Source organism: Apis florea, unplaced genomic scaffold (assembly GCF_048593485.1).
Source record: "Apis florea isolate Af1SG1 unplaced genomic scaffold, ASM4859348v1 contig_20_pilon, whole genome shotgun sequence".
Lineage (NCBI taxonomy): Eukaryota > Metazoa > Arthropoda > Insecta > Hymenoptera > Apidae > Apis > Apis florea.
This window is the reverse complement of record NW_028256527.1, coordinates 54,581-126,669: the sequence shown is the minus strand read 5'-3', so window position 1 is coordinate 126,669 and position 72,089 is coordinate 54,581. Positions and strand designations below refer to the sequence as shown.

Genomic DNA, 72,089 nt, shown 5'->3' with positions numbered 1-72,089 from the left:
TTGGAATTTTAATCGCGTATTGTGAAAAAAAACAAACGGTACCGCGTGGCTTCCGCAACAGTCACATATCGAACAGCTTTCGCAATAGGTACAACTTAATGGCCAGCTTTTGCAATAGGTCAGTTCGAAGCATTTTAACTACGTAAGTACTTTAAACCTGGCGTCTCATTTTAATACAATCTCTGAAATACGGCAAACACTTTTTCTTCGATAAATTTCAAATTATTCATCCCACGATTTCTACGATATTTTTCTAAGATATTTATAGAGAGATAAAATAATTGTATCTCATGATTGTTTCCCAGAAGTTTTTTCGATTTTCTTATATCTTCATTTCATCGTGCATTTTCCTTTATTTTATCGCTTACTAAATTTCTTTAAAATTTAAATAATTACGATTTTTAAAACTTTAAAAATTTTCGCGACTTTTCCTCTTGAAATTATTTTCTTCGCCAATGGAATGAAACGCCATTGAATCTAAAAAAGTATATATAATCACAAAGGTCATCTCTATGATCAGACTCCACTCGATATCGATCGTCTTCATAAATATTGAAAAGTGTAAGATACTTGAAAAAGATCGATCATACTCGCGATTTCGATATCATAATGTCCTCTACCAATCTCCAAATATTTCAATCGCCATCCCCAAAACGTTTTCAATTCTGCCACCTCCCTTCCAATCTCACCTCCAAACACCCACCTCCAATCTGTCGAATCTTCAGACAAATTTTTATCTCCACACGTGATTTTAGAACATCCACGTCGCTGGATCTCGTACCGTTAAGAGCAGGCTTAGCCGCGATTTGAATATCAGAGCGTACACAAGGCGTTCAATAGGAAGAGAGAAAGAGATAAAGAGAGAGAGAGAGAGAGAGAGAGGGCGCACCGTGTCGACGGGGGCACACCGTGTGCCCCGATATATACACATACGTGTGTGTATTCGTGAAGATCGATCGTGAAAGATCACCTCGTACGTTACCCCGGAACGTAGCCTCTTCTCGCGGTTTCGATCGTGCCCACGAACACCACAGAGTCCAGAAATAATATCTCGCGTTTGGCCATTTTCACGATTGAACCCACATCGAGAGACTTCGACGTTAGATGCAGAGATGCGTGAGCCAGTTTGAGAATATCGAAGCAACGATTTTCCAACGGCGATAAACTTGACGCACTAGGCGTTCCTAGTTACTGTCTCTCTTGCTTGCATTCCGTTTGGTGGGTGTGAATCTGTGGCACGTAAGTGCGACGCCTTCGATATTGCAATTGTGATTGTTGTAATTTTTTCAATAATTCAGACAATTGAGAGGAAGAAGTAAATACGAGAGACGATCGTGGTCACCTTTTTTGCATACGTGGATTATACAACATTAATTCGTTAGATTTAAGTATTATCGTTAGAATGAATCTTCTTTGTATCTTCTTCCAACAAAGGAACTTCAATTTCATCAATTTTTTTAAATTATAGAAATTATAGATAGATCTTCATTATTTTTCAGAATATTAGAGCACGATCAATGAAATTAACGATACACGCGTCACTCTATCAATTCAAAATTCTCTCGTATACCAACAATTTCTTTAATAATTTCCATAAAACCGTATCCACGATCTACACTTATCAAATCCATCGATCAACATCTTTTTTTTTCATCGACAAAGCATTCCGCGGTTCCGACAATATTTTCCGTTCCAACAGTTATTTTGACTCGTCCACGGTCCCCGCCAGTCCTCCAAGACATTATCGGTGACATTTGTCCGCGCCGGACAAAACATGTTCCGGTCCGGTAGGATGACCCTAACGCCGCGCCTTTTGTCGAGCGAAAGGTACCCAGCCGACCCGGCGTGTCTTTGTCATTATATAACGCCATTGTGGCCACACTTGCCCGGCGTGGAAGTCGACTATACCTTTGCATATTATTAAAATGACGATGATTGTCATTTTTCTCCCCCCTCGTCCCACCGCCTCTTCCACACCGTCGCGCACCGTCACACCTCCTCCACCTTCTCCTCTTCTCCACGTATTCTCCTCCACTTTGGTCTGCTCTCGTCCTTTCCCCGCGACCACCAACACGCGCCGTAGGAACGCACGTCTCGTTCTCTTCACGAAAATGAACACGAAAACACGTATCGAGACACGTGTATCGGGTATTATAGGATACGTTTGATTTGACTTTTAACGAAAAATTCCTCTTGGAACGATGTTGCGATATTAGTATGGAATATTCTGGGAAAGAAGAAGTAGATCGATATTGTGTAAGAATAACTTTTTTTTTTTTGAAGAAAATCTTAATTTTCTTTCAGAGACGAATTTTTCTTGCAATATTATAATCCCAGGCTGGAATTATTATAACTTTTTATTACGTTGTGGTGGTTATTAATTATGAAATATTTAAATTAGAATTAAAGAATGTAAAGTCATTTATTGAAAGAAACTCGAAATCAAAACGACACTCACGAAAAGATAGAATTGAAAAGAATTAATGATGAAAAATCAATATTTCTCGAAATGTCCCCCGATAGTTTATAAAATATCGAAATTCGACGATTTCGATCTCGCCTTGTCCCAGTTTATTCTCACTCTTCCCCTTCGTTTTCTCCTCCTACATCCCTGCTGCTGCATCTCCTCCTTTTCGCGCCGATCCTCCTCGTCTCCTCGAATGGTGCTTAACGTCTTCGTGTCTTTGTTTCTCCTGCTTTCGACGAGAGGAGAATCCGACTCGTGTGTTTTCGATCGCAATGGTAACGTCTTCCTACGTGCGCGCGTGTACCCGGCGCGGAAACGATAATCGTAACTTTCGACATCGATGATGCTCGAAAGGAGCCGGTCGAACCCGTGGTACGCTACCAGCAGGGACACGCGAATCGGCCGCCATTCAATCACCTCCATACGAATGCAAATCGATGAACTTGAAGAACATTTTATCCTGGTTGCTCGTTTATTTCGGCAGATTTTTTTTTAAGAATTTAGTTTAATTTGAAGTATCGTTGTTATTATTACTTTCTCTTGTTAAATTTCCCCTTTGTCAAAGAGGAAAGACAATAAGAAAATACGAATATTTATTTTATTATACGTCTATTGGTTTTAATCTTTGAAAGGATTAAACAAAATTGTGATCAATTAATTTCATTCGAATCAATTAATTGTTATCCTTCCTTTAAATTGTTGCAATCGTACGTAAAATTTTTAAATCCTCGTACAAGATCAAGCTCTATCTCTCGAATTTTCGTTTCCATCTCAAGCCTCTTTTTACAAATCCAATCGAATATAAAAATATATATAATCGTTATACTCGAAGAATCTTACTTAATTTTCAATCAACACTCGAGTAAGCATGATTCGATCGTGCGACGAATGTATTCCATAAATCGAGAGACTTATAGACAATGGCGTATACGTTTCATTCTCTCTACCGTGCCAGCCGCGACACGATCCATCAACACGGAATTCTTCTCCGTCCCGGGAAACAAAAAGCTTGGACTGCAACAGCCGTCGCGGCTCGTCGATGGCTCGATCGGCCGGTTGAAGAGGATCGAGCCCAAGGAGGGGCCCCGATGACGCAACACCACGATTCTTTCGACCGTCCTCCGCCGTTTTCCTCGGTAAATTCGATACACCTGTGTGCCAATTGTTTTGACATGTGTCCCCATTGCGGCCTCTCCGCAGCCGGGACGAGCGGAGAGGAGCGGACACGCGCGTTCCGGCCATCTATTCGGCCTCTCGACGACATGCGGGTCGTACAGTCCAACATCGGAACAGGGGAAGAGGATAAAAAAGAGGACGAGAGGATGGAATCGGTGGCAAAAGAGGACAGAAAGAGGGAGAGAAGACGATTCAATTTTCTGATTAGACGAAGTAACGGTGCGCCTACCGAATTTCACTCCCCGCCATGCTCCTCTTCTAAATTGAGAATGAACGTCTTGTCTTTTTATTTCGTTTCGTTTATCGATTCTTCTTTTCTTTAATTCTAGGAACTGTTATGTTCAGTAGAAATTGCACGCATCAAAATTTCCTAAGTGAATCATTTCCTTTTTCAAAAGAATTTTATATATATATATATATATATATTGTTATTTGGCATTGAGACAATCAAGTATTCAACTATTGTTGCGCACAATTAATGTCTCATATAAATAATTTTAAAATCGTATAATATTCAATAATTGACAGGTAGAAGAGTCAATAAATAGTGGTATTAAAGGTCAGTCTACCGATGCTTTTCATGAATTAGCGATGCGCATTTATTATTATGAAATGTTCAATATATCTTTCGAAGTTATAAAGACGTGTCTCGTTGTTAGCGGAGAAGATGTAATTTGAAACCATAATTTATAATTAATTGGCCACGAACATTACTCGAATTCGAAGCTAATATCAAATTTCTTAAATTTTCCTCTTCTACTCCTATATATATCTATAACTTTATAATCGCTTTTAAACAACATTTCCTTTCGTTTTATTTTTCTTTTCTTTTTTCTTTATAAACACACAATATGTTATAAAGATTTATTACAAAAGTTCTACTAGTCTTAACATTTCCTATCTTTCAAATTACAATTAAAAAAGAAATTCTAATTGCGTTTATTTAATTTAATTCTTTTCTTTTCTTTTCTTTTTTTTTTTTTTTGAGAATAAAACAGGACAAGATACGGGCGATTTTTCCGCGTCTCGCGGCCACTCCAAACACAGGATGTAACGACTATGGCCGTGCGGAGAAAGTTATGGCTTTTCTATTGTTTCGCGCGGCTGCTACGACCTGCGGGATCGTCGTTTTTGAACGACGCAGAGAACGCAACCTCGATCTTCGAGATGCGGCTCGCACCAGCCGCAAGAATGTTACCTCCACAGATCCTTTTCTGACAATGTGCCCAACCTTTGTTTAACCAGAGAGGCCCGAGATCTCGTTAAAATTTCCGGGGCCGATCGACCGATACAGGGTGTAAAACGTTTTGTGAAAACTGACTAACTAACGTCTAGAGAATGAAGATTTAATTTGATTCGGGTCGATTTCAATGACGAATTTTGGGGGTGTGGACTGTCGCTAAAGATAGAAAGGAGATACGACAAATACCTTCCAAACTTTCATCGCAACTTAAATTATTTAATTCCATCCTGGAAATTTGATATTCGAGCTTTAAATATTTGATATTTAGAATTAGAAATGATGCGAATTTTGAAACTTAAAAGAGGAGATTGAAAATTTGAAAAAAAAAAAAAGAAAAATAAAACTATTTATAGTTTATATAAATTTTCTTTTTGCAAGATTTAAGCTTAAAATTTAGCTTAAAATGTACTTTCAAATTAATAACAATACAGATGTTAACACACATCTTAATTTATTATGAATGGAAACGCGAAGTACGAATTACGATTGTCAATTATTGAGCTGTTAATATCGGGTCTCTCGTTGGTAACGGGCATTCTAGGTCGTTCCTTTTTTTTTTTTTGTTGCTGGGACTGTACAGGTGGTCAGTTGTCCCGGCCCGCATCGTGCAGGACAGGTGAGGGCCAATGAGATAAATTCGATCTTACCCTCATGACCAAAAGGGTACAATAAAACGTGTAATTATGCAAATATCTATTCGTATTCTGTCAAGAAGAAGGTCGTGCGTTATCAGGATGCATTGCACGAACTTGTTGATTTGTGCAAATGGTTCGATAAAATTGTGTATCAAATGATACGAACGTAGAAAGAAATATAATTTGTACGTTAATCGTACAATTTTAGGGAGATTGTGTATAAGAAGGAAATTTTTAAATATGAATTTATTGTATTTTTCTTTTTTTCTTAATTTTCTGTATGTGAAATAATTTATTTTATGATATATTTTTTGCGTCTCTATTCGAGATTCTATATTCTTAACACGATATCCTTGAAATGTGAGATAAGTAAATAAATTTTCTAGCTGATCGAGAAAGTAAGAAAACGAATTATACGTATGGTAGATTTATGTATACACCTGGACGATCATTTCCCTTGAAATTCTCCCATGAACTTGTAGCCTGACCACTAATAAAGACGAGCATCCCTCATAAATCAAACATATCACGTCCATATTTCCCTTTCAAAAGTCTAGAGCAAACGATAACAATATCAAAATCCCTATACCTAAACAAGCAATCTCTCTGAACGTAATCATTTACGAAACAATTCAACGTATTTCAACCAGAAAATAATTGTACATTTAAATCATTCTACCTGAAATTTCCGTGCTAAAAGAAATCCAAATCATCAAATTTTCATTTCTCGTTTAAAAAAGATACCATCCCCCTTCCCTTTTAACAGATCAAAAGAATGTTTAATTTTTTTTTAGAAAAGCAGAATAAAAAGAAACAGCAACGAATATACAATTACCAAACGTAAAACCTAATTAATTGATCAAATCTCAAAAAACCAGACATCATAAATCTTTAATCAAATTAAAGCTTGCTTCCTACAATCTCGAAATCAGATGAAAATCAAAGATGGAAGGGGCAGGTAGAATAATATTCGCGTAAGGACGGATAAAGAGGACGTGAGTATCAGGAGGACGGCCAGGGTCGTAGGTGGAAAGAGACAGGGGGAGGGGGGAAAGAGGCCGGCCACGATCCTAATCTCCCCGGGCCAAGGCCTCGGCCGAAAATTCAATTAAACTTTTGATATACGGGCGGCTGTGTAAACGAAAATTTCGCAAGGTTCACGTACTTTCCTTGGCCTAGCCGTGTGCAACCACGATCGTACCGCCGATCGTTCGGTCCTGTTTAAAACGATTAGAAGACGAACCATTTTCTTCCACCACGTTCTCTCTCCTTTGTGTATGTGTGTGTGTGTGTGTGTGTGTGTGTACGTGTATAAGAGGAGGGTGAGCGCACATTTGGGAGAGAGGCTGGATTGATGCTAGACGACGTGTCGCCGGGAAATCTGGACATTTATCTCGGACGATTTGTCCGGACGCCCGGGGCGATTCTAACTGGCCGGATATCGAGACGTACCGATTGTTCCTTCCTTTTTTCTTAGCTATTTCCGAGCTTAACACGGAGGATTACAAAGATGCGCAAGTGATTTACGTGGAGATTGGTATAGATTTTTTTTTTTTAGGAAATTTTGAAGGATTCGAAGTAAGTTGGTTTTGAAGGAAATTGTGGATGAATCATTGCTTCCTGTTTTTTGTGCTTGTATCTCCCTTTTCCTGGAATTTTGTGGAATTAACATGGGGCACAATGGATGATGCGTAAGTGTGGAAATTGTGGGATCTATTTTTCTTTTTCTTTTTTTTTAAATTTCACGCGGAAAATCTTCAATCTCTGAATCGTGATTTGGATACTTCAATTTTTTAATTTTTAAATCAACTATCTAACTATCAAGCGTATAATAATACAAGAACATTGGAGGAACTAGCTACATTATGGATCGATTGTTTGTGTAAAAATGGAATGGAAAGTCGGCCTTTATAGCTCTATGTCTGTCGATAGGAATAAATATTTCTTCTATGGGTTAACCCTTAACCTCGCGATGCATAGTGAAACGTATCTTGATAAGTGAACGCGTAATATTAATAAGAAAATTTTGATGAAATAATTATTAATGGAACGATTTTTAAAAAATCAATATTGATATTCCAAAAAAATCTGTACGAAACACAAAGATATTTGAATATCACGGATACAACTATTTTTTAAACGATCTAATATATGATTCACTGTCAGCTCTATATAACGAGGTACATAGTTGTACATAAGTTATTTGAAGGAATTTAACTATACGATGTATCCTTGGAAAATACCATCCAGTCACTGTAACTGCATTACATTGATCCAACATTCCACGAAGGTTTACACAAACAACACGAAATATCACTCTTACGTCACATCCTCCTTATCAATTCCCCGAATTTTAACAATTTCCAAAATCAAATCAACGAAACGCGAAGAAAGACGGTATAATTATACAGCGAGGAAAAATATCTGAAAATTTTCCAAAAATTTTGAAAATAGATTAAAATATTTCAAATTCTCTTTTAAATAAAATTAAAAATTGCTTTGCACCAATTTAAAAACGAGCCAACCTACATTTTCGAGAATTACACTTCGAAGAATGTGGAAGTTGAAAAATAGTTCAATTATAGATTTAAAACGTTAAGAAGGGGACATTTCAACTAAAAGGCCAACAAAAGCCTTTACAAAAATCCACGACAACCACAAATTCCCTTTTATTTTCATCCCAACCACCCCCACGATATAACAATTCGTCATGAAAATAACGAAGAACGCGAGCCAGCCCACTCGCCAGACGAAATTCCAGTTCAAAGATAGAATTGTCCAGATGCTGGTCCTCGTTTCGCCCGATCGGTCGAGAAATGCCACGGGCTAAACGCGACACGATTTATTCTTCTCTGCGGAGAGGCCTTCCTTTTGGCCATCCGCAATGCGCAGGAGGAGAGGGAAAAAAGAAGAGAAAAAAAGAAGAGGAAGAAAAAGAAAAAAAGGAAAAAATAGCGATCACCCCTGGAAAATTGGTCTCGTCCAATTCTCGAAGTTGGGCAACCGATAATCATCGGGATCGGTGTGGAATTGGCGAAATGTGTTGCGACCGTTCTCTATTCTTCACCTTTCTCTCTGAATGGGAAACACGCTCGTCATCCCGAGGAAACGTTTCCTTTCTATCGATGAATCGTCGTCCATCATAGGCAAATATGACAAGCGGGCAGCGCCCCCTACAAAGAAGATCGGGGACCGTGAAAAATCTAGCAGGGCTGACGGTGCAGATTCGGACCTCGCAATCTGGGCCTTGATGCAACAACGCGAATGAACACGATTTCGATAGAAAGAAGTGTGGAACTTTTGCTCAATGGACGGCATCGGTTTGTGGAAATGATGATGGACCGGTATGGGAATCGGTCAAAGTTACGCTCGATTTCTGTGCAACCGAATTTCTCCTCGCTGTTTGGATTATACCAGGATGATCGTTCACGGCTGTAACGAGTTTGGCAAAGATTTTTGACTCGTTATTTTTGGTTTGATTTGTTCGTGAAAATTTGAATACTAGGATTTGAAGATTTATTTCGCGCTATATCGATGAACTAAAATTTAAAATTTTGTATGTAATTCATTCAATTTTCATAATATAGTATAAGCGTTATTAATTTGTTAGAATTTGTTCTAACGTAAGTAAAAAAGATACGAGAAACAAATCTTCCATCTTGCTCTCCCTATCGCGACGAAACTTATAGAAAAGCTTATAAATACTTGTTCGAATAAATGCTTATATGCGAAAAAAAAAATTTTCGATCTCAGTTTCAAAATAATAAAACGTACGCAAATTGCACGATAAACTTACCTAATAACGATGCAAATAAATCGGATTAAAATCACCCGGCACGAAGGTCCACCCGAAACTTCGTCGGTATCCAAGATTTCGGTCGGATTCACCGAGGAGGAAATTATTTTTTTCCATTTTGCCGGCTATTTTTGCGCCCGAGTGTTGCGCCCGAGGAGTGACTGACCTCTGGCCAGTTTCGCGGTGCCACGTTGATCGCCTATTTTTAAGCCGGCGAAAAATGCATAGTCTCCCTTTCGAAAGAAACACAGCCGAGAAAAGTGTGCGAACACGATGAGGAGCGAGGGAGGGAGGAGGAGAAAGATGGGACAGCGGAGTTGAAAACAGAGAGAGTCGACGAGTCTTCGAGTCGAAAATCCTCGGTGGAAAAATTTATTTCGAAACGGCCACATGTCACGGTCAAGAAAAGCGGTCTCCTCTTTCCCTCCTCCTCTTCCTCCTCCTCTTCCTCCTCCTCCTCCTCCTCCTCCCTCGAATTCTTCAATCCAGAACTTACCCAGAAATCGTTTATTTATTCACCAGTGTGAAATATGTAGCCACGATTGGTGAGGGGCTGCGACGAGACATCGATGACGCGGATTTCACGGGGCAACGAACAAATTTCCTTACGACGATTCAACGTTAACAAACGGCACGATGGAATCTGATTATCACGAAGCGGAGCGACATCGATCTATTTTCGACCGCGTTCCTCGACGTCTGCAGGACGTTTGGCCTGTATCGGTGTGTTGCGAGGACGTGTTGTTATTGAATTGGAGTGGAGCGAGGTTTTTGTTTTGTTTTTCGAGGAATTTCAATTTCGAAGAATCCTTCGTGTTATTGCTTCGCGTTAATTATGTATGGCACGTTTGTTGATATAACATATCATTGTAGTTTCGAATTCGATATTTCGCTTTTCGTAATTTGGAATAAAATAATGCGAAGATAGAATGATGACCGAAGTTACTTCAATCTTTTTGAAGCTGAATTTTTTGGTAGGGACGTGCTCTTTTTTAGCAACTTACCTATGTGTATTTAGATGGCAGGCTCGATGAGTAATATGTTTTATGATCTGAAAAATTTTCTTTTATCTGTTGTAAATTTCTATCGCATTAACATTTAAAAATGAAAATTCTTCGATAAAAGAACTTACCAAATAATTAGTTCCTCTCTCCTATGTTAATTTATATAAAAAAAAATTAATAACTAACTTTTTAATAACTAGAGTAAATAAATTAAAATTCGTTAGAAGAAAATTTGCGGAAATTATTGGAAAAATACTTTCGTGATCCTCAAAGTCCTCCTGCCGGATTTCACACAAAGAACAAAGAACGAATCCATCGTCGTTCCAAAAGATAGCAGCGATCTATTTTCGACCACTTCCTTCGCAGCTAGAAGGACACGATTTTCTAACGAACGAAACTCGTTAGGCCTCGAACGATCTCTTTCAAACTGTCGTGGTTTTTCGTCGGAAATCATCGTTCCTGGAATTCATTTCGCACGCATCATAATAAAGGCGAAGTGAAAAGTTAAAAGGGGATTATTGACCGGTTTCGATTTCCGGAAACACTAGAAACAGAAACACTGACCTACCTGTTCGGATGCTTACCGGTGGCTCGCCAATTTAAAAGTAATTTTCTCGAATCCCTCCGAAGAAAAAGAATGGAGCCTCTTCCCACGGTTGGTCAGCTGGCCTGCGTCCAGAAGCGATCCTCCTTTCGTTCGTCTCCCTTTATCATTTCTCCTTTTCCCCCAACTGTGTTTTTTTTACGAATTTCGATTTTTCTACCTGAGCTCCATTCGTCGGGTCATCCGAGTCCCGGCCGCCACTCGCTGGGTCCTTTACAGTTACGCGAGGAGATTCGAGGAGACAGATAAGAGGAAGAAAAAGCTTTATTATTCTCTTCACGGGATACGTAGACGTTAACCCTGATTCTTGGCCGTGACGATCGGTCGTGGACAGTTACGGTTCTGTGGACAATTTTCGAAATTAGTGGAAAATAATTTGTTGCACGATGATTTAAGTTAATAATAATATTATTGCAGCATCGTGACTCTTTTCTACGTATAAATTTCATCGTACGTAATAAAAATCGTAATAAAAATTTTATCTTATAATTATAAAATTCTACGAAATGATAAAATTTATCCGAATAGATGCATTGTTATTAGTGCTGTTAAAAATAATAAGAAACTTTTCGTGCAAATATTTATCCTGTCTGATCCGACGAAACGCGCACATACCGTGAAACGCTTAGCATAATGTTCTACGGTTAATTTAAATTCATCAGCTCCCATAATTTGAACGTAGCGGCTTTCGATAAACACTCTATCGGTATATCTCCTTCCAGGCTAAATTTCAATTAGCTTTTAAACTATCAACCGTGCAGTATCGTCACTGTGTAACTCTTTCTGTCACGATGAATTAAACGAATGTTGGTTAATAATAAAATTGAAATCTTTTTTAACGACGAAATAGATTTTAATTTTCTGGAAAAATTGGAAGGAACGATCTCGCTGAACCTTGAATTCAAAAATTGATATCGAGAAGCAAAGGGTAGGTCGAGCAATTAGAGCGTCGTTTCGATGTCGGCAGAGATGCCAAGCAAAACGATTTCTCGCCTTGCGTTCTTATCGTGCCAACTACGACACATTGGCGTACCGCTCTTCTAATCTAAATTTCGAGACGTTCTGTCAGAGAGGAAAATAAAATTTTTCCTGTTTTCTAAATTCCCCATTAATCTCCTATCAATACACACAATTGTGATTTCGTTTGTGATTATTGTTCGATAAATCGTAATTGGAAAAGAAGGGAATTCCAAGAATTTGTTTAATACCTTCCTTACCTTCGTGACTTTTTTTTTTTTTAGCTAAGATCAATAATGTTTTAGAGAAACGTTTTAAGAAACGTGAAAAATAAGAAAGAAAAGATTCGAAGACGATCAAATTTTCAAATTACACGGACTCTATATCGCAACGATTAGAAAATCTTTCTTAACTTTCAAATTCTATTCATTTTCTATCAAAACAGTTATAATCGAATAAAAATAATTATAAAATTATCCATAATACCTATAATATGAATGTATAAAAAATTTCATGGATCCTCTAATCAAAACGAAGGTCTTCCCTCTATCTTCCAAAAGTTTCAAATTTCACAAGCCTATAATAATAATAACGTAAAACTAATCCATTATCCTTAAATTTCTAAAATTTCGAATGGGACGAGACCAATTATGCAAACAAACCAAATCATCATCCTATCGTGTTTCCGAGTTTTTCGATTCATCGAGTCCCAAAAAAAATTACGTAATAATAAAAACGAAAAGAAAAGAAAATTGCGAAAACAAAAGGAAAAGAGAGAGAATCTATATCCATACATCACGCTCAGCTGTACACAGTCAATTTTTTCCCCAAGATCGATCAGAGAATCGTCACGCGATCCTCTGGATCAACGACACCGGGGAAAGAGAGATCCGATCGTAAAAATCGATCGAAGGGATGAATGGCCGAAATTCGATCAAAGGACGAATCTGTTCGTGTCTAGGATCGGCTCTCTCTCACGAGAAATTTTCAAGAACACACGTGGTCCATCGCCCCCGGCCCATACCCCTCCCTTTTTTCTTCTCCAGATCGCTTTTTATAAATTTCTCTCTCTTTCTCCCTCTCTCTCCCTCCTTTCTCCTTTTTTTCTCCTTTTTTTTTTTTACCACGGGGCCCTAGGATTTTTTTCTTACCCCTTGGCCGGCCATCTGCCGCTACGGAAGGGGCGGCCAAGATGCAGGATCCGCAAAAGAGGGGTTACAGGGGGAGAAGGAAGAAGGATGCGCGGCATATAGGATATCGGGCGTGTAAAAAGGAGCGACGTAGATGGAAGAATGATAGAATGGAGGAGATGAGTCCGGAGAGAAGCTTGGGTAACGGCTTAAGTCCCAGTTTCGGGGAGCCGATCGGGTGGCTTCCACCCGATTTCTGGGGAAGAAGAATGTCGTCGCGGGACGTTGGTGGGAAGTCACGTAATATTGGATCGTTCAATAACCGTGGTATGACGGCGATAAGGGTGGTTCTTTGTGAAATTACGGGTGTTCGCGTGTATTAGGATCCACCGTTGTTGGGATATGAATTTTAAAATTCGTTAAGCGGCCGAGAATTGATTTTTTGAACAATGGCTCCTTGCTTCTTCGACATTTTAAATGCCCATACCATATGAAAATTTTGTTTGCCTTGTCTTCCATTATGCTGCTGTACTTTTTTTTTTTTTTTTTTTTTTGGATGAAAATTGAATTTTGAAATTGTCCAAGTATGCCACGAATCGATATCAATTTTTCGCAAGGATCTCCTTTCGAAAATACACTTTCTATTATTATCGTGTAACACAACGATAATACTTTTCGCTTAGGAATAAATACACCTTTCACATTTCTATATTGATGAACATATCGATGTTACGTAAATTCTTAATTCCCTATCTCTACTCATCCGAATGAAATTTCACTCAAAGTCAATAATCAAGATACTACGGAATACTACGCATACCCGAACCCATATCCGAATGAACCACTCTCCATTCGCCAGAAAATCCGCTAGCGTAACACCGTTAGGTTCCCAAAAGGTGGTCGTTTCTAAATAAACGGTATCGGGGAGCCTGGTTCTCACGGGGGCTCGCGAGCGTAGATTTTTCCTAAAAAGCTGAGGGAAAACACCTCATCCGGCCTAGCTTCGGTATTTTAATTTTTTTTTCCCCCTCTTCTTTGCGTCCATCCCTCCACCATACTCGCTTTTTTCTCTCCTCACCTCAACCTCTCTCGCGCGTTCCGTTGCCGGAGAATCTGTGCCACTCCGGGTACCGTAAACCCCTCCTCCTCCTCCCTTCTTTCACCCTCGAGACCTGCCCCCTCCTCAGTCGTTTTTTTTTTTTCTTACTTACAAGGTGTTTCCGTCCTCGAGCCCCACGATCCATGCGTGGTGGAAGAGGAAAAAAAAGAAAAAAAAAAAAAACAGACAAGGGGGCCCCCCCCATCACGGAAGTCGCACGTTCGTACATACGCGCATTTCGAATTCCGATCGAAGAAATCCACCTAGCGAGCCGATGCCAACCCCACGAAATACATTTTTTTTCTTCCTACCCCTCCTGATTCCTACCCTCCATCCCTGACTGCAACATCCTAGGTGAGACTGGTCTGTGAATCCAGAGGGGTGAGAACTTTTTTATAAGAAGCTGGACATGGGAAAAAATAGGAGGCTGTGGATGGATCGCGTCGAGTGGACCGCAAAGTTAGATGGAGAATGTGGAAGATAGAGGAACAGGAAGGGGTTGAAGATGAATTCGTGTTACGTGGAAATTTCTGGATTTCTTGATAAAATTTATCGAGTAATAATATTAGAAAATTAAACAAGTTATAAGTTGATTGAATTACGGATCATTCGTTATTCGTGGTATGTATGAATTGTTAAAAGAACAATGAAAGAAAATTCCAGATAATAACAGTAAGGTATAAAAGATCCGTGATAATAAAAGAATTTTTGGAACCATCCAAAAATATGGAAAGAATGATCTGATTTCGCAGTGTCCCAATGATTTAGAGGATCGATGAATCATCGATAGAGGTTCGTGGAATAATTCGAGAAACCCGGAAGTCGAGGACGTTAATCATCCAGTCGCAGAATTTGCATGGTTCTCGAAAATTTTTCGCCAGGTTTCGTGCCAAGGAAAACACGGAAAACCAACCTTTCTCTCCTTCCTCTCCCTGTTCTCGGTCCGGATGGAAACGGTGTCCGTTCAAACGAGACGTTTCTCCGATTTTTCGACGGTTCAACGACCCCCGGAAGACAAGGCGTCGCAGGACGAGGAGGACAGTGGTGCAGGATAGAACAGCTGCAACTTTCCAGCGTAAATTAATGATCGGCCCTGCTGCAAATTTTAAGGAAGCCGACCTTTAAATAGCCGGTTACGAAAATCTCGACGAAAATATCTTGGAAACCGAGGGGAGAGACGATCAGCCGGTCGTGTCACGATTTTCCTTGCCCAAGAAAAATCATTGGTGCCTCGGGTTACGAGGAGAGGAGCGTTGCTTATCCGGGCGCAGGACCACGGCTAACCCTTGCGAGGAGGATGGTCCAAACACCCTTGGCAAGGGGTCTGTCTCGATGGTTATATTTGGTGTCTGGCTCCGCTCCTCTCGGGCACACATGCCGCATTGGCGTAGCCAAAGGTCGAACACAGCGGTCAATGTATTTTCCAATCCCTGTTTTCAAGTTAATAAGTTGATAAAAATTCGTACAATTTTTTTTTTGCATTCGGTTTGGGACGATGTATTAAATTTCTTTTGTCCGTGTAACAATAATTTCAAATATCTAACTATTCTTCTGAATTTTTTCACGACAAATATCTACTTTATAAATATTAATAATTATACGTCCTTATTTAAAAATTTTGAATATACTTATTATATTTAATAAAAAATAAATAATAATTGACGAGTATAAAAAGTTTCCTACGTTAAATAAGATGTAAAGTAACGATGTATATTAACGATTTTGAAAAATTCAAACTCGTTAAAAATTCCATTAAGAATGGAAAGTTTTCTATGATTATTTAACCACACATTCATATAATTCTTGTTGAATTTGATTCCAAAGTCTATTAATAGAAATTTAATAAAACTTTAATTCCTAAATTTCTTACTCTCTTATACAAAGAGAAATCCTCCACCAGACAACCATCGTCCAACAGCACACCAAACAGACGCGCCTACTCGCGTTATCAGAAGCGGAACTACATCTCACAATAAGACCAGTGTCGACAAAGATGTCCGAGCAAACTCGAGCCAGCGTGATATCAAAGCGCGCCGGAAGGCGAACCCCTTTGACCCCTACACCGAACCCTCTTCGCACCTGCAAAAGATTACACCGTTTCCAAGACGTTTCACCTCTGATCATATACCATATATATATCATAGATTCGAACGAAAAAAAACATTAAACCAAGGAATACGAAATACATTTGACGGTACGTAACTTAAAAAAAAAAAAAAAAAAGAAAAAAACTTTCAAAAGCAACGCTCAATTTTCACTCTCAAACGTGCTTATATATTCTATCCTATCTATCTACTCCAACCAAGCGTAGGAAGAAAGAATTTCGTATCTAACGTGCGTACAAGAGGCAGACAGGAAGCCTGCAGTGCGGTTTCATCCGACCTCTTGACCATCTCTGGTCACCGATATACCAACGCGACGCGCAGCCGCTTTGGGGACGCGCTCGCTTTTATCTTCGTTCCTCCGTGTCCCTCTTTTCCCGCCCGTTTTACGACGGACGCACGAGAAGGATGCACGACACGCATACCAAATGGGAGGGAGCGAGAGGGAGCGATAAACTCCCACGAAGAGCTGGACGCGGCCGAAACGAAAAGCTCACCGAAACATTCGTCCTCCTCCTCGTCGTCTTCTTGGTCGAGCGAGGCACATGTGCACGTCGCCGAGTCGCCAGACAGATCTTTTTTGTCCCGAAGTAAAAATAATCTTTAAAACCCCGAACAGGATGCGTTGTTAGGCTAGGGGGAGGGAGAAGGAGAAAGATGGAGAGAGAGAGAGAGAGAGAGAGAGAGGGGCATCGGGCATCGTCACCAAGATGGTCCACGCGGCGTTTTTTCACCCTTTGGACGCTCGTCGCCCTGTAACGGGTGTCCGAAATTAACGCGAGGGCCCCAACGTTTAATCCTACGTATGTAAGTATGCTCCTCTTTCTCTCTCCCTCTCGGGGGAAGAAGCTTGAACGCATCTGTCGGAAGTGAAGATTTGATGCTCGGGGTTTTTGGTGAGTATTCTTGGTGGAGAACGAGGAATAATGGGTTTGAGACGATATGATGGCGTGATAACGTGGCGTGATGATGAGTGTGGAATGGATAATTTTGAGTACGGTTTTCATACGTATTGAAATGTCAATTGTATTATTGATGATTGAAATATGTATAAGAAGAATATTTAGATTCAATGTTGAATAATAGTTAATTTATCGATACATCTCGATCGTTGAATTCTAAATGCTTTGTTTTATGCTTTCGTGACTATTACACCATGGTCTTATAATTTTCAGCTAGAGAAAATAAAATTAAGATAATCGTGAAGTCGATATACTATTTCTGACCAACCAGAGCCGAGTTTCAATTATATTTGACCGAATTCTTCATCCGATATCGATTTTCCTTTAAATTATTATATTTAAAGAATATAATTGAAATAACACGTATAAAAAGTGAAATTAAACGAACGGTTGAATGTATCCGATATTTAGATACAATTTATAGACGGAATTAGATGGTAATAAAAAAAATTTCTTCTTTTCCAAACATTGGAAAATCTTATTTTAATTATTGTTCTAAAATTTGTATTAATAGAAAAATATTTTACGTTTGCAAAGATTAAAAATGTCATTAGATATAAAATATCTATATATATATTTGAAAATTGATAACAGAATCCTCTCGACAAAGATAGAGATGTAGATATTTTCATTTCTTATATTTATCTTCATCTTTAAGAAAAAGTTGGCGCGTGTATCAATTTTCTTAATAAAAATTTTTTATTCATCTATGCGTATCACACGTTAGTATCAATATCGTCACGATTTGAATCTTAATCTTAATCTTTTACCGCTTCATTTGAATTGCTTGGTCACTAATTCTTTTTTTCTTTTCTTTTTTTTTTTTTTTTTTTTTCATTGAAGAGAATCGGAACGGACTACAAGTGGGTTACTGCACGTTGTAAATTGTACGGCGATCATGAGACGTATTCTTGATTCCACGTTATCGCAGCGTGCTGTTTGACTTAACTAGGCGGTCGTGCTGCTAAATGGCACACGTGTCCACACATGGCGCAAGCGATTCTCGAGGCTTGTATAACGTACGAAATAAAGAAATCGAGCGAATAGATTCTTACACGAGTATCAACGAATTTCAAATTATCGTACAGTATCCAATCAATAATTGGAAAACAATTTTGCATATGATCGAAATATCTTAGAACGATATTATTCATTGCGAAGTTATAAATTTTTACACCTTCTTATTATCATTCTTATCTTCTCAAGATTAAATACATTTAAAAAAATCCTTTGAACTATTTCGAGAAGCTCGATTAACGAATTAACTATTTAAATATATATTAAAATTTTTCAAACTTTATAAAAGAGTTATTATGATCGGCATGGTTCAAAAAATTAAATATTGGTTTAAAAAAATTATCGCATGATTAGATAGAAATAATAAATAATTCTGAATTTTTCAGAATTTCTGGAAGCTTAAAATATTTAAAAAAAAAAAAAAAAGAAAAATTTAAGAACAACGCAACGTGGCCCCAAGTTTACTTTACTGCAGTTTTAAAATGAAATAAAGTACTGTGCAGGGTCAACGCTTATAGTATCGCTTATTAAATATACAACTGAATTCGTGATATTTATGATACTTTTAGACAACAATGTTGCACGACATGGAAATATTTTGCTCAACCAATTTCCGAGATATTCATCCATCGGTAGTTATACTTTTACCTCGCTCCTCCTGAAATCTAAACTCTTTCTACAGGTCAAAGACCGAGCGATTCCCCGGTTTCCCTCAGCTTTAATTACAGCGTGCATCCATTTCTTACCTCTCTACCTGTTCACGCGCTTCAAACTTGCTACTACTAATTCAGAATCAAAACCATTCTATCCTAATAAAGAATAATTTTCGCTAACGAGAGAAATTTCTGTCTCTTTTTCAAACAACCGTGCGCTCGCTTATAATTCCTTCCAACTTATCATATATCAGCCACAAAATTCTGAATTTCTTCCTCTCTCTACAGAATAAAAATTAATCTCAATTTTTCTAAAATTCATTTTACGCGTAAATATTAAACGAACGATTTCTCACCATTTTCCAAACCATTTTCCATTTCCTTTTAATAACAATAATTATCCTATCACGATCGATAATCCAAAATTATAAATAATTCACAAAATGTCCGTAATCCTGTATTATTATGCAACAACATATCGTATATCGTGTATTGGAATAAAAAACTCTGCCCAACCAACGAAACATTTCAATCGACCTCGACCATTACACGAACGCGAAAACGTGTTCCACGCGAGGATGGAAACGCTAGGAAGCGTCGCAGAGGCGGAGTGACCGTATAAGACCTCTTCCTGTGTCGGAGAGTCGTAGAAACCCACGGGTTAAGACAGGCGGCGGAAAAATCGTCTGAACCTGCGGACGTTTGAAACACAGTGCCCCACGCGGTAATGAATGTGGGAGTTTCACACGGGTCAACGGATCGCTGCGTTTTCTAGGGATAACACACACGCGAACGAAGATGCACTTGGAATTTCTCCTCGCTCAGCTATATAGCGTGCACGTCCGTAATAAACAGGCTTGATAACTTATGCATTCCGAATACCGGCGATACCATCTCTATCATCTGGCACTGCGATAAATACGAGAGAAGCGAATAGCCTCCAAACTGTGTCCACGAATTTTACAAATTTTTACGCGCTCTCCCCGAAAATCGTTGATGAAGAGAGAGGTTCGCAGGAGGGGGAAGGGGAAGGAAATTAACCGGACACGCGGTTCACATCTTGCTGCGTGAAAGTCGATGTTTAAGAGCGGAGTTGGATTTTAATGGCGGAACGATGTAGGAGGATGACTTTTGGGATTTGTCGAGAGTGAGAAAACGGTGTCTCGGGGCACACAGGAAGTGGTGCAATATGCGGGGAAATTTACGATTAGTATCGCGGTATGTAAGATCTTGCCTGGCTTGGGATATGATGGATATCGTGGATTGATTTCCAGATCGTGATTGGTCAGAGGTGGGTTCTTTTTTTTTTTTTTTCTTTTTTCGTTGGAAAGGAATATTTTTAAAATAATAGTTGTGAATTGAATAATGATGTGATATATTCGTGAAAGGGAAGAACACGTTTCAACGCGAATTCATACGTGTGTAAGAATACGAAGATACCCAGAGATTGTCCAAGATTGTCTCAAACAGGTCCGTGTTTTTGGGACACTGTCCAGGACTCCAGACTCTTGTGTCACAGGAGCCACAACAGATAATTTCTCGGGTTAGTTAAAAGTCACTTCAGATCCTTGCCTGGTCCAGGGAAGCAGCCCCTAAGCCTGGGAAACATCGACGACCGTTCATCGCCCTGCCTCTTTCTCGTTTCGTCGAGTCGAAAATCTTTCACGAAATTAAAGGGCGCGATGATATTTTTTGAAGAGAGAAAGAATTGTTCAGATTTTTTGTAATTAAAAAGATATTAATGTTGAAACGTTCTTTGTGGTATACGATATATTTGAAAAAAATCGAGAAAAATGTATTTTGTCATTGATGAATGCTGCGATTTGTTTACTTTACCAGAGTTTGAATACGTTTTCGTATTAGAAGCAAGAGAATGTTGATCTTTGATAATTGTGTTTAAACTACGGATAGATGTATACTTGAAATTTTATACACGTTGTATTATTATGCGGAATATTACAATAACGTTGGAATAACGTTGAATATACTTTTGCATTTCTATCGTTCTACAACAATTTTAAAATATACACTCGTGTACCTATTATTCATTATATTTGGATGCGAATAACGCACAACACGATTACAAAAAATAATATATAAAATACCTCAATTTGATCGATCGATCTATTTCCATTTCAATGTTTACAATTAATCTAAACTTTAATCGAGGAAAATTAGGAATTAGAAGTATCCCATCGATATAATACTGATCTACTAAAAAAATATGAAATAACCAAAAACATGGCATAAGCAATTAAATATTTCACAATCAAGCATCCCCCCGAATTCTGATATAATATCAGTCGATCAAAATTTCATCGTACACCTTCCTCCCATTTCGATTATCAATTCACCGTTAAAATACGGAACGCCTCGCTCCATCCCTCTCCATCCACGTCATCGCCGACTCGCTCCATCCTTCTCCAGACTGTCTTTCCGCCGCAGGATCTCGATCCTCGGACGAATAATCCCGTCGACGAAAGATCCGCGTCGCGGGTATCGATCCCACCGCGGATGAAGGGTTTAGTCACGGAATAATTAATGTGAGAGAGCAGGTACCTCCTTGCGTACACTCGTCTACTCCACTTTCTCTGCGATTCGACGCGTGTATACGTGTTTACGGCAACTTCGAAGGGGACCAGCGTGCATCGCGGCTACCAACGAACGATGGATGGAACGAGCGGATGGATCGTCATTGTTCCCCGCGTGAAACGATGATCCTTCGAACAACGTGGATCACGTTGCTTTGATTTTTGACAGAGAGTTTTCGTGAAACGAGGTTTAGCTTTGTGAAATTTGAATTTGGGAATTTTTTTTTTTTTTGACTCGTATAAAATTAAATATTTATACTTTATAGTTATACTTGGCAACGTAAGTACGATTAACGATCGAATAATTCTTGTGAAAAATTCATTCAAAATATAAGACTGTCAAGAGATGTATCGGTACTTGATACTCACTTCGAAGTAAGACTAAGAGGAATAATATATTAAAATATCGATATCGTATTTTTCCTTCCTGATCAATCTAATCGAGGATATTTCATCATCAAAATCGCGATATATTTAATTCGAAGTTAGGAACAGATCTACGCCAAACCCATCGTCCTCCGTGTTTCGAAACTTTTCACCCGTTCTATAATGCACAGTTGAAAATCAGTTTGTTGTACTGGGTTCATAGTTGGAACTCCAACTGTTGCACAAAAGCGCGAACAGTTTCCGGAGGCGAAGACGAAAGGAAAGGGGCGAAGGAATAATAAAATGAGAAATTCGATTAAACGGAGACGTATGTAATGACCGTCAGGAGAGGGATACTCGAAATCTTGGCGTGGAAATTTAGCACGAGGTACGAGTAACGCGAGTATAACAAATGTGACACCGATCGTCAACAAAAGGCTGGCGCCGCTCCAACTCGGCATTAACACGCGTGGAAATTACTCTGGTAATTTAAACGCCTGGCCAGTGTTAATCGCATCGTTTCCTCGGCGACTAACGGCCAGCCAAGAAATTTCCGAAACCATCTTCGCCGGCTCTATCCAATTTACCCGAGCCATCGACCAACAAGAGTCTTCAAAACAAACCTACGCCAGGCGAAGAAGAAGAAGAAGAAGAAGAAGAAGAAGAAGAGCAAAACAAAATAATGGAGGAAAATCCAGAAGAGTTTTAAAATTCGCGTTTTAAAACTTTTTCATCTATGTTTCTACGCGATTCGATTCGCAAAATGTTATTAATTTCAAATCTCGAATATTCGATTTCGAAAATTCATTTGCACGTGACTCAAAGTTTGCAACGCTTATCGAGTTATTGGTGCAGAATAAGTCGTTGTTCTTTTTCGTTTTTTTTTTTTTTTTTTTTTTTAATTTAAGAATGATTTTATTATAAATGATCGTTTCCTCCAAAATTAATAATTATTTTATCGAATTATCGAATTCGAATATTATTATTCGGCAATATTATTTCATCAACGATGCGTACAATTTTAAATTTACTGTATCGTGTTGCTTACGTACGATTAAGCACAAATGTTATACGACGCGTGTAAATGTACATATCTATCGATGTTTGTTTTCCGTATTACAAGAACTACACCATTATAAGATTGTACGTACGGATAAAAATAAAACCGAAAATTCATTTTCAAAGAATCGCCGTCCTTTGTGCATCATCATCTTGTGCGGATATATCATTCAATTTATCATTCCAAATATAATATAATTCGCGATCCCATAGTCCTATATAATTTCAATTCCGAAAGAAATCGAAACGAAACTTCGTGATACGATCTCAACCGTTCCAACAAACCAATACGTAAATATAATCTTACACCTTACATATCATTGTGCGTATCAACGGATACTCGCAATATACTTACTTCGTCCCTTATTTTACACCTGTAACCGATTAAAAAAAAAAGAAAAAAAAATTAAAACCAACATTACAAATTCTCTCAAATCCTATCGAACGTGTCCGAAACGAAACGAACCTTAACCCAATAACCTTCCCCCGACGAGTCAAATCTCTCTCTCTCTCTCTCTCTCTCTCTCCTCTCAGAGGTAAAAAGAACCGGCGACGAAGGAGAGGAAGAAGAAAAAGAAAGAAAGAAAGAAAAGAAAAAAATACTCGTCATCCACCCTGAAACGGTGCGTAACCGCGCGAGGATCCCGCGTACCGTCGCGAAACTGTCGGGTCCGTCCGCTCGAGAGACCTCGCGGCCCCCCTATCCACAGACAGAGACGAACGATCTCTCGTGGCGGACACAGAGGGGAACGGGAACGCGCACGAGAAGGAGCGGTCTCTCGTCGCGGTGGGACAGAGAGAAGACTCGCGCGCACCAGTTATATACACACTAGTCTATCCCGCGCGCGTGTAACTGCACGCCTGGACAGAGACGGAACGAACGAGCGAGGGAGAGAGAGAGAGTCGAGCGAACAGATGCCGACCAAGATCGGACGGAGACGGAGAGAGGGAGAGAGAGAGGGAGAGAGAGAGAGAGAGAGAGAGGGAGAGTCGGCGCGGAAGCGAGAGGCAGCGTGCACGGGCAGTGAGGTGGGAGAGAGAGGGGGGGATCGGCGTTACCCCCACCACAGGGGTGAAAACTACCCCGAGAGCGCGTGGGGTGTCCGGCCTCGGCGCCGAGGCGAACCGAGCGCGTCCGAAGTGAGCGCAGTGCCCGACACACCAGGTCCCGCACGGCACGACTAGGCGCACCGTCCGGCACAGTCCACTCAGAGATACGACCCATGCTGGACCATCGTCGCTCTGGTCCACGCCGGCATCAGGCATCCAGCATCCGCGCGTCAGGCCACCGCACGCTAACACACCCGAACGAGGACGTATTCGAGGACACGCGGCGTCTCGGCACGTTGTCGCTCGTCGTCTCGTGCAACGCCGGAGGGACGAGGGACCAACAAGCTCGTCATCGTCATCCGTATGAAGATCGGTACACGTCCGGGATGGTACTGCATGCTCGGGTAAAGAAGACTTGTCGTGAAGGGAGACACGGATAGAAGTTGGCTGGTTGGTTCGCGTGTGACGCGCGCGCCCTTTTTCCCTTCTTCTTCTTCTTCTTCTTTCGTTGCCGATTTTTGCCGAGGAGAGGAGGAGAGAAAAGGGAAGAAAGGAAGAGATAGAAGGAGGAACACGCGGTGGGTGTGCGTGTGTGTGTGTGTGTGTGGTGCGCGCCACGGTGTTCCCCGTCAGTCTGGTGGAGGACAGTTGCCGCGACCAAGTTTTAAGAGCGTAATTGTTTCTCTTTGTTTTCTTCTCCTTTTTTTTTTCCCCTTTTTTTTTTCTTCTTTTTCCCTCCGTTCTCGCCTCGCCTCCTTATTCTTCCGAATAACACGCTTGTTCCGGGCGAGACAGGTGAGAGGAGAGAGAGGTGATAAGAGCATGATCGCGAGTTCGTGTGACATTGTGTGACTGTCGAGCAACGCGCGACGGGTCACAGCTGGCCGCGACGACACTTTGTTGCGGCGATCCTCTGCTCGTCGCCGATCGCAACGCAATCGTTTCCTCCTCGAGGTGAAACTTTAAGAGTGGAGAGAAAAAGGGGATCGTCTCGGTGGTTGTTGGGATCCAACGAGACATCTTTCGGGTACCGTGGCGGTACGTTCAACGGCCACCGGCGAAACCGATCGAGGCCTCGCCACCTGTGCACGCGGACAGTCCCCAATTACGTGTGTCTACTACGTTTTCCCACTGTCCTCGAAGTGTCAATATACACATATATATATATATATACACGTACACGTTCGGTTCGACTCGATTCGCTCTGTGTTTCGCCGTTTACACGTCGGTGTGCTCGCCTCGTATATGTGCCCGTTGACGTGTGTCGTATCGTCTGGGACTCGCGAACGCGCGGTGCCGAACACCAGCAGAGGAACACGATGAGGACGAACATTAGTTGACGAAGAGGTGCGTCCCGGCCGACTGTCAGTTCCGTAGTCGTCGCGGCCAGGTGCACCAGACGATCGGACGGCAGGTAAACAGGAGGATCGTGATAAACCGGAATCCTGTCGAGATACGAACGATCCGAATCAGATAGAGGGGAAAGGAAAAAAAAGAAAAAAATAAGTGCATCGAGGGGGGTTCGTAGGCGAGGGTCGGTCGACCTCGAGATTTAAGAGAGGGAAAAAGAAGAAGAAGAAGAAGAGAAGAGAAGGGGAAAAAAACTGGAGGAAAATCGGAAGTAAGTGGGAAGAAAAAAAGTTTGTTCGAGGTGGAAACAGGTGAAACGTCGGATGGACTCGTTTAAACGAAGCAACGCCGCGGGGCGGAGGTGAGGGGGAGGAGGACAGAAGGCGTTGACGATCGTCGAATTAACCGTGCTCGAAGGAGGAAATTCCTTCAAGCGTGGTCCTCGCCTCCCCCTTTTCGACCACCCCCCTTTGAAAAACGTGCGAAAAACGTGCGGAAGGAAGGAATCCAGAGAAGGCCGACGAGTACAACAAACGGGGCATTCGACCACGGAACGAAATCCTTCCGTCCTGGACCGTTCGAAGAAGGGAATACGTTGATCGGAAGCGAGGATAAATCGTGCGACCCGCCACGAAGAAGATCGACGAACGTCACCATGAGGATCAAAATGCCCGCGGTCAGGATCGCGCAAGGTGAGTGGACACGAAACAAGAGGAAATAATAATTCCTCGACCGTCCCGTCGCTTCATCTTTGCGTGAAATTATTTTTGGATTTTGCACGGATTTTGTTAGGAAAAATGCGATCGAAAACCTAAAAAATCACCGAGCCAAGATCTCTCTCTCGTGATTGGAAAAATTCTTTTCTTCCTGTCTTCTTCTTTTTTCTACAGAATTTATTCTCGCAACATTTGCGAGAGTCGATTCAGTTTCTTCTTTCCGACTTATAGAAATCTTCTCTCCTTTGTTTTTATATAAATTCGCTTTTGAAAGAAAAAAAAAGTGAAGATTAATTCAGTTTTCCTTGGGATTAAAAATCTTCTTTTCGTTCCTCTCTTATTTTTGCGTGAATTCGTTTTTCAAAAGGATCGTTCTCGCGTATTAATTTCGTTTTAATTTTTGGAAACAGAGAGAAAGAGAGAGAGAGAGGGAGAGAGAGAGAGAGAGTAGAAAAATACTCGATTTTTCGTATATTTTTCACTCGAAAGCGGAGACGTTCTATTTTTCCTTTCGTTTACCGTTAGACACTTTGTCCACTTTAAGATCAAAGATGTAACGTTTCTCCAAATGAACTTTGAAACTTTGAAACTTTGAAAAAAGATTCTTATATAAATCAATGAGCAAGAAAAATTCAATTTTTCTTCGCATTACAATTTCACAAAGTTTAACGGCGTTTAACTTTCCCTCTCCGCCTTGAAAATTACGCTCGAACCGTAATAATAATCTCTTTCTAAGCTACGATAACTGTCTTAGAATTCCCATTAAAGTAAAGATTCACGGGGAACTCTCCAAGAATCGATCAACAAATCTCAGCTGTTTCTCTAGCCTGATTCTCGAAAGGAGAAGGAAATTTAAACGTCGATCCTCACGAATCCGATCGAATCTTCATCCTCGCCCGCCTCTCGATTCTTCTCGATTCTTCTTCTCAAATCATCCTCTCTTAAATCAATCTCTTAATTTTCAATTCTCACCCGTCTCGCTCGTCCCAACCTGTCGCCTTCGGTGGCAAGGGCAAACTAAAAGCAGCTGCGAAAAGAAGGAAAGAAAAAAGTCTAGCCGGGGGAAGGAAAAAAGGAAAAGAAAGAAATGGGTGGCGGTCGCGTGGCCACGGCTAAGAAAAATAAAAGACTCGCGTCGTGGACGTCTGGAGGGACTCGAGAGAGAGAGAGAGAGAGAGAGAGAGAGAGGCGCGACGAGCGAGTAGGAGAAAGAAAGAGACGTAACGAAGAACGTGGTGGCGAAAGAAAGAGAAAGGGAAGGGAAGGAATGAATGAACGGAGCGGGCGGGGGTGGTGGCGGGAAATGCGGGGTAGCAGGCCAACGTCTTCGGAGAACTCGTCGCCGGCTGAATTTTTAATTAGTCCCCGTCACCCCCACCCACGTGTACTTCGAAGCAGCGGCTCGGGGTGGAAAAAGACGGGGTGCAGGACGGAGAAAGAGGAGGAAGAAAGAGAGGAGAAAGGAGTCGCGGTGGCCAAGGCGGAGAAAGAAGGGGAGGGTGGGGTGGACAAGGAGGGGCGGCATTGTCATGCGCGCGTTTTTCACAGACTTTTCCACCCCCGGTTCCATCTTTTCTCTCTCTCTCTTTCCAGGCACCCCCTCGGTCGGATACACACCCTGCCCCGCGTCGCCGGCTGCACCCCCTCGCCCCCACGGAGAGAGAGAACGGGAGCGGCGGCGGCGGCGGCGGCGGCTCCGTTTTCTTAATTACAACTGCGATATTCTTTAGTTCGCGCGATGACGCCGCCGCGAAAAGATACCGGAATATTTCTCCACCGATTAACCCCTCTGGTTACCTCCTCCTCCCGAATCATCCTTGCCTTCCATCATTCGCCGAGTATCGATCGTTCGAATGTGGGATTCGATCGGCGAGGCGCCGATCACAGGGACGAGGGTTGGGTGGACAGGTGCCATCGAGCGTTCTATTTCGTATTATCCACGCGTCGCGAAATCGTGCCACTTTGCCTCGAGAACGTTAAGAGTCGTCTCGAGTTTTTGGGGACAAGGGAGGGTGGGTGATCGGTGTTGCTCGTCTGGGCCGAGTGTCGAAAAGTGGCCTCCGCGTGTACGTATACGCGCATAAGAAGAGGTGGAGCGAGGAAGGCTACGTACGCATGTCTGGTATGGGATTGTGAAATCGTTGGATGGGCGACGACGACACCGCTTCTGTTCGCTCTTTCAGCGTGCGCGACTCGAGCAATGATTGGTTTCGAGAAAGAAGACTCGTGCTCCAAGGTGACGATGTATCGTGCGATCGATCATCGGGGACACGCACGAGTTTTAATTCACGTATGAGACGGAATTCGAGGTGACACGATGTAACATGTGGTTGATTCGGGAACATGCACGGGTCGCGTGACGACACATCACGTCGAAGGAAATTCGAGAATCGACCGATTTGCGATTTTAGACATCGCGTGCATTCCGAGAGGTGAGTCGATCGATTAAATCTGGAATATAGTTCCCCCTTTCGTGACAGGTTATCACACTTGTCCAAATGTCAAACCCTGTTATCAATCGTGATAATTCACTTTGTTTATCATCGTTTCGATGTTTCCCTCGGCTCTTTTTTTTTTTCTCTTCTTCTAAATTTTACGATCTCTTGGCCTTGAGCCGACTCGATCTAACGGACGATTCGATCACAGGACTTTGGTCGAGGATCGCGAGCAGATCTTTGAATTTCTGTTTGCAAATGCGGATTATCCTACCGCCGCTTCGAAGTACGACTCCTGTTTACATCGCGATTATCCGCCTTCCAGTGCCTGTCCTACATATGTGTAATCAAGTAAATAGATCACGCGTTAGCCTGGCCGTCGATAGGTAAATAGGTTGTATGTACAATTACTTGTCGATTTGACACCACGATTCGTGCCATAATCTCTCTTCGACGTTTTCTACCTCGATTGATTTTCAATTTGAAATACTTTCGTTTCGAAATTTCTCCACCATGAAATATTTTTAAATCGAGACTTAAAAGTCTTGTCGAATCACAAATGAAATTATCATGGATCTGATTGAGAAGAATTTACTCGAGAATATATCATTAAAGAATATTTATTTTGATTTTCGATGATGATGTTTAAAATCATTTGAAAACGATTAAGATTTATAAGATGTTGAATCGTAAGATGTTGCGAATGAAATTATTGAATTATTTATTTCTAATTTAAATAATTTAAATATTCTATAACGAAATATTCTTTTTTCATTCGAAAACTACATATTACGAATAATTGTAACAATGACGTTGAACGATTGACACAATTCGATTTGAATATATATACGTTTCATCTTTTTATCGCAAAAGAATTAATAAAATACTTGCTCATCAAATTAATCGATATATTCCCGATGATTGTCGATTCGTTTAAAGTATTGTTTCGTTAAACTTATTATTCACAATTATCAATAAAAATTACGAGCTATTACTATTTATCATTTGATAGAATTAAATTCAAAATTTCTTTACTTCTATCCTTTTACGTATCCTCTTATTCCCTTTCCACCATTTTATCCAAGAGAAACTTTAAATTCGATTTTTCCAACTTCCACTGTAAAATTAAACCTCTTGTTACCGTCCAAGTATAATTCGTTGAAAAGTTTCTTTTCCAAACTCCAATCTCCGTAATGATTTATATTTCGAACGAATAATCGGCCGATCGTCAAGATCAACAAGTGGAAATATTCCATGTTGGAACGATCGAAGAAACAGTTTATCAGCAAATCGAACACCGCCAACTCCGTTTCATTTTCGAAGCCACATTGTTTGTACGTGCACGTAGCCATTTCTTTTCCTCTCTCCTCGAGCAAATTTCTTGACACGTTGACGATCGACGATTAAAGCGTGAATGTTGCGCGCGACCCGTTATCGGAATAAGCAAATTCCCAATTAAGATACGAATCGTATATCGAGCGTTGTACGGGTGCTGTGACGCTTGTGTTCCGAGGAGCAGAGGCAGCTGTTGTTCGAATACACGAGACACGGTAGGATCGAGGCGAAATATCGGCGACAACCGAAGGAAAATCGCGCGACCAACGAATCGCCACCATTGCTAATAAATTATCACTTCCCTGTGGACTGTATCGTTTATGCGTGCAGGTAGACGATAAAAAGGAAATGAAAGAGAAATGTTGGAAATATTGTATGTCGTTATGCGTGTACATAAATTAATTTCTCACTCTCTTCAAGATTATTATGGTTCGTAAAAAAATGTACTTTGCAAAGGCAATGATGAATTTCTTTTTCATTCGATCGAAGAAAATGGAATTACGCTGCAATAGGAATCGTTTATTTTTGGAGCAGAATTTCATTTCTGAATCCCTTCCCAAGAATTTTTATTTATTTGTCGATAAAGTTTTTAAACATTTGACTGGATATACGATTCTATAATGAAATAGAGATCTCGATAAGCATTTCGAATATTTTTTCAGAGCCGAGAATGGTAAAAAGATAAAATCGTGGATATAAATGATCCAGATTTTATAGTGCGAAAAATATGTTTGTAACAATTTGAAGTTTAAAGCCAATATAATACCCAAATCAGAGAATATAAAAATGAATATAAGAAAGCTGTTTTCCTCGTATTATCAGCCTTCAATGATGAATACCTCAAAACTTGTTGTGTGTGTAACTTACACCACTACGATTCTCAACGAATCCACGTATTGATATACGTAAGATAATATTCCTAATATTCAAAAAAGTGTTGACAATAAATTGACTTTTACTTTAAGAATACTGCGTTTCATTGGATCATCGATAAACCCGCGAATTACTTTTGGAGGATATTATTTGGACTAATTATAGATTGTGCAAGTTGTTTATTTAATAACGATAAAATTCAAACGAGTGAAAATCAAGATTATTCCAACTAATCCTCCCACTCAAATTATGATACGTACAAATATATTCAATAATCCTGTATATGCTTAAAACGCAAGTTATGCTTGTTAACAAACCTACATACATAAACAATAACGAGGTACTGCTGGCACGTAAACGCTTAATGAATATGGCGTTCTTAGATGGAAACAGTAAATCTCTCTCTAGCTTTCTCGCTCTAAACATAACGTGTTATTATGATATCGTGCAAATATTATCTATTCTCTTTTATCGGAATAAACCAAGTTGATTATAATATATTTATATGTTTAATTAAAAACAAATTAGTAAATTTATAATTAAACATATATAGTTATAATTCTTTAAATCAAGAGGAAATGAATATTTCATACGAAACGAAAAAATAATTCTCTATTTATCCAAGAATTATTTTCTATTTTCTTAATCATCGAAGGATTTGTACGAACGTCATCTTCTATTCTATTATCCTAGAAAAATCTCTATCATCTATCGAAATAAGTGTCAAAATATTTTCTACCACTTAATTAATTTATGATTAAATGAACTGAACTAGAAACGTTCACCGCTTACATTCCAAAGAATCTATAAAAATCTTTTTAATTAAAATACCTATCAAAGTAAATAATAAACTATTACTTATTCGTAACATCATTTCCAAAAACCTAAAAATTTTTTTAAAAATTTAGGTTTCTTAAAAATTCCATTACACCTAAATCTACACGCCTATCTCAAACATTTTAAAATCACTAAACCATTTTCACACACGAATCTTACCAGTTAGCCCAGATCCTGATAAAATAAATCAAATCATTGCTCTCTTAACATCCTTACAACATAAAATTAACAATCGTCGGAATCATTTCGATCGTACGTAATAAAAATCGATGCTACCGTACGTCATAAACCACCACGTCGTATCACGTAATCACGAAAGTACTGGAGAACTCTGGGTAAAAGTTGCTCGTAGGGCACGAGTCGCAACCGTTTCTCTCGGGCGAAAGCAATTTTATCACCGGCTCGAAAGCGTGACTCGTTAATTGACGCAATTACGCCCGCATAGCAGGACACCTCCTCGTCCTGCGATGCTCGCCGCCTCGCTCGAGCTCGATATCGGGCCCGAAGCACTCTCTCGAGGATGTTATTTAGCAAACAAAGTGAGTTTTACGCGCCCCTGTCGGCACGTGCACGGCATATGCGCGTTTTCTATACCGTGCGCGTTAAATATTGTCTTTGATGCGGCCCGTCGGAAGCCCTTCTCCTTCCACCTTCCTCCTTCTTCGTCGTCCTTCTCAATCTGAACTACTCTCTCTCTCTCTCTCTCTCTCTCTCTCTCTCTCTCTCTCTCTCTCTCCTTCGAACCAAGTTCCAGCAGCCGCTCCTCGAGAGTCGGGCAAAAAAACTACTTTGATTTGATTTCTCAGATTAACCTTTCGGCGCGTGGCCGAACCCTTTCCCTCCTTGCTGCTGGATCCTCTCGACTGGTTCTTCTTGATCTCTCTCTTTTTCTTTCTCTCGTGATTCTATACGGTCGTTTAGGAATGGTATCTGCTCGCACGTGGCCAGGTAAGAAGTCTTCTCCCGCGAACTGCGCGCCAAGGGAACGCGCGGAGGACGACTTTTGATCCCAGAAGCACGCGAGCCACGCAAAAAGTCCGTGTAACACGAGTCTCGCTAATGGCGATATCTTTTATGGGCCGTGAGGAAAAGTTGTGCCGCGTCGTCGTGATATCTACGGAGGAGAGAGGAGAGTTACTCGTGACTCGGCCAAGTTCTCGCGACGGTTTTAAAGATTCGTGTGGGTCGAGAGGGAAAATGTTCGGAGCGAAATTTAGTTGAATCGAGTTTCTATATCTTGTGATTCGACTACGGAATGAATTAAGATTCTTTCTGCTATTGGCGACGTAGACACCTTAGAGTAAATTGAATCATTCGATTTCTAAAGTGTTTGATTTATTGATAAACTTGATGTTGATCTTCTTAATTTTGTGTTTGTACCAAAAGTATTTTGGTGTTTTATATTTATATAAAATTACATAGCAAGTCAATTATATTAAGTTATTGCTTAATGTTTTAAAATTTAAATTTAAAAGAAGAAATTCTCGGATGTTTTGGAATCGAGAATCTATCAAATACATCCTTACACTTAACACGAAAAAGAAATATTCATTGATATCGCGTTGAAAATACCAATCATCCATGAACAAAAAGATATCCGTCATATTTTCACTTAAACTTTAAACTGTTATTAATAAATTAATAAATTCTACTGTTATTTATTCGATTTAACCACCGCATTCGCAATAAAATGTTTGTTAAAATTATTTCCATCATCCACATTTCGATAATTCTGTATTAATTTTAATTTTGATGAATTAAAGAGGTTTTTTAGTTAGATTTTAATTGGTGGAACAGGCAGGCAAATAATAGAATGTTTATGGAGGAATCGATGAGAGGGACGCGGGTGGGATAGATGGCGCCACCTGTCGCTACTGTCGGATGTCGCATTGACGTCCGCTACTGGATGGCGAAGATGCTCGCTGTCAATGAGCTCTGTACTACATGGAAAGTTTTAATCCTAGGGTAATCATCGAGGGGAGTACGGTTTGGTTAACTGTTAACTTGGTTCTTCGAGTGGAAGATAGTCGAGAAATGGAATCGAGTACGGGACGGTTGCGTACCTTTTGGTTCGATGCAAATGAGCCGTGCAACGATCGTGTCATTTCGATTTTGCATTGATAATGCAGTCGATCATATACGCGTTTATAATTTCTCTTCTGTGTTGTATCGAGAGAAGAACAAAATGTGGAATTAATACAAGTTAAAGAAATGTGTCTGAAAAAACAATGTGATGAAAATATTTGTGTTACACCAAGATATTTAAAATTCCTTAAATTTATTACAGAAATCGTGTCTTAAGAATATCGTGTTATAAGAAGACTCGCATCAATTTTTGCATCATTTTATATTGAAAGGATTAATGTTTTTACTTGATAAATTCGACACTTTTATATCTATAACGCGAATATATCAAAGATTGGATTTCTTTTGGACTTTAAAAGCATATATTTTTACAAATTATTAATAATGAAAATATATGAGGAAATTTTGCATAAGTCTAGTAAGAAGAGCGAAAATATTATAATTCGTAATTATTAAAAATTTGAAATTCTTTTGATGCAACATTACTGCGAGCCTCGTGATCCAAATTTAAACTACGAATGCTGAACTCTTTCAATATATATTGTATTTTATATATGTAAAATCGATAAAATATTTAAAACGTTATTTTTTATATGGAACAAATGATTCAAAAATTAATAAAAAGGAACGATGCAAGATATTAATTGCGATATAAATCTGCGAAATTGTAAAGAAATATTCAATTTTCCAATAAGACATAGCGTTCCAAGATTATATTTACTTTTGGACACAATTTAATATTAAAATTACATGGTTTATTAAAGAAAAATAAATAATGGCGGTCAGTATTATTATCTAATTATTCATTAATTTTTTGTATCTCGCATCAGATGATGATTCAAGAGCATTTTGATTCCCTTAAACAATATATTTTAATATAATTCCATCTTTAAAATCTATTCCTTTAATTCTCAAAACTTTATTTCTAAATCCTTTTGAAAAGATTTTTATTCTTAATTCTTTGGAATATTTCAAACAATTCTATATCCAATAGAGATTTTCCAATAGACATTGCAATTCCAATCCAATTATTCACGAAAGACGTGAAATGAATACACTTGTCCACGAAGAGTTAATATTCCATCAATTTCAATGATCCTCATATACGTATCCATATCCATATTTTTAAGGTCAACATTTTAATTCCTCTTGCAAATCCACGAATTCAATTCGAAGGGTAATTAAATCCATTACGAGAGAAAAAAAAAACGGCCACTCGAAGGAGTAGAAATTAATCAGCCATCCAGGAGGGTTTCCTTAAATTCTTCTTCCCCCTATCAACAGACGAAGTCGATACGAGAGATTCTCGCTATCTTTCCCAAACGTGGCTGTATATCGTCCGTCCAATCTGCTGTTCGGCAATTTCGGCTGAAATACGATGTCGTCGGGTTCGTTCGCGAAGCTCGACGACCTGGGTTATTGGCCTCCCCGACAGTGAATCCCTCAAAACGGGGTTAAGACCGCGAAATCGTGTAGTACAGATCGCCTCGAGTTCTCGCCTCTGCAATCGTGGATGGATTGTCGATCGATTTTTCAGAATAGATATTCGAGAAAAAAGGGACTAATGACAGTATTGTATGATATAGATTGCGAGGTTTAAGGTTTGATTTTTATGAGAAAGGACACAATCCTCTCTTTCAAATTTAATATGAATTTAATATATCGCTTAATTTTTAATTTTCTTCTTTTCCTTTCTCTCTCTCGTTTCTTTTAAATTTTTCTTGCGGGAAATGGGATGCTTTCGAAAATTCATTCCAACAACCAAAATATTAGCCAATTATCTTTCCATTAATCAAACACAACATCTTAAATAGTCTCCCCAAATTGCCTTTCGCGTCTCTCAACGACAAATCACAACAGAAATAAGAGAGGGTCCAGAATAAAGGGTACCAAGGTACCACACAGCTCGACTTTCGTCCAATAATGGACTTACAAGCACTTCGAAATAGGCTTTTTCAAAATCTCTGTCTGCTTTCTCGAAGAAATCACCTTGTTATTATTTGTCCCTCGCCACCGGTAAAAAAAGAAAAAAGAAAAAAAAAGTGGGGAAAAAAGAAGAAGAATCCGGAAAGAATAAGACCATCTGACCCACGAATTCAAAGTTGTCCGAGTACGGAATAATAATGGCGAGGTGCCATAGGAAAATTTATGTTGTTTGCAGTGTCGGTTTCCTGGTCCATTGTCCGGCATTGTCCGAGTCCCTCCTCCCAAGGTGCGAACACCCTTCGGGGCGATAATCTGCTCGCATTATTATGCTCTTTGTCGGCTGGTCCACTTGTCCAAGAAAGAGGGGACACGTCTACCTGACCAAGGGTCACTTCGAAGCGCCTTGCTCCCTGGCAAGGTGCGTTTCCACCCCTCGTGGACCATCCTGGACGATGTCACCTCGATTGTCAGTGCGCAACAAGGGTCACAACCTGTCTCCTCACGATCCAAACTCACCCTTCTCTGTCAACTTGATCCTGAACGTCGATCAGTGTTAAAGGTCAAGTAGCCTGGTCCTTTTCTTTTTTGTGCGCTTGACCTCATGGGAGAGGAGACGACGAGTCTGGTGTGGATGGTATCATACAGGTACATTCTGGATAATTATTTGGAAAGTGTGGATGGATGTTGGCTCTTGTTAAAGAGGAGAGTCGAGAAAGGGTCAGATGGAAGCACTTTCTTCGAGGAATTTTCTCCAACGATTATTTCTAAGATCATAACCAATAATCATTGGTTGCTGTTCATTATGTTGAACGGTGTGCTTTTGAACAGGGATTGTAAAAGAAAGATATATCTCTCGTCATTTAAATAAATAGGCTTAACATACTGCTTGATATTTCCGTTTTACCGTCTTGATGCTTGATTTGTTCAACTGGCACGAATGCTTCTGATTTTTTAAAATAATTTTATAAAAATATTGTATAATGTAGCCATGGAAATTTATATAAACGTTCAAAAATACTTTGAAAGTGGATATAATTGGAATGTTATTTTATAATTGTAAGAACCTACTTATGTAGTCATAGGTTATGTTGTGTCAAAACTAACATACTTTCAACTCACATGTTTTTTATTCACAAATAGTGATCCAATAGTATCACAAATAGTATCCTCTTCTCATCCAATCCAATTATTTCATTTTTAAAAACTAGATGAATCGTTAAAGATACTTTCATTTTTACCACGAAGACACAATTGTTGAGCAGATACTTCAAATGATTGTCATCTCGTTGCAGCCAAATTTTCGTTCCAAAGCGACGGAAATGGAAAGAATTCGAAGAGAAAATCAATTTCACGTCAATCAATTAAAAAACATTACCATTAATTCTATCCACTTTCGCGATTAAATTTCTTCGTTTTCTCTGTGTCGATCACCCGTTATAGTTCAATATTGCAGGAGAACGCGCACGTATGTAAACCACGTGGCGCGTACACACGCCGGTTAGACCCATCTATAAATAGGAGCGCCAAGTTCAGGGGAACAGGGTGGAGTCACGTTTTTAGATTTTCCGCCGGTTATGACTCGAGTCGTCACAAGCTTGGAACGCAACGAGACGGTTACTCGTTTGGGAAGTTGGACGACCAACCGAACATAGCCACTTGACAGCGTGTGATTAAATAGACGAGAGCAGAACTGTGCGAGACGTAACATAGATGAGACAAATTACGTCTGTGCGTTTTGCCATTTATGACGATTCATAAGTCCTCGTTATTTTCACACTTGGGACAATGGTGTAGATTTGCCTGATTTGCATGATTGGAATCCAATATCTTTAGTGTGATTAAGGTTTAACAACGATTAATTTTAATTGATTAATTTTAGAAATGGAGGAAAAGTTAAGGGAACGATCAGTGATTTGATCAATGGTTTGTTGAAATGTTTATGGCAGAGTGGGGTATCGTTTCTACAGCACCAGGGGAAGTTGTTTTGGAAGATGGTTTTGAAATAACTCTATTGTTCTTCCACGCGTTATCTCTACTCTATTCTTATAAATCTATTCTTATAAATATTGATTTAGAAATACGCTTTTGTGAGTTCTATTTAAGGGAGGTTTTGGAACATGGTAGAATATCAATGTGTGCGAAAGATTAAATTGAATCTATCGAGATAGATATACGTTTCGTATCGAGTGGTTAATAAAGACAATTATATAATCTTGCTCTGGAAAATAATGGTTCTCGATTTAAGCGTTTATTCTTAACAACGTGGATTATAAATATTCACCATTAGATACATGATAGACATATCAATCTTCCTTTCAATTAAATATAATTGAAGAATTTTTCTTTTCTTTCTTCTAAATTTTATCATACGAATCTTCTTAGGCCTCTTTCTTTCCCCCTTCTTTCTCTCTTCTCCGGAAGTGGGCCATGTTAAAACACTTAAAACACGTATCCATTCAACGCATTTTAACCGTACAAAAACGTGTCTTAGCTGAACAATCGTCCATCCGCTTACGTAAATCTCACCTCTCGACTTCCTGTCCTTCGTCAAAGCGGACACGGGAAAAGGAAACAGCGATTCGAGACGCGGTTTTCGGATAGCTAGCAGGATATTTGACATGGATCCACGTCGATTCCAGACGGCGGATAATTTTAAATATCGATCTCAATTAACTCAACGAGAGAAAACAATGTTTATTGTTTTCTCTAATCATTAAATATCACTATCATTATCTATAAACCGATATCCGGTTATTTACAGCTTTGGCACGCTTTTCAAGATTCCAATTCGTTAAGAAAAAAAAGAAAAGAAAAACGGTGACAGAGAAATCCTTCTCGACAATGGGACAACACGAGCGAAAGAACGAGCGATTCCAAGTCATGTCCGGCCATTGAATCGGTCTATCCGGAAGTCGAATAAGAAGACGTGGAACCGGCTCTCGATGGTCGGCTGCTGTATCGACCAGTGGCGTGCCCGTTTTCGCGTGCCGCTTTCCAATTGGCCGGCCACGACAAAATTGCCCAGCAGGATGGTTTTTTTCTCGCGAAAAAATCAGGGCCTCTGTGTTCGAACCGGTAGAGTGGGATCGGGTTCGAGATAATTCATGGAGCGCCGCTGGGCTGGACCAATTGCGTGGCCGATCCGCGGGGGGCTAGAGAGCGGGCCAGGTGAAGAGAAAAAAAAAAAAGGAATCTGGGGGTCAGGTTTTTTTTTTCCTTCAACTCGTCGTCGCGAAGCCTGGAAGCCTGTTCCTCTTGATACAGATGTGACGATAGTAGAACGATTAGTTTGATTCTTGATTGATGATTCTTCTTCAATTTCGTGATTTTATAATTGAATCTAATTTCTTCCGAGATGTAATTAATTATAGGCGAGATATTTTTCGTTGAGAAGAATTTAAAGATTTTTTAAAATGATCGGTAATCTCTTCGATTAATTTTATTATTCGCGTTAAATTGTTCTAATATTTCCTAATAATAATATATATTTCTGTACGAAAATCTGGAGAAAGATTTAATATCATCTTTCTTAGAGAGCCATGAATATTCATAATTTTCACTTTGCCAGTCAAGAAATATGCTGAGTGCCTTTTCTTGTTCCAAACTTTACGTTTTATTTAAAATATGATATACGATGTACTTCGTGTAACAGCAATGATTATTATATCATAAGTTTGATTCATGATTACCAGAATTCTTTATTTTCTATTCAACTTGGTAAACTCTTAACTTTCCAATATAATCACTTTAAGTTTACGATGTAATAAATCCTCTTGATATTAATTTACAATTATATATCATCTATTACAAATTATAGTTAAAACGTTTTCCTGTTTTTCAAATTAATGAAAATCAATCGTCACGATGCACAAATAAAAACTGACTCTTAACAAAAATTACAATTACAATACGCATACGTAATTAGAATCCTCTCCGCGCAAATCTATCACCAATCGTAGAAAACAATTTGATCAGAAGTGATTCATATCACAATTATCAAAAGTCTCTCTCTCAGAGTTCTCTCCAATTCCAATGTTTTCATGTTAAACAATCACGCCTTATGTATACACACGCACGTATTAGTAGCACGAGTATTCTATGTAAAATTTTCGGAAACTGGGAAGCTCGAATTCGGGAAACAACGAGACGACAACAAACGTGGTCCACGTGCTACGTTCCCTGGTCCAACCGTATCCAAAACCATGCTACGAGCCAGCGCCTGCCTCGACTCGCCTCGGTTAATTCTCGCTCGAGAAAATTCGCCTCGCGCGATCGTTAATTATTTCGCGTGACATGCTTCGGCACTTGGCGCGTTCGCGCGTTGTCAAAAGTTTGCATTCGGATGTTTTGCGGCACGAGTTTCACGGGAGGGACGTTTTGAATAATGTAACGACGAACCCGCCGCGTGCACCCTCCTCTCTTTCCTTTCTTTGCCGCACAACTTTCTAATTAACCGCTGCTGCCCTCTGCAACGTCGAGAGAGAGAGGGAAGCCATCGTTGGAAACACATTCGAGACGAAGGAACGAGAGAAGCACGGCGCGAAAGAAAGGGACGATGAAAATCGGTCGCGATACCGGACAATACAAAAGGCTCCACCGGTATATCTCGTCGCGATCTCCTCGTTTCTCACCGTTTTATTTCCACCCGAATTCCGGTCCAATCCGAAATTCCTCGTTACGCGAAAAGAGCTGACAATCGTACCCCCTTTCCCCATTTTTCCTAGAATAACGATTCTTTTCTTCTTTTTTATTATTTCTTTCTAGTAATAACGATATGCAACCTGTTCCAACAGCTTTCTTTCTTGCCTATCAAGCAACTTTTTTCCCCTTTGATATCCGAAAAGTGCAGCGTAATTGGTCCACGTCGACGAAGCCGAAGCGTGGAAAACGAGACGTGAGTTTCTCACAGCACAAAGTTATTGAAAATTTACTGAAAGGCGTGCGTGAACGTGTCATTCACGGAGATCCCGCCAGAGGGATCAGAAACAGCGACAGAAGCATATTCCAATCGAGTCCAGTACGCGTCGAAGGAGTTGCCAGCTGGCTAACTGTACCCACATGATTTATTTTGACGAAAAAACGAGGAAAGGGGTTTTTCCATGAAAAGAAGGAGGGTACGATTGAAAAGGGTACAGGTCAGCTCCTCCAGGACCTGTTTGCCCGTTTCTTCAATGGACAATGTCCTGCTGCACGCACGGACAAAGGACCCCCGAGATCCTCCCACGATACGCATGTGGAGCGACGATATACAGAGAAGGATATAAACCCGAGTGGGAAACCGGGCCGGAGAACGAGAGAGAAATATATATATATACACACATATATATATACACACATAGCGCGGTGTACCCATTCACAACCCGTGAGAACCAGATTTCATATTTCTCATAACCGGGTGGCCGACCGCGGAACACGGATGGAGAGCCAAGTTTTCTAGCCAGCCTCGCTCTCTGTCTTCTGTGAATTCCTGGGCCGTTTCCCAAACTGGCCAATCCGTTTTCACGATTCCGCTCGAAATTGCTTCACCTCTGCCTGCCTCTCTTCTCCTCGCTCACCCGCGTCCCTCGCTCACTGGCTGTCCTTGGTCGGTCCACCTTGGTTTCCGCGATTCACTCCATGCATGGGAAGAGTTAGGAAGAGGCCTCCTCCTGTTCGCGAACGAGGTATATCTGATCGTCGGTCAGAGGGAAAAGCGGTTCCGTGACACGTGAGAAACGCCGCGTTTCCGGAGGACTTGGTTCGAGCTTTCGAGCAGATCGAGTGGAGATTAGATAGCGTGGTCGGTGAGGACAATGCGGATGGCACGGATGGAGCGTGGGTGGACCGAGATCGAACGTTTCTAGAGATTTGAGATTTTTATTTTTCAACTTGGGTGCTATTTCCTTGCGTGCTATTGCGTGAATGTATTTTTTTTTTTTTTTGCAAAATTGAAATGATTTATTAGGAAATTTTATAATAGTACAACGTGGTGAAATTAATAAATTTTGTTAATAAGTTGGATATACTAATTACGATTATTCTATTTGATGCGATTCTCGAAGTTTCGTTTCAACATTTTGTTGAAACAGGGCAACGCTGATTATTATCCGTTATTCGCGGAATAACTCCGTGACGAACATTCTGTAGATGGTAGATTAAATTGTATATTCGTAATATCGGGACACAAATGTAAATGTGTTACGAAATATTTTTTCATAAATTGATTCATAACCGAAGAATAAGAAAATCTTCGATTTGGAACCGTACGTTGATACAAGAATATTTATCCATCCGTTATCGCGTTAAACCGAATGAATTGTAAGTAATTCAAAGAATAAATTTCCTTCAAATTTCGATTTTTCAATATTCCACGAAACACAAGCATCGTACTAAATTCCTCCCACTTCCTCTGTCCCGTGCTCAGGCAAAGTCCCGTCGCTACACCTATGACCCCAATTCTATTCGAAAACAAGTGGCCGTTATGTTCTCTCCCGTTTCCATCCGATTTCGAGTGTCCCGAAAGAAAAATTTTTGAAAGGGAAAATGATCATCGGGGCGAGATATAGAAGAAAAGCTTTCTTCCATAAAAATAGGCGGGTCGAGGAGGTCTCACAAAACGAGATTTCTTCGACGCGCATGATCAGCAAACGGGTCCGATTTTTTTCTCTTTTTTTTTTTCCCTTTTTTCTTCATCATCTGGTCCACGTACGCAGAGGAAAGGGTCTTGGATGTAGGGAAGGAAAAAAAAAAAAACGATATAGCCGCGCCATTTTATCTCCTTTGTGGGGTAGTTCTCGACTGGGTCAGGGTCCAGGGGTTAAAAACTCTTCACCGATGGAAGAAAGTCGAAAGGACGAAGGGGTTTCCTGGTGAGGTGAAAGGAAAAAGGGAGAGATAGAGCGACGAAGAGAGAGGGAAAAAGTGGGGATTTCGTATAAAAATTATCCCCTCCACCGAAGGATATGTTGGTAGGTCCTTTCTATTCTTTTGATATCCTGTCCTCGGGGCCCTTGGCAGGCCCTAGGCGCGGTCTGATACACCAGTCAGCATCCGAGCATGCGAGAAACCAGGTCTTCCTCCACCTTGATCGCCGTACGTTGGTTAATTAATTAATTATCGATGGGAGGAAGAAGGATCGGCTATGCGCCGCCGATTTGAGAGTCGCGATTGTGTGCACAAGTGTGTTATCGGTTAAGTGGATGATGGTTAGCGAAGAGGTATTCCACACCATGGAAATTGTCGCCATGGAAGGACGCGTAATGGCGCACAAAGGTAAACAACCATAACTGACGAGAAGAAATTATTTGGCTTTCTTTTTTTTAAAGAAGAAACTTGTTCGAAGTTGGAGAATATCGATCGTGTCTTCATCAGAATCGTTTAAAAATATTTTGGTGGAGATTGTTTATTGAAGAGGTTGAAATTGGTGGTGAAAGTTTAATTGTATAGATGGTTATTTTATTTATTTTGAATAATTAAATAGAGTTCATTGGAAGGGATCCAAGTATCTTCATCGAATATTTGTAATTTTAAAAATAATAGTTTAAAAGATGCACGTATTACAATTTTTTAATAACACAATCTTTTATAGAGATTCTTCTATAATCAGCAAATATTGTTTCTGTAATTGTAAGAATTTAATATACATCTAAATATACGTATTTCTAAATGATTATAGTTCACGTGGCATACGAAAGCAACAAAAAAGACTTCTGAACGCATTCTATAAACTCTATATACAAATTCTTAGAATCAAAAAATAAAATCGTTCAACTTAAACGATAAACTCGATTAACCGAATTCAAAAACTTGTCACTCGTTCGTACACCGACAACTCCACAAAAAAAAAAAAAGAAAGAAAAATTAATACTCGAGAACCAATAAATAATCACAACAAGTTACATCCCTCTCCCCTCCTCCGATTCCAAACTACCAATATACCCGAGATACAACGGAAATTGAGATTTTCAAGACTAACAATCGTCGAATCTTGGAAGAACGAGACGTTTCTTGGCCCACGACGTCTCGATCTCATCGAGGCTCGTGGTTCCATTATCGATATCCAGCACAGATCTCGTGCGTGTCTTCTCGATATTCGAGGAGACGTGTGGCAAAGATCCATCCGTGGTTCCCTGATCCGCCTGTGTATTCCGCGTTTCCCGATGGATCCAACCGGCACACGTACGCGCGTCCGTTACCTCGGTCGTGGAAGGAAATTGCCGCGACCCAATACTAATGGATAATGGAATTATTGGTTACGGTCGGAGCTCGCCCTGGGGATGATCGTAATTCAATTGCTTCGATGTGTCCTGTGGACGTTTTGACAGCACGGATGTCCTAACAAGGAAACCGCCTCGGGATATCTTCGCGTGTATGCCCTCTTCCTCCGTGTATGTGTGTTGTGTATCGTCGTTTGTATCGCACGGTGGGAAAACGTGGTCGGAGAAAAGTCGATCGTGTTTCGTGAATCGTGTTCGTTGGTGACGAAGAATTCGTTGATCGAGGAAAAATTAGAAAATATGAAATTAGAGACAGGGGGGGGGGGGGGGCTTATGTATCGATAAACCTGACAATTTGAAAGTTTTTCGATTCTGACAAGAATACGAGTGGAGTGAAATAAAAAGAAATAACGAAAGTGTTGAGGATTAAAATTAAAATCCAAAATTAAAGATTCGATTATATAAAGGATGAAGATGATCCTTCCAGAAACTTTCGAAATCGATCTCGTATATATCCACGACTGAAAAATCTCAAATTAAATCAAAGAATGCGAACTAAAGATTTGACTGGAACAAACAACTCGCGAGAGGAGTGGGAGATATTCGAATTCAGAATTTAATATCGGAGATCGTCGTGAGTAATCGACGCATGGACTCGATAGATTCCCTCCAAGCGTTTCATCTATCTCGAACGAAAGAAAATTAATGTGAAGGACTAATAAGGCCAGGACGTTTCCTGCAGCGATTCCCATACGCATCTGCCCCCCACTCGTGGATGGAAATTACGAAGTGACTCGCAATAAGGGAGCCACACGGTACAGTGATCGAGGCATTACGGATGTATGGGCCAATTTGTAAGCAATCCAACTTACATTCGCGGGGCAATATTGTGTTTTTATGTTATCTTTTCTCGGTTATTCGTGGCATCCTTGTGCACGATGATACTCGTACTATTCTCGTGGCCAGCACGCCTCCTTTTTCTTCGAGTGTTTACATCGGATCGGTAATCGACAGGAATCAAATTTTCTTTATCCAGAGCAAGGAATAAATTTCGAGATTTCGCGTTGTTGTTGTTGTTGTTGTTGTTGTTGTCGCTTTTATGCATTATGTATTCGTGCATTATTTGTTCATATGGTTATTAGACGTAGAAATTTTTTGTTTCGTAAGAATTTCATTCTTTTCTGCAAGAAATTGTTTACAAATGATTAACTATTTTAAATTAAATTTATTAATTTAAAAAAGGATGGAGGCCAATTTTAATAAAGTTATTCTTCTATTATTCTTCAATTCACTGTGATCTGTAATCGAGTCATCTTCATAATTTTTTATTTCTTCGTGATAATAAATAAAATATCGAAGAAAGATTATTATTAAGATCAACGTAATTCGTTAATCAAATAATCGGGATAATTTTATACGAAAGCGTGTGCAATATCACCAAGATTTCATCGTAATCCTTGATATGAGAGAGATGAAACGTTGAAAAACAATCTTTCGAATAAATTCCATGTAACATGAAGATTTACTCGACCGAGATTCTTATTAAATGAAGCAAACAAAGTTAATTCAATATTTGCATTACTTTTATCGTTTATATTTATATTAACATTATTCATTTAAATGAATTCCACTGAAGATCAGCGAGGCATTCGTATTTTTCAACAAACAATTCGTTAAATCAATTTAAACTCTTCTTCTTTACAGAAAAAGAAACCACTTTCAACGTCCATCCATCTTCAATGTTAATTTCAATGTTATCAAATAATCGATCCTCACATTCTCAAAAAAAAAAAAAAAAAAAAAAAAAAAGAAAAACCTAAATATAGATTACTTAATTTTCTATTCCTATAGAAATATTTAATCGATCCACTCAAAGATCCATAATCTTCTTCCTCGCATTCATAGATCATCCTACTCTCATAAATCGTTAAAAATATTTCCTCCATATTTTCTTTCATTTGACTAAGAAAAATGAATAAAAAAAAAGAGAGAGAGAGAGAAAAACCGCCATGAATTCTTCAAAAAACCTATTAAACTTTCCCCATCTCGATTCTTGCAACCCCCACGAGAAACCCCCTTCAAGATCTCGCGTACAATTTCACTCTCTCGTGCAATTCCTCCCGGCACGTTCCACTCGCGAGATGCCTTTAAATGAATAAACAGCCGACGACAGAGTACGTCACTCGTACGTATCTCTCGTTCAGACCGGTTTTGCGGACAGGTTACAAGCGCGTGCGCGCACGAGGAAGATTCACCAAAGAGAGTGGCGAAGCGGACACGTGTCGAGGTCCTCCTTCGCGATCCTCCTCGTGGTCCATCAAGGCAGAAACGCCAGAGGGGTTGGGTACTGCGCAGCCCTGTGTCTCTTCCTCGTAACCGGGGGTTACCCGTCGCCACCGAGTTTTTGGTCCAACATCTGCCCCCGAAAAAACAAAAGCCTATTGTCGTTAACGACCGGTCGCGCGTCTCTTGTTTCTAACCGAGCGCTTTTCAATCGTAGGCGAATAACGGACCCAGAGAGTCCATTCAGGCCCCATTCTCTTTCTCTCTCTCTCTGTCTTGCTCTCCTGTCTCTTCTCTTCGATCCCTCCTCGTCTTCCTCGTGGTGTTTCTTTCGAGAGTCTCCCTTGTCGAGTCCTGTGCACCGTTTGCTCTTTGAGTTTGTCCACCGTTGAAGGTTTCGGATCGAGATAATTGTTCCGTGTATATAGAGTATCTTTGGATTAATTCTTCTGTTGCCTTTGAGAATTTTTTTCTTTTCTTCTTCTTCTTTTTTTTTTTTTTTTTTCGTTGTTCTTGTTGTAGCTGTTTCTTTCGAGGATATCTCTTTTTTTGAATCTGGCGTATTTCTGTTTTTTGAAAAAAACATTCCATGGTTGTTGGAATTGAGATAATTTCTTCAAACGTGTGATCCTTTAGTAGTTTCTCTTCGTTATTCTCGTAAATTTTTTCTTTTTATTAAGTATTATTTCTCGTTGAGTTTTATATGTTCTTTTTGAGTCTATCTATATATTGAAAGGGATCGAGATAATTTTAAATGTATGTCATGTATATCCTTGGCTTAGTCTTTTAAGTTTGACAAATGAAAAATTACAAAAGAATCGTTTCGAACATACCGTCGAACGTTTCAACCAAGCAACCACCCAGCACGTTCACTCATTTTACACGCCGAGGTCATCAGTAGCGAGTTTGCGCGCTGGCCAGTGGTCAACTGGAGAGCTCCGCCCCGAAAGAATCGAACGGTGTCCGCGCACCTGAAAAAGAAAGGAAAGAACAATCAGAAAAATATCCAAAGTCCTATCCAAAAATCCACTGGAAAATTCGATCGAGCACAACATTCTAATCTTCCAGACAACAAAATTTCCAATCTTCGTAAGATTCATAATGAAATGAAATAAAGAAAGAAACGAAAGGGACAAAGGAAATGGTTAGATCAACGTCCGCGAGGGGGTTTTCTTATTCTTACGGCGGCTCGGCCATCCATCTCTATCCGGATGGATATGGATACTTGACTCCGTGGAGGGAGAGATCGATGCATGAAACTCCTGCCAATCTCTATGTTAATGGAGCGAGGCATAAGCAGAGGGAAGAGCCGCGAGGAATGCTGCCAGGAGGTCTGCTCGAGGACACTTAAAAGTGAATTGTTACGTCTGCGGCTGACCCCGGGACCTTAGCCCCTCGAACCACCGTGAATTATAAGACTCGAGAAGGAAATTAGATCTCTATATCAGCGGCTCGCGTTTTCTCCCTCCCTGCCCACGGCCTAACCAAATTTACCCCCAAACCAACGTGTTTGTCCCGCTTGAAAATCGAGGCTCGCGCGTGAACGCGATTTAATTATGAAACGTGGATCATATTTTCGCTTGGGGAATATTTATGGTTGTAATTAGAAGTGAAATATATACGTTGGAGGGGATTGGGTTGTTTCCCTTTTTGGAGAAATTTGGAAGGATGATTTTTTGAAATTCATTTTGAGTATTTGTAAAATTTGTTTCTTTGATTATTTCAAAGATGAATTGGAAATCATTGCTAGAGTTTATAGTTTAGTTAAGCGGAGTCTGATGAAACAAGCAATTTTTGAACAATGAACAAACAGATTTTTATTTAGCAATCGATGAATGCTTCCCTCATAATTTCAATTCTAAAATCGAGCCAGAATTCCGTTTCACGCTTTAACAGAGGGATTAAATTTCCGCCATTTTAAAGCAAATGTAGCGGAACAAACAAAGTTTTCATCCAAAAAAGTAGAAATTTAAAATGACACGATAAAATATTGCAAGATAGTGAAATTTCTTGGGTGGTCTGAAACACAAGGTTCAAGAAGAAAGAACTTCAAGTGTCCTTTTATCTAAAGTGTCTGCAGCTTTGGGCGAATTCTTAAGAGGGTTTTCTGTTTAGTTTCATGGGAACACGTGTGGGACTTTATGCGGGACGCGTAAAACTGGACACTTTTAGTGCAAAGAGACCCTAGGAGAAAATTTTTCTAAAATCAACCTATAATGCATTATTAAAATTTAAAAGTGCACCTTAAATTTCACTTTTTCACGCGAGTATGAAATTGATACGTAATATATCTACTAAATTCTATTAAAACAATTGCAATATTATAATCCCGATCTTGATTACTATTAAAAACTTTTCCTAAACTTTAATATTTTCCTTTACTCGATTAACTACACAAAAAATAATGTATAATTATTTCTCTTATCATATACCTACAAGAATATTAACACATTCCTCTTCGAAGAACTCTCTGCAGAATCTATTTCTACAGAACAAAACAAACGCTAAAGCTCGATAAACAAAAAATGAATCTCCATCATAAACTAATTTCGTACATAAACGTTATCCTTCCATTCCACCAAAGTGAATTACACGCGAATGTATCGACCGATCAAAATATCCGTTCCATTGTTTCAATCCCTCCTCCTAACGAGCAGATTAAAGAGAAAATCGAATTGTCGAATTTTGCAGCGGAAACCTCGCAAGGCACCACATCCCCAGACACCGTCCAATGCGGGGCGTGCAGGGTGTCCTATCCCCTTGGCGAGATCGTTCGGTTCATCGAGCACAAGGTGAACCATTGTCGGATCACTCTTCAAGGTTGCCACAGTCCACCAGCAACCGCGGCGCCGGAAGACTCCGATCCGGAGGACGCGCTCGCCCTGAAGACCGTCGACCAAGACTCGAAGCTGAACTCGGTGCCCAGCATCTCGGCACCCATTAACAAGAGGGGTGGTGGCAGATTGGAGAGCCCTCCGACGCCTCAGGGCTCCGGCCCGGATGCTGGAAGCCCGATCGAGCTGAAAGCCAGCGCGAGCTCGACACCTAAGAGACGAACGGAAGCCTCGAACGAAGACAAGGAGGACCTGCCGAAGAAACAGAAGACCGAGTCTGTCGACGCGGACACCAACACGGTCAATTCTGGTGAGTGCGTTATTTGATTATATAGTTGTTTGTGGCGTCTATTACGTGGCAAATTGGTAGCTGTACAATCTGAGAATGAACGTAGATGAAGAGGAAGTTGGCAAGTTGAGCATCTCAATTCGAGATTTACGAAAATGATTTTTAATTAGCACACAGTCGAAACTTAATTTCGTAATTGGAACGAAGCTCTGTAGATTGGGTGTCGATTACCTCTTTCCTCGTCGAGTTAATAATTTCCTTCAATTGGAGAAATGTTAATTCTTGTCTAATGCTGTTGAATTTTCGTTTGTTGAATGTAAAGCAAGTTTTGAAACATCGTTATATTTCGTTAAAATTATCTAATTTCGTTATTCTAATTTTAAAAAATCATTGATTCTTACACAGAAATATATTCTTTAAATCTATTATAATTTTTCGTTTTAGATGTGTTTAAACAAACAATACGTAATTTCATGCTTTATATTATCCTGTTTATTTGTCTGAAACAACAAAGTTGCTTTATTCTTGTTGGTTTCCACATATCACTTAAATCACGACAAATTTGAATTTTCTTCTTTTCTCCATCTCCTTTTCTTCCATTCTATTTTATAGATAATTGTAAAATAAATTCAATCTTAATAAAGTAGAAAGAAAGATATCGATGATTTCGTTTGTTGTTTAAATTGATGTTTAAATTTTTACATCTTCCATGCGTTTACAATTTGAAATTATCAGAAATGTTTGTGGAACAAAAGTTAAGCTGGCATTGGCTCACGATATCGAGAGAATCTTGAACAACTCGCCAATGCACATGTTGCTAAAGATGCTTTGCGATGTTTTCGCATATCTCGCTTTGAGTTCTGCGCTGGGTCTACCGAGTCAAGGTAGCCTCTATAAATAAAACGCGAGTGTTCCGGCAACAAATGCTCCCCACAACTTTCGTACTCCATACAGCTTCCGAGACGGGATTTTCGACAGGAAAATAAAAGAGCGAATAACTCGAAGTTTCTCTTGTCCGTATGATATCCGTACGATAAAACAAGAAAATTGCTTATTTTTTTTTTTTTTTTTTTTAGTAAAAAGTTCAAACTTTTCAAAAAATCACTACTTATTTTTATATCCACAAATGTATCGATTCCATATATATATGTATATCTCTGAAATTTTATTTCTGGAATAAAATAATCCAGATGTTAACTTAAGAAACATTAATTTTTATATTTACATTCAATTTCCTCAAAATTTCTATAATTCCAAGTATCCATTTTCCACTTTTTTTTTTTTAAATCATCGAAACTATTCGTATCGATTTAAAAGAAAAAAAAAAAAAAATCGAGTCGACAATTCATCGTTTCACATTCATTGAACGTGTCATCTGCGCGGCAAAAATTCTGGTTTCAGATTCGCCGTTCGAGAGGGGGTGAGAAAGAAAGAAAGAAAGGGAGCAGTTTTAAAGTACAGTTACAGGCTGCCATGTGATGTCGATCGTGGTTCAACGGGCACGGACAATACCGCGGTAGATTCGATTTTTGAATTTAAAGAGCCCGCTCGGGGATTGGGGTGAACCTGCCCCCATATCCTATCCCTCCCTCTCTCTCTCTCTCTTTCTCTCTTTTTTATCGAACGCCACATTGTCGAAAAGTTTAACGTGCGAATGTCCACGCTGGTTTTTCGATTGTTGGTCCAAGTGATGAAAAGTCGTAATTAATTTTATTTTCATAACTTTCGATCGATTCCAGTCTCGAGTGCTCGCGCGGAAACTACGTTAAGTGTGAAGCTTTTTCAGAGGGATGTTTTGCAGACAGATGGAACTTGTACGGTTCATTGAAAGCTCTAAATTTCCGTGTGTATGTATATTTTTAAAAATTTTTCCTTTATTCTTTTGGAATAATCAATTCATGGCGATTACATGGCATTTAATTAATTCGATGACGATAAGGAATATGATTTAAATGGATGATTTTAATCTCCGTTATTTTCACGTCCACTCGTGAATACGAATCGACACCAAGTTTACCCCGATTAACTTCAAACTTGGCTACGACCTCTAACGAAATTCATGCGACCCGACGCCCCTGATGAATTGAAAGCACAGCCTTTGAGATTCTTAACTCGGTGCTTACTTGTGCAAATTACCACGGCCGACTGTTTTGCATCACGGAGAGAAAGAGAGAGAGGGGGAGGGGGTGGAACAGAGGAATCGGTGACGGTATTCAATAAGAGTCGTTCCTCCTTTCTTCTTCTTACAATTAACGTGTTTTCGCTTTTGCAAATATTATCACGCTCTCTCGAAATGATCCGTTCTAGGAAACCTTCCATCAATTGTGTCCCGTTCGAAAAACGATAATTATAGAAGGCTGAAAGAGGTTTTGGATCGATCAGAGTGATTATTAACGTATCGATCCTCTTTTACGTATATTTTCAGATAGACAGTCTCTATATTCGCTTTTCTTCTTTAATTTTTAATTCGAAAAATGAAATATATCGATGAAATTAGTTAATCAAATTAATCATTTTGATGAATAACTGTGATTGTCACGTGTTAGATATCGTTCAATGTACAAATGATGTATCAAATACTTTTAAAATCCGATTCAAGCATCTTCACACTCGATTTTTACATCGTAATTACCACTTAAATATTCAATCTTGCGTAAAATCATTTTCACGCAATCATTTAATTGTAATCGAATTCGTTCAAAACGAATTTTTAGAACTCTACCCACGAATTAATCCGTTCCATCGCTTCATCCTCCCTCCCCGCTCAAAGATTTTTCACACTCGAAGGGTCGTCGATCCTGCTGATCGCGAGCAAACCGCAGCGAGTGCCGGTTGATTAATGCAAACGATCATAATTACGTAACAGCTTGTTGATCCGGCGCGAGTTCACCGTTGTGTCTCTTTAAAATTTCATCACGGTCCGTGAAACTCGGCTGAGCCCCCTTTCTCCCTGCTAGGTAGCACCGAAACAGAGTTAACCCCATCCTGGCCAACCGAGAGAAAATCCGCTGGTGCTCGTCCCTCGATTCCACCACGTCGAGGCTTGTCCTCCGGATAAGCCCCTTTCGTCGCCTTTTTTGTCCACTTTTTTGTTATCGACCGGCCACGTTCAAAATCCCAATTAGAATCGTCCTATTGTTTGGCCACGTGGTCCGCACGAGCCATCGCTGCACGAGCACGCACGCGAGCATATAAATACGTGTGATGGATCCTTGCCACACACACACGTACGCAAAGTTCGAATGTGTGCGCGCGCGTGTGTGTGCGTCGTGCACGCACGTATCACGGTTTCGAGTATGGTTCATTCATTGTTTGTGTCTTCAGGTAAGGTAGAGTGTAGATCGAATGTAGACGATCGATATGTGCCGAAGCGGAAGTGGAATCCTCTCGATGATCTGTCTTTTATCCTCGTCAACATCTGCGTTCTTTCGGAATGAGATCTCTCGGATTGGAATAAGTGGGTGAGACGTTGGATATTTTTTGCCAAGATTTTCCTTTTTTGTTTTCCTCTCGTGCGAGTAAATTTTGGATGGAGATTCTTATAGGATCGGTCAATTAATATATTTCTATGCAGCAAGAGAAATCCACGTTAATGATATTAAATCTTCCAAAGACTTTGGAATAATATCTTATCTTAGTTTCTTTAGGACTGCATCGAAACGAAATGTTTTTATAGCCAAGAAATTTTCCTATTCAGGATTCAATACGATTGTACTGAGAGGCATTTGTCATTTTGTCGAAACTAATATAAATATTTCCACGAAACTGTGATATAAACACAAGCAACTCTTGAACCAATAATGAAAAAAATTCTCTTCGCGGGGCTGTCTTCCGGGTAACAAGAAGAGGAAAGGATGAGAGTGACGTTACGGGGATGGCATGGGGGATGAAGAGGAGGAATCGAGACAAGCAGCGATAATCCGTCGAAATTGACACCGGTGTTCCCGGTGAGATGCAGATTTGATCTATCTGTCACGTTTGTCTGGAATATTAATTCTCGTTCGTGGCCAAGCTTTTTCCAACGATGGTTCTTCAGCCCCTTCGTTCATCCTCTCTCCTTTCTTTCTCCACTCTCCACACCTCTTTCTCTCCTCGTCGCTCTCGAGCGGCCAGCTCGTCTTCGTGGACCGCCCGAGGCGAGGCGAGAATTGCTTGCGAATTGGTTGTATCTCGGGGTTTCGAGGCTCTTGCAGCCCTTCTTCCGCTTCTCCCTTCTTCTTTTCCTCCTCGCTTTCACCCCGCGAGGAAGGAAGTCAACGAGGACGATATAAAAGTGATACACCGGCACTGCCAATACAAGCAACTCTCCTCGTGTTTTTTGCGGGATATTTTTTAAACTCGAGATACTTTTGTTTTTCTTCGAATCGTTCTCCTTGGAACGTTTGATTTTCGTTCGAGTTCTTTTTTTTAAATCGAAACAGTTTGCATCTGAATTCTTTTCGTTTCGTTTCAAAGATTGATGCAACGTTTTCTTGAATCGTTCAATCGTTCGTCTTCCAAGTTTGATCTGTTTAATTGTAGTTTTTTTTTTTTAAAAAGACTATTCTATTTGCAGATTTTCATTATAATTCTATAATTAATCAGAAGAATTTTATATTTGAATAATATTCGATATATATTCCTTCGTAATAAATATGTATGAATTCTATCTCTATTAACAGATAAAAACAATTAACGAATTTCTTTAAGGATGTATCCGTTCCATCCAGATGCAGTTTCTTCTTTACGTTTACAAAGACTGTTTCAGTCAGAATCTTTTTATGATATTAACAACAGTCACTTTTGGAACCTTTTCAACCCCTTAAGACACAATGACTAATAATGAATCAGCAAATTTTATCACAAGCCAAATATTACGACTTCCACGTGTCACACAACAATACATTTTCGGTATTCGCTCCCTCATATCCATTTATTTATTGTTATTTCTTTGCATCCTTCTCAAATGAAGACACACGGCAACATGCTTCTTTCATTTGTCTTCTTTCTGCTACAGTATCGACAAAGACAATTAAAGTGTCACTGGTGCAGACGAGAAAGTAACAACGTTTCAACGCACGAACCCATGAAACGTTTCAAAGATGAACGCGTTCTTTCTTCTCTCTCTCTCTCTCTCTCTCTCTCTCTCTTTCGAAGCACAATGCTCGAACCACCATGTAAGAATGAAGTTTGCTGAAGGCTGGACGCAATAACACGCGAACACACTAAGAAGAGCAATATTTTTGGCACGCGCGGGCTTTTGAATTTTTTGTTATTTCAACCAGAAGAGCGACGTTCTCCTCACTTCCAGCTTCTTTTTCTTCGCGTTTGTTTGCGGGCTAAGAGAGTTAATGGGCAATGTGGCTCGTTCTTGACGGTTGCGGTTGGACAGGGGAACGAGAAACATAAAGTCTTCGAGAATACGAATCGTGTTGCAAGTTTGCAGTGACCACGAGGAGTATGAAGATTGTTGTGTATTGGTGCGTGGGTTTATTTGAAAATACAAGGCTTTGATTCGTGAAAGATTTTGCAAAGTACAGCTATTGTGATTTTGAATTGTCTCTGATGTATAATTGACATCTTTTCCAGGTACAAAAATAATTGAATTATTTTTAAAATTGTTGTATATCGAAGAGTGTCGATTAGTGTATTTTAGAGATAAGAAATTATATAAGAAAAGGAGAAATGATGGAAAGGAAGCATTGCTTTATATTTTTACATGTAAAAAGGTTCGTTTTTTAAATATTACAATCTTGGATCACCGAATTAGGGATAAAGTAAAGAAAAATACTTGAAGTTTCAAGTTCCATAACTTTGTAGAAATCTGGCGAAAAGTGACTGAAAGAAAATTGGCTTAAGGGATCAAAAAGTAGAATGCTAACAAAGTTATTGAACTTTGAACATTTTTCAGTATTACCCGAATGGTTCTACCTGGATCGAGGATTGTGCAATAGCTCGATATTTTTCTCAAAACGATACTCGAAACGAAAAGTACAATTTGAATTGATACGTGTTTCGGAAGACTCGTAGAACAGAAATGTAAAATACGTAAATAAATAAATAAGTAAGAGTCAAATAGAGATCATAGCGAAGAAAATACGATAATTAAATAAGAAATTTTTAATAGATTAATTGAATGTAAAAAGAAAGATCATAGATAAAAAGGATATAATAACGTTATAATTGTATCCTTTAATAATTATTATTATTTAATTAACATATGAAATCAAATTATAAAAATTACAACGAATTACAATAATTATTTAGATCTTTGATCTAAATAATTTCAATAATATGCAAACATACTTCGACGATTCAAAATTCGACATCAAAAGTTTAAATTCACCAGTGGTTTACGATGAAACGTACAATATGGCCGTATACGAATCGTGGTACTCGCGATAGTGACCGACCGATTTTCCTCAGAAATTGCCCGACAAATTGGCCCACGCGACGTTTACGGGCAAATCGCTCGGAATGCCATTGTTTAACGACGATTCAGGCCCTGGTCATCCTACGAATACTTCCTTTCAACCCTTTCACGGAAGATTTCACACGAAACCTAGCTACCGTCAATCGGGAGGGACAGTTTCCACGAAATAATTTTCCGAATCCGGTATTCTCAATGCTCGTTTTTCAGACATGATACTCCTACACCCTTTATCGCTTCCTTCCTTTTTTAAGTTTTTCTGTACAATTCTTGCAGAATTGCGAACTAATTTTTTTTACACTATTTATTACGCGATGTACTCTACTAATCTATCAATCTTATTTTGTATAACAAATCTACAATTGCGATAAAAAATATATGCTCGCAATAAAAAAATTGATATTATGAAATAGTGAATTAATATAAATATTATTATATCGAAATAAATATATATTTGATCTGAAAAAGAATACCATTATTTTTGAACATTACGATTTATCTATTTATCCTTATCTTCTATCCTGTTCAAGATAGATACTTATAAATAAAATCCTAAATTTTTGTAAAATCTAATATGTTCTAAAACGATTGAAAAATTTGAAATGAAACAAAATCGAGGAAATTACTATGCCAAAAAACAAAAAAAAGAAAATTAAGATGCCACAAATTTTTGAAAAGATCATGTCGTCTATCTTTAGATCGGGTCCTTAATTAACAGAATAACAAAGCTAGGGATCCCAGACTAAGTGATATTTCTTCAAATAACACCGACCTACGCTCTCATGGGTCGAAGTCACATAGAAATAGCAACGACACGACGGACAAACTTATTCAATTCCACGCGTCTTCAAAAATCATCCGCAGCTCCGCCAGATTCCTCTCAAATCCAAAAAAATCATCGCATCGGATCTATTTCCATCCATGTCCTCTCCCCTCTGTGTGTGACAATGACAATTCTGAGTATCGAGCGACGACTATTTCCAGAATTTATTAATTATGAAACGATAATTGGTGGTAGCGGTTATTGATTATCGCGCTGGGCACGATTGTTCTCGTGATTTTCCATGCGGCCAATACCACACGTGGACGAAAATTTATTATAAAACGGTACAGTTCCGCGGAGGAGATCTTCTCGCTTTTCAAGCCGTGCACATCTGCCGTCCGTTACGTCATCGCACATTATGCGCATGTATACGGAGATACACACGTGTGTACACACGCATACGCAAAGGCCTTTAATCCAGAATGGCGTGTGACAATATTAAAATATCGATTAGCCAACGTATGCGGCGTATGCACTTTGTCCTACGTACAAGGGTTGCACTTAAAAGGGACAACGCGCGTCGCATCGTATCCAGGTAGATAGATAGATTGTGGGCGATTTTAATCAGGGATCAGATTATGCTTGTTCGACAGAGATTGACCGATCGAAACACGTCGAATAGATTTTATCTAACAGTCTTGTATCTCTTTCGCGATACGATTTATCGATTTTTCAAAGTTTTCCCTTTGTGTTCTATACATTTTAATTGGTTCCAAAACAATTCGAATGTAACTTGAAAAAAAATATAATAGCGCAGATATTTATCAATAAAAATAAATCTTTCAATAAAATCTCACGTGTAACAATCGCGAATAAAACGTCACGTAAATATAAAATCTAATATAAAAAAATACTGACGTATTCTTAATAAAAAACTAATAAAAACATAATTCGTACAACAATTGCACGCAAAAAAAAAAAAAAAATTGTCGATACGAATATCACGATCAATATTTTTATTAAACAGATGATATCTTCATTCTTCTCGAACAACGATCTTCCCATATCCGAAGCAATTCCCCGTATAAATTTCAAGTTTACAATGATTCCCATAATCGCGTCCGTTCCTTTTCACCTCGCCATTCGTGCCGGCAAGTGGAACTCCATAAATCATGATCGATGCGCTCCTCTATCGTTCGCATCTTCTCTAAGGGCGAACCATCTCTTCTATATATGTAGAAAGAGAGAGGAAGAGAGAGGGTGAGAGAGAGAGAGAGAGAGAGTGAGAGAGAGAAAGAAAGTGAAGAAGATCGTGGAAAATCTAAAGAAATAATCCTAACGGATGGCCGGCCGCTACGTTTGCATATGAAAAGCGTTCGCCTGTGAATCGATACACCTTTATTATGCCCGGGCACTTGCTTATCTTCCTCTTCGCGTCCCCTTCTCGCGAGGGAACTCGACAATATTCCTCGACTTCCGGTGAAGAAGGACCGCCCGAGGGACAAACCGTGAAACAATATGCCAAATTTTCACGGTTTGCCACTCTCGATGACCCCCTCATTTGACTCGTCGTCCCTTTCCTCGCTTTCTAATTCTCGGGGTCACGCGAGTTCGCACGACGAAAAGGTTCGTCGAATCGATGACGCGGTGAAAATTAAGCGGTTTTTCTTTTCTGTTTCTTCGCCGCTCCTTTCTTTTGTTGCCGTATATAAGCTATTTTATTCTACTAGTTTTGAAAAAATTTTCGCCGAACGAGGAAAGATTGTTAAAGGCGAAAATGTAGGTTTCGTGGATAGATTATAATTAAATTTTCTGCGTGTGAACAAGAATTTCCACGTTTTGTATTATCGATTATTCGTTAGCTATGCTTCTGATATTGATTGTGGACTTAATTTTAACACAGGAAGTTCATTCAACGTATTGTATTATTAGAAATTAGTAATTATTAAGATCTCGATAGAAATATTCGAGTCATTAAATTTTTAATACCTTTCTTCTTTCCTCTAGATTCACGTTTCTTATACGATATAACGTACAAGATCTCAGAAAGTTGGAGGATTTTAAATCTCTAATATATAAATTCGTTGAAATTTCATAATTTTTGAAGAACAAATTTAAATTCCTAAATTATGTAAAGTTTATCTTGTATCTTGAAACTTACGAACTTTGTAGAAATTAACATCGTTTTGTTTTTGAATAGATAATTAATCGCGATAATTTGAAAAGAAAACAACAAAAAAAAATAGAAAAATATGAAATGAAACGCGACGTTAATTACCATCATAGACAAATAATTTTTCCACCGATTTTCTACTCACCCTGAGAAGAACTTGTCGGAGGACAAGCACAACACTCGTCCATATTCGAAGCCGTCTCGACACGCAACGTTCCTACGCTGGAACGAGGTTATCCGCAACGAGGGATCACGGCATTTTCCCTCTTCGCCATACCGCGAGCATTTCTTACAGCGACGCGTAAACGCAAGCGTAATCGTGGTGAAAGGTCAGCGAGGCGGCGAAGAAAAATCCGTCGCCCACCCGGCAGCCTCGTTATTCTACTTAGCACCTTGTTACACGCGGCGATATGTGTTCCATTGTGTATTGTCGCGTGGTATATCCTATCGCTTTATGAACGCTGACGTCCCTCGAGTTGTTTCTAATTTAATTTAGGATTCATTGTTTACGTGTCCCATTGTCGCCGGCATCCGTGATTCATTTATTGAACATCGGTGATAGTCGCTTCTGCGTGTTTCACCTCCGGTGCGCGAATGTACGTGTGCGTATATACAGTTTCTCTTGAATAATTTTCAGCAATAAACGAAAGTGTAATTCGTTGATCTTAATTTTCTATGATATCTGTCGCTCGTATCTCCTTTTCGAAATACCAAATGCGTTCGTTACGGTTCTAGAATAGTTGTAGATGTAGTTTATGATTTAGGTAGATTAGATTAATATTAGATTTATACGACTGATAAATATTTTTGTTGAAAATTTGCTAAAATTTTATTTATACGAAAACAATAGAAAGTCGAATAAATCGAGGCCATCGTTTTATAATTAATACATGATAAATAAATCTTTTCGTTCAAATTTATTTTTATATTTGAAAAAAATTTAATTATATCAGCTTTAAGAACTAATAAATTATCGAAGTATCATTGATACCGTGGATAAAACGAAGAACCTGCACGAACTTTAGAATTTAAGATGTGGGGAAAGTTGCTTTTGTAAGATTTTAAGAAAATTCAAAAGAAGAGGAAACGATCGACAGGGACGTTCGTTTGGTGTAACAAACGATTCAATTTCGACGTTGGAGAGGACCGTTTAAGAAACTTAAGTAAAACGTAAGAGATCTTATTTAGAAAAGGTTCGGCTTTAAGACTTCAGACTTCCAGACTTCCTTCGACGACAAAGATCTCTCCCTATCTCGAACAGCCATTTAATTAGCTTTTATTTTTCCCAGATCTTTTGTTCTCCGACTTTTCTTTCCATTGCTAAATCAGTCAGTAACAGTATAATATGGGAAACGATCTAGAACTTCTTAATTTTTTTCTTCTGTTGGAAAACTTACCGATTCGATTAAAATTATTCCTTTTAAACTAACCGTGAATTGTTTGTCCGTGGAAAATTTTTTGAATCGATGCCGAAGATAAAATAAAATTGAATTTATATATTTATAATTCTGATGATTATAAAATACAATCATTGAGAAATCATCGAGAAACACTGATCGTTAGTATCGATCGATGATATCGCTGTATATACACAGATCAAAATCACAAACAGGCAAAATCGAATCATAATTTCTTTTCTTTTTAGAGCCTCGATTTTCGATATTTTCATGCAACAACTTTTGATCAATTTTGAAAAATCCATAATTAATCTCTACACTCGATCCGATCCTCGCTTAAAATAAAAAACATCTCTCGTTTCTTCAACGTTTGTCTCGAGGCATAAATTCACTATAAAATCACCCCCAACATCCTGACCCATCACCAAGCCACCAAATATGTTCCTTCGCGTCTCACTTCGCGTCAAGCAACGAGGGATCATCGCGACGTCTGTTCCTCTTTCTTTCCATCTTTCTTCTGCTTCTCGTCCTCTATCATCCTCCGCCACGAGGAGGGTCGCCTCGAATTAATAAAATCCTTACCAACATCCCCAGCATCGCAGAAAGAGCGTCTCCAGAGCGTGAAAAATGGCCGAAAATCTGATATTCCGGATTAAAAACATTGAAATTCAAAACCAGTTCCTCCTCGTGGTCGTCTACGGAGCTGGAGGTAGGGTCGAGAAGTCGTTAAGGGTCAGTTTCACTTCACGGCTCGAACCGATCCCCCATTCGCCTCGAGCCACCCTCTCCAACCCCCCTCCCCCCAATCCTCGCTTCTTTCCGAGGATATTATTTTTAAACCCCCGCGTGGCCGCAATTTGACACAGCCGCGCCGTTTGAATTTCGAATTCAATCGGCGGACCCGATTTCTATCCCGATTCCACGAAATTAAGGGTGCCTCGAAAATTGATAGCCGACCGACATCTATACGTGGGTCGAACACGCGTTAGACACACATGTTCCGCGATCCTGTCCCTCTATAATTCCCGAGATTTTTACCCGAGTTATCATATATCATAGCGGTTCACGGTAATCTTCTGGACCGTTTGACGCAACTTATCGCGCAAGTAATCGTTCTGAATGGTGTTGTTTAGGCTTGTTCCTCGAGGGTTGTTTCTCGTCTTTCGACGTGACGTTAAGCAGGCTTGCTTTACCTGGAAGAAGATCAATTCAATGTCGTTGGATGAAAAATGTTTTCCTATGTTATTTAACGCGTAGTTTTAAAATAATACTACTTCGTGCTCGTTATTAATATTATTAATATTATTGAGTTTTGAACGAACGAAATTTTATGCATAAGAAGATCAGAGAGATTGATTTTGAATCGATCCGAGAAACGAAAGATAATAAGACGAACTTTTCCTCTGTCAAAATATCATTATCAACTTTTATGTGAAAAAAATTACGTTATTATCTTGGCAAAGATTGGTGGTTTGAATAGAAGATAGACGTTGAAATTATAGAGGCTTTGAAATTGCGGTCCAATTAGCAGGATTATGCTATAATTACGTTCTAATATATTTGAGGTAACGTACGTTGCACTTCCTGTCTTTAGAACAGTTCACAAGATACAGCGCATTGAAAATTCAAAGCAGCCAGGATATACTACATATATATATATATTGATAGAACTACTCGCAAGAGCATCAAGCTCATTCAACGATATTTCAAAAAATATTAAAAGATGAAAGAATACGCGTCTTTTCCTTTATATACCATACAAAAGTATAAAAAGTATAAAATAAAATTTTCTTTTCAATCCTAAACCGAGCTCTCGATCGAATCATCGTTCATCAATTTCTTTTCAATTTCCTACCCGAAATTTAAGTGATTAAAAATGAACTCTTCGACTTATCATTAAACGGCTAATCGATACACGACGCGCATTCAAACTGTTTCAGAACCTCGATGGCTCCAATGCTCGCAATGCTCCAGGAGGCTATCCTCCGCCTGGGAGTTGCTGCAGCACGCGCAGAGCGTGCACGGTGCCAGACTCTACACCTCCCCTTCATCGTCGACGAACTCGTCGTCGAACACTCCAGCGCCGAGTCCGCCGACGCCTACACCGACGCACACCCACCACCTAAGCCCGCCAAACCATCTGAACCTTAGCACCAAGTCCACGGGAAGCTCGTCCGCGGGTAACTCGTCGGGCGGGACCAACTCGAGCGGTAGCAGCGGACGACAACAACTACAATCCTCCGCGTCCCTGGTCGGCGATCCGCTTCACAGTTTTCTAAGGCTACCTCAACACCTCGAACGAAGCTTCCCGCCCATGTTCAGGCCCGACTTCCTGGCTCTGAATCCACTGGCAGGGTACAGAGGCCTCCAGGAGCTGCAGACCGCGACCCGGAACCTTCAAAACCTAGGCGATCCGCTCAGAGGTATGGATGGTCTGAACCTTGGAGACCCGTTGGTCCGCAGTTCGTTGGATTCCTTGAACAACGCTCGAAACTTGGCAAACCTGGCCGAATTGTCGCACGGTCGTGGCCTCGCCGGCCAAGCTCACCCACCCCCACTAGAGACCAATCTGGATTTTTACTCGGCGCGCCTAAGGAGCCTCGCTAATCCGTCCTTAGGCGCGGCTCCACCCAGTAGCGGAAACTCGACGACGAATACCAACCCACCCGCCCCTGTACCACCCGTACCGGTACCTAGCACCACCGTCCAGCAACAGCAACAGCAGCAACAGCAACAGCAGCCACCCACGCAAAATCACAATCAATCCGTGGAACCACCGAGCCCCGCGTCCAACAACCAGACAATTCTGCCGCTCAACAATCATCAAAAAGAAAACTCGCCACCCTGTTACAGTCAAAGCCCGGTCGGCCATCATAATAACAACAATTCGACCGACAGCGAGAAAACCAGCCCGCCTGTCGCTCTCACGCCTATCATCGCCGATTCCGCGTCGGAGACCATCTACTTGTGCGAGGTCTGCGACAAGAAGTTCCGTTTCCAATCGAATCTCATCGTGCATCGAAGAAGTCACCGGGACAAGGAGAGGCAGTATCAGCAGGATAACACGCAGGATGGACAGACGACGCCGACCAGGTGCGAGGTTTGCGAGATGGAGGTTCCAAGCTTCGCGGAATTGAGGAAGCACATGAGGAAGGAGCACCAAGAGAACCCGCCCAGTCCTCAAGGTAGCGTCGAGACCGCTCCGGACGACGGTTCCAGTTGTGACGAGAACATGGATCTCGACGAGGCTGTGAAAAACGAGCCCAAGACGGAGAGGGAGGACACGGAGGAGAACATACCGGAAGACTTGAGCACCACTCAAGGGCAAAGCGGCGAGGAGAGCGGCGGGAGAGTGGAGCAGAAACCCGTCAGCCTGGTCGGCGATCTGATGGAAAAGTTCGGATTAAGCAACATAGCGCAGTACTCGGAGGCTTACAGGCAGGCGTTGCAAGAGAATCACCGGGGCGTTTTCATCAAGACGGAGCCACCATCCAATCTCACCAACTCTCTCAACAACAACAAGGAGAAGGACAGCGCGTTGTCGCCCACGAATTTCAATTCCTCGACCACGCCTAACATATTCTCCGGTCAGGGTTTTCCCAGATCCTCGGGGCCGGACTTCGGCGGTCTATGGTTACCCAGCCCCCATTACCTGGAGAACAATGAGTTTCGCAAAGTAAGCAAGGCCACCACGTCCAATCTGGCGCTCCAAGGTTTGCCCAGCCCTCTACTCAAGAAGGAACGAACAGGGAGAAACGACACGTGCGAGTTCTGCGGCAAGGTGTTCAAGAATTGCTCGAATCTGACGGTGCACAGGCGGTCTCATACAGGTGAGAAACCTTACAAGTGCGAGCTGTGTTCGTACGCTTGCGCGCAGAGCTCGAAGCTGACCAGGCACATGAAGACCCACGGTCGACACGGTAAGGACACGTACAAGTGTCGTTTCTGCGAGATGCCTTTCTCGGTGCCCAGCACGTTGGAGAAGCATATGAGGAAATGCGTGGTCGTGGTGCAGCAGTGTCCCAAACTGGGGATGCCGTATCCCGCCAGCCAGGACGAGGACTCCTCGCTGAGTACCAAGGACCCTTGATCTTGGAACGGAAGCCTACCGCCGATCCCGCCATTGTGGCCTCACAGGCCACCTTACCCGGTGTACTGAACGGGGGATCATCTTCCTCGGGAGTGAAACAGAGAATCTTCGCGTGAAACGCGATTGATCGTGCACGCGACCACTCCGGAGAATCTTGTTGAAGGTGAAATATGTCGCCTCTCGGGATTAGGAGAGGCGGTAGGTCGGTGAATTGGCAGCAACCATTAGACAGCAACGACCTGGAAAAGGTCACGATAATGAGTATCATTGTGTAAAATATGTGGAACAACGAGGAAGCGGGAAGGCCGAACGGAAAGGCCACGACTGAACATCCTTTCCACAGAGAAAAAGGATTCAACGAACGTGGAGGAACGTGGAGAAAAGGCGATTTAAAATTGAAAAGCAAACGAATGGTTACCACTTTTGCGAGTCTCAGCACAGCTATTCAAAGTATATCCTTATAAATAGTTATAAATAAAGACGCTATAAATATGAATATATATATATATATAAAGAGTATAAATATATAAATATATAAATATATATATATATATAAATATAAATATAAATTGCGAGAGAGATAAAAGAAAGAGGAGAATTATACAGAATATAAATATTATACATAGGATAATATGGAAATAGTAACTTTATTATCGCATTTGAAGATTATTTATTTAATATAACGATAGATATATATATAAATATATATATATTAACGCATACTATATAACGTAATATATGTATATATGTGTGATGGAGATTGCGCGCGTGTATATGTATGTACATTACGTTATATGATATGAAAGAATTTGCAACCACTCTGTATGTATGATGTTTAGGGGGGCAAAAATCGAGGAGATGAGGGCATCGAGGAGTGATCGAGAAGGGACGAAGGGAAAATCTTTTTTGTACATTGCACCGACGACGTCGCGCCCATTGAAATTTCATGTTGACGTCTCTTTTTGTTTTGTAAAAAATAAAAAAAAAAAAAAAAAAAGAAAAAAGAAAATGGAAAGGAAACGTGAAAAAGAAAATTTCGAGTTATTCTTTTCCTCGAGGAGAAGAATCGTTTATAAGCGATTTCAACGATATCCTCCGTGTGTATATAAAATCGAGAAACATCGATATTCGAAAACCTCACCCCCAACTCTTGGAAAACCCCAACGTTTATCGATGATTAGGATTCCTAATTAAGGAGAAACGCGAGAGTATTTGAAATACGATTTAATTGTGTACAGCGAATGTGTGCGCTGAGTTTTCTTTTCTTTTTTATAGATTTTAAGATCTATCCTCGATCCTATGTAAAATGTATCATAATACATTTGCCTATTATTATTATTATTATTATTATTATTATTATTATCTATTATTATTGCTATTTTTATTATTGTCTATTATTAATATTATTATTGTCATTATTATTGTCTATTATTATTACATTATTATTATTATTATTATTATTATTATTATTATTATTATTATTATTATTGCTATTATTATTATTATTATTCATTGCCACTATTATTAACGCGGTTACAGCTACTGTAAGCGCTGTCTTCATTATTTTATTCCCGCTATTATTAAATTATTATTGAGAAAAGATGTTTTACGTGGTTAAGAAGATGCCAAAGTTGTTTAGGTTTATCGGCGCTATATTATTATGATCGTCGACTCGAGATGTCCGTCGAGTGATTTTACCCTCGATGCTGTTATTGTTTTCATGATGGCGCTATGTTAAACGGATTAAATTAGGCGCCGATTATTATTAACGTATTCGACAGCTGATCACAAAAATTTATTTATTCCAAAGTGTTGTCTTTCGTCATCGAATTAATTCGCATAATTTGTTTAAATTCTAAGTAACGTAAAGTATTTATATTTATTTTCATTTCTTATAAAATATTGATAAAAAAGAATTTGGTATATGCAAAATTTAATAAAAGACTCATTATATCTTTATCGTATAAAATATCAAATCGATATCTGATGCCTCAATTTTTTAAATAAATCTTCTAAGATCTACAGATATGCTATCTATGAATTACTTTTTTTTTTTTTTTTAAGATGAATAATAATTAAATTTTTCAAAAATACAATTCCAATTTAGATCTGGATTTAATGAGAACTGACATCTTATTTTAGATAAAGAATTAATTTGATCCTGATTCGACGACTACAGAAGTGTAAACGGTATATAAAAAGAAAATACTAATACAAAAATAAATTCAAGGAATTATCAGACGAAAAATGTGATTAGCTTTTGCATAAATTGTTGAAGAGAAAATCCTCGACGGCCATTTCCAGTTCATGAAACACGCCGACGCTATAATTATTAGCGCATTTGTTCGTTGGTTATATTTATTGTCGTCGCGGATGACCGGATCGCGCGCGGCTTTCGCAGGATCGAGGCCATGGATCGTTGATCCTGCGAAAATCGTGGCTTCCACAACGCGATGCGCCCTAACGACGGTTGATCACCCGTTTTTCCTTTCTCTTTTCTCCGTTATTTTCATTAGAAAAACCCGAAGACTGAGGTATTTGCGTTATTGTACTCGCGCAATTATTTTTTTCTTTCTACTTTCCATTAAAACAAGCGTACCAGTTTCGTTTCCTATACGTCCATTCGATTTTTTTCGTTTTATTACTTTCCCTTGCCTCGTTTTCCAAAAAAAGAAAAAAAAAAAAAACGTCTCGTTGTAAACGTTTTCGAAGAGGACTGTTCCTAAATAAAAAAAAAAAAAGATGATCTAGGCAATAAGATAAAGTATAAATCGGATAGTATGCGTGCGTGTGTTCCGTTGAAATTGCGTGCAAGAGGTAAATCGAACGAGAGATATTTCACGATTTTTTCCGATGGTATGCATAAGCGTTATGTACGAACATGTGTGCGAGTAAAATAAAAAAAAAAAAAAAAAAGATGGGATTAAAGGAGAAGAAAATGGAAAAAAACTCATATCAAGATAGTTGTCTCGGTGTTAGACGTGTACGGCCCTAGGTAAAAGGCAAAATGAAAATAAAAAAAAATGAAAATCTCGTTATCTAGTTAAAGAAAAATAAAAAAAAAAAAAAACGTTTGTTAGATTGATTCTGAAAATACGTACATGCCAGGCTCCGTTTATACGATATATTGTAAATATATGGCACTGCCCGTAGCAAAAAAAAAAAAAAATGAAGGAGACGAATACAGGGAGGTGGAGAACCGGGCGGAGAATAAGGCAGACGAAAAATAATCGTCGGTGAACGTGAGAAATAAATAAATAAAAAAAAAAAAAATCATCGTAGTAATATTAATTGCATCAATCTCTTTCGTAAGCACGAGAACTCGTCGTTTCGTTCATCGTTTTTCATCGTTATGGAATCGTTCTATCATCCATTTTAATGAAAAAAAAAAAGAAAGAAAAGAAAAAGAAATCAGAGAGAAAGAGATAGAGAAAGAGAGGAAGGGAGGAATAAGGGGAGTGTTGGATCTTTAGCCCTGCAGAAACATACGGCGCAGAGTAAAATGGTTGTAGAAAATAAAATCCATGAAACGATGGTACGAAACATGTAGTTTGGTTCCAAAGAAAAGTTTCTCTCGTCTTTCTTATTCGAATTCATCCCACATAGGACCAAGTTCCCTGCCTCACGAAGCGAACATAGGAAAAAGAAGAGAACACAATCACACACGAAAAATTTTCACGGCGGACGATTCGATCTGGGGGACACGAGGGCGGAAAAATTAGGCGAAAGTGAAATCTTCGATGAAATCAAAGTTTCCTCTCTTTGTGGATTAAAATTGATATTTCTCGTGTCGTTTCTCGCGTCTCGTCGTGTCCCGTCGATCGATCTCTAACGTTTCTTACACAGGGTAAACCTTCTTAAAATGGTAAAAGATATTCCCAGATTAAAAAAAAAATAATAATAATAATAAATAAATAAACGAAGAACAGAACGTCGGAAATATAGCGAATTGAAGTATCTAGACAGTTAAATAAAATAAAGGTAAATAAAGAAGAAAAAAAAAATAAGAGGTATTTCCTATAATATAGTAAGGGATGGAAAAGTCACACGCAAGATGAACGCGAAAGCGCAGTAAGGGGTTGAAAATAAAAAGTGTCGGTAGCAGGGAAATTGGGTTTTTAGTATGAAATATTCTGATCCAGGGTAAAAATAATCCGAAGCTCGGTTTCTAGATACGGTAAGACTGGGTTTTCGACCTGGCAAAACACTTTGGAACACTTTAAAGAAAATAATGAAAACGGAAAAAAAAAGGAAAAAAAAAAAAAAACCGAGGATCGACATTAAGGCAATACGAGAAAGCAAGGCGTCTTCGGGCAAAGTCTGGCCAAAGATCGCGATACAATCCTTTGACCAGCTTTCCCACGGGGATGTCCGTAATTATAAACATAGCAGATACGGTGTATGTCTTGTGCGATTCAAATAAACTACATTGTTTTTAAATAACTCGTGTCGCATCACTTTATATTCCTGATTATATTTTCGATCTTCATCGAGCAATTCCTTCCAATTGTTGTGAATTTTTCCTATCACAAATCATTTCCTACTCGCAATCATTCAATGTGATAACAAAGATTTAATATTTAATATTGTTCGATAACTTTGAGAAAAACATTAAAATAATAAATTTTAAGAAAATACTAAATATAAAGTGAAAATTTGTGTATTTCCCTCAAGATTAGTGCATTATATTTCTAATTTATTATTATTATTATTATTCGATTTAATAAATTATCAATCTTATTTTAATAATTTTCAATTTTTATAAAACACCCGATAAAATAAAATCGCAAAATTATCAGAGAAGAATCCTCTGATTCTTATATCTTCTATTCTAAATTATCGCGATTTAACAATACTACCAGTCGAGGGGTTAATTCCTATCTTAGTAATGATTTTGACGAACGATCGTTTTCACCGATTACGAGAGCGAATTTATGCGAGAATAATTGATCGATCTCACGCCAGATCCCGATACACCTCCGCTGGCTATAGAAAGCTCGTTACATAAATTGTTTAACTTCTCTCGAACCATTACTATTGGACGCTTATTACATTTATTGCATAATGCATTTCGCAATGTGTGGCTCGCGTGTGCGAAACCATCTCGTGAACCTATCGTTTCGCCTCTGTTTCTTCTTGGAGTCGAATAATCGAGCCATTATTTCGGGATTTTTCTTTTTAATCGAATCCATCGAACGATCGTTGAATTTCTAGCATCGAGGGAGCCGAATGCGCTTATTGGGAATACGCTACGCCATCTCACGTTGAAAAGAGGTATCGGTAGAGCAGACTCAGGTAAGAATAGCTCGTAGAACGAGGTGCTCTAACGTATATCTGGTTGCAATAGCAAAGGGAGTCGTGTACAATGTAAAAATGAATATTTGATATTTTCTTTTATATTATTTATAATTCTGTTTTCAATTTAAATATTTATTTCATATATGATCACAAAAAAAGGTGGAAATCAAGTGTGAATATTCAATATAATTCAAATAATGAAAAAGCAAAATTTGTATTCATCCTCTCTGTCGATATTGTAGTTCAAAATAGATAGAATTTTTTTCTTTTACTAATTCAAGATACGAATTTGTATCTTCCAAATAAATTTATAATAAATCCAATAAAAATCATAGAAAAAGATATTCATAGGAAAAAAAGATGGCAATAGAGAAAAAAAAATAAAATAAAATAAAAACCAGGAATTTCAAAAAACAATCGAGATTATCGAGATAAAAATATAAGATGCTGATGTTTCGTTTGATATTTTTAATTTTAAACTAAAATTCCAATAAAAAAGTACACTAAATCCAATCGAGGCCAATGGATGAACGTACCAACCTTTCAACCATCGCCTTCACAGATTTTTCCTCGAAATAAAACTATAGCCATAAACGCACGATTCCCTCGCCATTCCCTACTACATCTTCCGAAGACGTCAAAGCCAAAATTACACGTCATAAAGTTCGAAATCCGGCAGTATAACGCCAAAGACAATCCGTCGCCGTCGTAATCGAAAGCCCGTGAAGCTCTCTTCTGAATGCGCCTCCCTGTTTCGCTGGTAATCGACTACTGTGCGAGCAAACACCAGCCGCCATGCGAATTCGAAGTTAAGACAATGCCGTTAATTTTTGGTCGGCCCCATTGTTCTCTCGGAGCATATTCATCTGTCAACCGGGTACCGACTTCCGCCACGCTCCTCAGAGATACATCATTCGACTATAGATCATCCTTTCACTGTCCACCGTGCAGAAATCGTTCAACCTAACCTCCAAGTCATCGAACGATTTTCCATCGAATTCAATTATTATTTCGTTAATGACGAGAGGGGAGGAGAGAAGAATGAGGAAGAAATGGGAACGAGGTGACGAACGCTCGCGAGGCGTTGGTCAATAGTTTCACCATCCGTTTCTACGGTCGTTTGAATGCGTGTTAACTATGGTGACGTCACCACAATGGCGGACACTAATCTCCACGTCAAAAGCAGAGGTGCCCCCGTGTTCGCTCCCCCAACCACCAACCCTTTCTCGTACGCCGCTATCGTCCCTGATCTGTCGGTTTTCCGGACAAAATATGTCAAACGCTCCAGTCCCGCCACCCCCGCCCACGTTTCCGGCGTCGTTTCGTCCGCATCCGCCGTCGCGAGGGTAGGAAACAGCGCGCGGCTACTAGCAGTTGGAATGATAAAAAAAAAGAGGAGAACGAGAGAGAGAGAGAGAGAGAGAGAGAGAGAGAGAAAGGGAGAAGGGAGGATGCATAGAATTCTCCATTTTTATTGTGACGTTTTTCGCCAACTATTCCGCCGAGTTTCCTGATTTTCCTCTAGTTTTTCCCAAATTTTTGGAATTTTACGTGCGCGCGCGGTTTGGAGAACGGTTTGACTCGCTCTTTGTCTCGATATTTTGGCCATTATACGCCATAACTCAAGAATAAATATATAGTTGAATTTTTTGAAAAAAGATAAATAAATTAGTTATTAATTTTCGTAGATTTATATATAATGTAATAAAATTGATGAAATTGGCATTTAAAAGATTTCCTTCTTTTTATTTTATTATATAATTTTCAAGACAATGAAAATTAAAATCGTTCATCGAAAATTTAGAAATAATCTAAATTGTAGGAACTCTTTAATAAAATAAAAACAAGGCGAATGCGCAATTCAAATTAGAAATTTACGCGCAATTTCTACGTGACAATTCCTACGATTATATCGACGCGAATTACATCGACTCGCGAATTCTCTAACGAATATAACCATTAATTGCGCGAACTGAACTTAGCCCTGTCGAATCTGTGTTAAAATTAAACTATTGATTTTAGTCTTCGAATAATCCTCAGCGTTCTCGCAAAATTTTAGCAACGATGTTCCTAATAAAATAATTTCATACTTTCGAAAATTTGATCCAAACATTATTTCGTGCCCCCCTTTTATTTCTATTTCGTTTTACGCACCTGAGTTACCTGAATCCTATACACGACGTAACACATGGTTGCCTCCTAATAGAGTACACTTTCGTACAAAATTTTTCCCCAGGAACCGGTTCGAGGGTAAGTTAGAGCCCCTGCATAGGAAGAGCACTTTGTGAATTTTTATATTTGCGTAGAGTATAGGATGATTTTTTAATATAAAAATTAATATTTTTCCAAAGATTCTTTCCAATAATGGAATTAAAACATCACCCTAATCAACATATCTTAATTTTCCCTCTTTTTAATATAAAAATTTCAAAAATATATTCTACATAATTTATTAAATTGAACATAATTTTTTCAAAATATTATTTTACAATTAACCAATTCATAATTAGTCAAATTTTTCGAATTAATTTCCTTCATTCCTATCTTATCATTTTCAAAGATCCAAGAAACCAACCTAACAAAAACTTTCAATTCTGGTTTCATCGCGAAAGACTTCAACCTTAAAATGTTAATAAACCAAATAATCATCATCGTTCAACCGTTCCTTGCCCCCCTCCGTTCCTTGATGTTTGCTCGCGAGAACGCGTTTATTTCCCTTTAAATGGCCGCCATTTCGCTATCTCGGCGGAGACACGTATGATCTCGCGGCCGTTTAAGCGATTACGTTGTTCGCGTTGTATATCTTAATGTCCGGTATTCACTTCCGTGGAACGAAGGAGACTAGCGAGAGAAAAACTGTTGGAAACCGGGGGTTAACTACCCGTGGAGG

The 72,089-nt window shown here is 39.4% G+C and overlaps 1 protein-coding gene across 1 annotated transcript; it reads left to right on the top strand.

The window, feature by feature from the left end:
* Window positions 1-24,132: 24,132 nt before the first annotated feature.
* Window positions 24,133-68,344, top strand: Cph (BCL11 transcription factor chronophage). The gene is made up of 3 exons (XM_086915256.1): window positions 24,133-25,953; window positions 48,638-49,090; window positions 61,752-68,344. Exons 1-3 carry the CDS (start codon window positions 25,917-25,919, stop codon window positions 63,899-63,901), a joined length of 2,640 nt encoding a protein of 879 aa, XP_086771382.1. The 5' UTR covers window positions 24,133-25,916; the 3' UTR covers window positions 63,902-68,344.
* Window positions 68,345-72,089: the final 3,745 nt, after the last annotated feature.

What these genes read in the sequence shown, in the direction of transcription:
- Cph (XM_086915256.1), top strand. Translation starts at nt 25,917, where the DNA reads ATGAGGATCAAAATGCCCGCGGTCAGGATCGCGCAAG. An exon ending in CGCGGTCAGGATCGCGCAAG is followed by an intron (nt 25,954 to 48,637) that starts GTGAGTGGACAC and finishes CGAATTTTGCAG; the next exon opens with CGGAAACCTCGCAAGGCACC. An exon ending in CACCAACACGGTCAATTCTG is followed by an intron (nt 49,091 to 61,751) that starts GTGAGTGCGTTA and finishes AAACTGTTTCAG; the next exon opens with AACCTCGATGGCTCCAATGC.